Raw genomic sequence first — 72,089 nt, 5'->3', positions numbered from 1 at the left:
AATCTATTATTGGTAACAAAACATGCAAGTATGGTTTAACAAAGATGGCTCTTTTATTTAGGAATATAGCAGAGGTTACAAGCTAATTGCAAAGGGCAAAAGACATGGTAGAATGTTTACATTGGATGAAAATTTCTTGAGCTAAAAGTGCAATGTTTGCCCATGATGATGCAAGTTTCAAAGACATAGATATCTGGCATAAACACATTGGACACATAAATATTCAAAGACTGAAGAATATGCAGCAAAGGATATTGTTTCAGGGTTGCCAAAATTTAAATATGCTAATTTGGGACACATATGTTCAGCTTTTCGATTTGACAAACAAGCTCGCTTTCCATTTGTTAGACATACACGAAATGGAAGTAGACCCTTGTAGCTTATTCATTCGGATGTATGGGGACTCCCACATAATGTATCTCTTGGAGGGTTTAGGTATTATGTGACTTTTATGGATGATTTCAACAAGTATACTTGGATATACATTTTGAAACATAAATATGAGGTTTTTGACAACTTCATGGATTTCAAATCTCATATAGAGATAGAGTTTAATTGTTATATATCATGCATATGATCTGATGGTGGTGGTGAATATGCATCAAAGGAGTTTGATAAGTACTTGACTAATCATAGGATCAGGAGTTAGTTGACATGTGGTTATACTCTACAACAAAATGGAGTGGCTGAACAGAAAAACAAGGTGATTATGGAAGCAACTAGGGCAATGTTGAAAGAGAAAGATATGCCTCTTTCTTATTGGGGCTGAAGCAGTTCTAACTACTATTTATGTCATGAATCATATACCTATAGCTCATATACATGAGAAGACACCATATGAGCAGCTTTATGGATATAAGCTCAGCATTAGACACTTGAAAGTAATTGGCAGTGTTACATATGTCCATGTACCTGATGAGAAACGAAAGAAGCTTGATCTAAAAGCAATGAAGGTTGTCTTTATTGGTTACTCGCACAAGAAGGAAAGGCTTATAAGTGTTATGTTCCATCTACTCATGAGACTTTGATTGGTCATGATGTAGTATTTAATGAGCTAGCATCCTAGTATGGTGCTAAGAAGGTATCAGTTCATGATGAGTCTTCACAAAGTACATAGGTTAAAAATGGAATGCATGAGACTACTATTGCTAGTGGATCTCCGTTGATGTATATGCCAACATGAGTCCTTGATAGGTAGATTGTGCGATCATGGATCTAATTCCATTGACACAGATATGTCAATGAGGGGGAGATTGGACATGGATAAAGACAAAAGGAAGGCACTTGATGATGTAATAGGTCTCTTGACATCAGGGTATGATTCCAATGATAGTCTGGATAGTGAGTTTGGAATACATGTAGTTGTTATACTTGGTGTTAAGTAAATGTATGTACTGCCTCATGAGAGAGTGGAATTACATAGTGCACCACAACTATGGAGATCATAGGGAGAAAGAAGATCAATTGAGAGATTTACTTATAGTGGATACTTAGCTAAACACTATGCATACATGATAGAACTAATGAAGTATAAAGAATCCACATCATTTGCAAAAGTAGTTAAGGATGAGAATTGGTGTAAAGCAATGGATGAAGAGTATGATGATTTATTGAAAAATGGAACTTGGGATTTAGTTAAGCTACCTAGAGGAAAGATGTCTATTAGATAAAGCCAAGTTGGTTATGAAGGGTTATGCTCAATAGCATGGGTTGGACTATGAAGAGACTTTTAGTCATGTTGCAAAGATGGCAATTGTACATATTGCCATTGCATTAGCTATATCCAAAGGCTAGAACCTATATCAGATGGATGTAAAGAATGCCTTCTTGAATGGCGATTTAATGGAAGAAGTCTATGTGGATCAGCTAGAAGGATATGTACATGTTGAATATCCATATTATGTTTGCAGAGATTGAAGAATTAGCATTGTATGGACTAAAATAGGCATCACATGCATTGAATGCAAAAATAACCTCATTCTTTACAAAATCTTGGATTTCAAATGGGTAAAGTTGATCATATCTTGCTTACTAAGAAGATAGAGAATGGTTATGTGATTTTGGTGGTTTATGTAGATGACTTGGTCTTAACAAGTGATGATATATAGGGCATTGATGAGATCAAATCTATGTTGCAGGAAAAGCTTCAGATAAAAGATTTGGGAGAGCTAAAAATTTTCCTTGGTATTGAGGTCATATGAATACCTCAAGGAATTGGATGTTGCAAAAACAGTATGCATATAATATGCTGGAAAAGTATGATATGCTAGAATGCAAGTCCCCCATGGATACTCCACTAGAGTAGAATATTAAGTTGACAGTTGATATGGGAAGTGATATTGAGATACGGATGGTTGGTAGCTTGATTTATCTTACCATCACTAGATCGAATTTCAGTTATTTAGTTGGGTTGATCAATTAGTTCATGCAATAGCCAAGAAAACCTCATTTAGATGCAATGATAAGGATTATGAGGTATGTGAAGGCTACATTACACTGTGGGATATTCTATGAGAATGGTAAAACTCTTGAACTAATAGGTTACAATGATGCAGATCGGGCTATATGTGCCTATGACAAAACATCAATAAATGGGTATGCATTTGGTATTGGTAGCAACATGATTAGTTGGAGTAATAAAAAGCAACCCACTATGGCTCTCTTGAGTACTAAAGTGAAATACAGAGGTGTAGCCTTAGCTGCATGCAAAGTTGTATGGCTGGTTATATGTTGAATGGCTTGGGTGTATGTGTGGATAAATGAGTCAAGCTATACTATGACAACATGAGTAGTGTGCTTCTTGCTAGTAATCCTATTTATTATGCAAGATTGAAGCATATAGAAATACATTACCATTTAATTAGGAAAATGGTACTTGGAGATAAGATAGATCTTATCCATGTGAAGATAGAAGACCATGTAGCAGACATCTTTACCAAATCACTTGGTAGAGATAAGTTTACTCATTTTAGGATACTACTTGGAATACATGAGGTGACTTGAGCTTAAGGGGGAGTGTGAAGAATCAAGCTAACTAACTCTCACAACTATAGGTTAGTTGTACCTCATTTGTACTAATAAGTGTGTGTCAGCACAACCTAATTAGAGCTAGGTTAGGTGTTTACACTATGGTTAGTGTACTTTGGCTTTTGGTGTATTATGTTTTGAATATAATGAATAATGATAAAGAGTGAGAGATGTCTGCTTTGAGAGATTGTCTCTCTTTCTTTCCCTCTACATCTTGAATAGATCATACATGGCTACCTATGTGATTAGACTGTCAAATGTCCATGTGATGATTAGGCTTTTTGTGGTTCTTATTCTTTTAGGTATATTCTTCCTACTCAGTGGTCTTTTATCATATCATCCATATAATGCACAATGTGGCTATGCCAATGTGGTTGCTATCCTTGTAACAACTACTCTATAATACCCACATTTCATACAATGTATTGAGTCAAATCAGACTCCTATTCATTATAATAAAATTTATTTTGGCAAAGTTCTCTAAGTATTCTTGTGCTATTCTTTTCATTATATTTCATGTAAATGGTATGATTAAAGTGATTCCTTGAAATTGAATCTATACTTTGTGTCGATGTACATATCCACATGCATTTTGATATCGATGTTTGTGTCGGTTTACAAAAGTGTAAACATCTCTTAATGCCATGTTGATTTTTATGGCATATTGGTGATTACTGGACAAAATTAAAATGCTTATTATTTAGGGGTTAATATATACTTCTTTACATCTAATGCCTAGGTTATAATGCCTCAAACAAGAACAAGCATTCTCTCGATAGAAGTACATAATAGAAAAGATGAAGGGAATTGGATCATTGATATGTATCATTGCTTATCTTGGATACATATGCATCCAAGTATTAAGGGAGTTTTTAGGTGAAAGCATCTACAATTGCAAATGTATCAAAGCACTGGAAGTGTAAAATTCTAGCTCTCAGATAAAGGAATGTTGATTTTCACCTTGTAAGAGAGGCATTTGTACAACATGTATTCATGCAAAAACAAATACATATTGCACCTACCGTGCCCTTTCAACGAAACATTGCAAACAGTAAATATTTGCAACTCATTGAGAATGAGAAATTTCATGATATCTATGTAACTATGTGTCTCGTATTTACAGAAGTATACCCTTTGGATTGCTGTGAGTGGCAAAATGTCAAGAGTTTCACAAGTTCTTTTAAGTGTTACCACCTTGAAATTGGTAGATTTCTCTTTGAGGGGCGTACAACTAAGCAGCTTGTGGAGGACCTTGATTTTTTCTATGACTCCAAGTACATATTGCCCAAGGGGGGTCAAGAATATGGAACCCTTGAGTCTATGCACATATCGAATCTCAATAGCATAGAATGGCCATTGTGTAGTAGCGACATTTTGCACATGTGTAGCATAAAAATTTCAGCAGACATATTGAACTCTATGAAGCCAAGCACTGGCTCAAAGAATGTGCATCTAAGTTGGTTCATACCAATTGCAATTTTTGCACATATGTGCAAGGAATGTAAGGGTTTGAGACATACCAAAAGCACATATGTCATTAAAAATGCATCGGATTAGTCTTTTCCTTCTAATGAGCAACATCGAATGCCAGCAGACATAGTCCTCTACTTTTGGCTTCTTTCCTAGCATTCCAAATCACCTCCCTCTCGGCAAACGCACCAAATGAACAAGCCTTCCAAGCACAGCAAAAACCTGAGTAAGGGAGGATGGAAGTACTCTTGCAAACCCAGAAGACCAGAAATGAAGCACTCCTAAACCTTCTCTTACACACAAAATCTAAACCATGAACCAAATACACACATAAATTTGAGATAGACATTACAGCCTCACTCTCCCTCTCATAAGATCAAACATGAAGCACAGGAGAGGAAAGCAAGAGTTTTGCAAGACAGACACACAGAGAGAGAGAGAGAGAGAGAGAGAGAGAGAGAGAGAGAGAGAGAGAGAGAATTGTGTAATTAGCAAGATAAAGAAGAGAGAAAATGCAACCACCTCTTCCAACCTCCTCTCACACGACTCTTGAAACCTCCCTTTTTGTTTTAATTATATTATATTGAATTACAAAATATAAAATTCTTCTCAGGTTCATAGCCTTCAATGTCTTAGGCCAAGTGCATAAGCTTTCTACATGTCCAAAAGACCTTGCAATTTGCACTACATTTCAAAATACATAACATTGATTTTTTTACAAATTTCACTTTGAATTGAGGGTTCATCAAATAGGTCTATGATGAGGTGGATAACTGGTGTGACAGATAGGTAGCAACTAGCAAGTAGATTGTCAAGACCATCATGGGGAGATGAGACCAACAAGGCAAAGGTGGCGTAAACATGACCTTGTTGGACATGGGCAAATATAGGCATGATAAGTAGCATGTCTTTAGGTGGCAGACATGATGGCAAGCAACATGTTTGGTTGAGGCAAGTGTGACATGATGACTCACGTCGAAGGTGAGTGACCCACAGGTGCAGTGCTTCAAGTATAGTCCATGGCAACAAGGTTGGTGTTGCATTGACTAGAAGAATGCTAACAAATATTGGCACTAATATAATGGTTTGGAACAAGGGTGAAGGTAGTTTAGATTATGTGCCCACTGTTGAGATATCGAGCTCCACTCGTGATATGCCAGGGTGACCGTTGTGCATTTATGTCACCGACTTGTCAATTGCAAATGCGGTTGGTACACCGCCCATGAATAATAGCTACATGATAGCTATCCTTATCTACTCTAGTTCGTGGCTCAGTTAGTATGCCACCTTAGCTAGTTGAGTTTGGTTTGAGACCCATATATAGGGTTCTTCTATTTCTTTGTATTTTTTAGTTCTTTTGGCTTACACAACTAAGAAGAGGAAAACTGTTTTCAACCTCCACCCTTGTGTGTATTCCCCCATTGTGCAAGCAAGAAAGCTACAAGTGAGACTCCTTCCTTCTCTCCCACAATCTTGACATAGTATCAGAGCCTTGTTCGTGGTAAGGAGCTCAAGAAAGCAAGCCAAGCTCGCAGTGTTCTGGTAAGAGGAGCAGTGTTTCTTTCATTTTCTATTTTTGGGAGCAGATCTCTGCAAGTAGCACAGCCGAAAATTGCAAGAGTGCATTGTCTCAGGTTGAGACGCCCTTCGTGGTGAAGCAAGAGGGCAGTATATGCTGCGGGCGAGGGCTTTAGCCCTCGGCGACCCTGTTTTGGAGGTGGAAGTTTTCTGCACGCACTCAGGAAAATGCCCAGTTTTATGCTGTGCGACCACTGTTCTACAGGTCGGTGAAAAGTTACTGTAGAAATTGCATCATATGCTTGTGTGCAGAGACATTGGGAGTTACAGAATCATCCTTGTTGCCTGTTGATGCAAAATCATCACTAGGAAGTGACTGTGTAGTCAAATACCACTTTCGCCAGTTTTGCAGATTTGCCCCTGTGAGGGTGAAGCTGTGTTTTTTGCAGTGACAAAATTTTTTGCAGTATTCTGTAATGGCATCTGATTCTCTCTCACAGATTGTCACTGAAAATCTTGACAAGAACAACTGCTATAGCAGTCTATATAATGAACAGGACTCCCACTGCAGCAATACATGGAATGACTCCAGAGGAGAGGTATACTAGTAGGAAACCAGATATTTCTCATTTGAAAATTTTTTGTTGCATTGCCTATGTACATATACCAGATGAGTTGAGATCCAAGTTGGATCCAAAAGCTGAGAAGTGCATCTTTATTGGTTACTCTCTGCAGCAAAAAGGGTATAGATGCTATAACCCTTCTATTCGTAAGTTTACAGTGAGCAGAGATGTTTTTTATGAGATGAGTAGCTGGTATAAACCAGTAAATGTGATTGATGATGTAGATGCACAAAATGGTAATGCTGCACAGAATTCACAGCAGCAGTCACAAAATATTAGTGGACCTAGAGCGTCCTCTAGCAGTGGTTCACATTCTTCGCCATGGACAGGCAGATTGAGATCAGGAGAATCTTCTCAAAGCAATGTAGATAGTGGTATGCAGGTATCACGAAAAGGAAAAGAGAAGGTAGATTAGCCCATGTTTGATGTGAATGCAAGTCACTCTTATGTGGATGGTGAATCCAGTGGCTCAGAACAGAGCATTGATGATGAGTTGGGTATTCCTTCTATTGTTACACCTAGAGTAAGGAAGACCAGGGATGTTTTGAGAGCACCTGGGAGTGAACCCACTTTACGCAGGTCTACGAGAGCTAGGTATCCTGTGGATAGGCTGAAATATGATGGATTTACAGCCATTCACTATGCATATATGGTCAAAGTGATACGGGAACCAGAACCCACTTCTTTTGAGCAAGCCATGGGAAAAGAAAAATGGGAGAAAGCCATGGATGAAGAAATGGATGCCTTGGAAGCAAATGCTACATGGGAGTTGGTATCTTTGCCTAAAGGTAAAAATGCAATTGGCTATAAGTGGGTTTATAAGGTGAAGCACAATGCAGATGGTTCTGTGAACAGATACAAGGCAAGATTAGTAGTCAAGGGGTATGCGCAAACATATGGCATTGACTATGAAGAAACATTCAGTCCAGTTGCAAGGATGGCAACCGTAAGAGCAGTCATTGCTATGGCTGCATCAAAGGAATGGTCTTTACATCAGATGGATGTAAAGAATGCCTTCTTGCATGGTGATTTGCAAGAAGATGTCTATATGGAGCAGCCACCAGGTTATGTGCATGATGTTCATCCTGAGTTTGTTTGCAGGTTGAAGAAAGCATTGTATGGCTTAAAGCAAGCACCTAGAGCATGGTCTGACAAGATAGGACAGTATCTTGTCACTATTGGCTTTCAGATTTCCAAGGCAGATTTCTCACTTTATGTGAGAAAAACAGAGAAATGTATTATGCTACTTGTCATTTATGTTGATGATTTGATTATGACAGGTGACAATGATGAAGATATCCTTCATGTGAAAATGCTATTGAAGCAGAAGTTTGAGATGAAGGATTTGGGAGAGCTGCGTTATTTCTTGGGCATTGAGGTGATTAGATCACCAAGTGGGATACAGCTCTTGCAGAGGCAATATAGATTGGACATGCTATCCAAATATGGGATGACAGGCTGTAAGCCTATTTCAGTTCCTTTGGAGCAGAATGTGAAGCTGAGCACGGATGCAGGTGAGCTTTTGGAAGACCCTACTATGTACAGACGCATAGTAGGAAGCTTGATTTATATGACTATTACCAAGCCAGATTTGAGCTATGTTGTTGGATTGGTAAGTCAGTTTATGCAGGCTCCAAGGAAACCGCATTTGGATGCGGCTAGACGCATACTCAGGTATGTGAAGTCCACATTACAGTATGGACTATTTTATAAGACCGGGGTTCAGATACAGCTGCATGAATACACTGATGCTGATTGGGCTTGTAGTATTTCTGATAGACGATCTACCAATGGATATGTGTTCTCTTTTGGGAGTGCTGCAGTCACTTGGAGCAGCAAGAAACAGCCTACAGTTGCCTTTCAAGCACAGAGGCCGAGTACAAGGGTGCAGCAATGGCTGCATGTGAGGTAGCTTGGTTGCATCAGCCTACAGATGGGCCAGTTATCATTTATTGTGACAACATGAGTAGTATACACTTGGCAAATAACCCAGTCTATCATACTAGAACAAAGCACATTGAGGTGCATTATCACTATGTGCGGGAGAGGGTTTTACTAGGTCTTATTGATCTAGTTTATGTCAGCACAGAGGATCAGGTAGCTGACATATTTACGAAGGCATTGGGCGCAGAGAAGCTGCGCAAGTTCAGAGACCTGCTTGGTGTGCATGAATTGGGATTAAGCTCGAGGGGGGGTGTTGAGATATCAAGCTCCACTCGTGATATGCCAGGGTGACCGTTGTGCATTTATGTCACCGACTTGTCAGTTGCAAATGCGGTTGGTACACTGTCCATGAATAATAGCTACATGATAGCTATCCTTATCTACTCTAGTTCGTGGCTCAGTTAGTATGCCACCTTAGCTAGTTGAGTTTGGTTTGAGACCCATATATAGGGTTCTTCTATTTCTTTGTATTTTTGAGTTCTTTTGGCTTACACAACTTAGAAGAGGAAAATTGTTTTCAGCCTTCACCCTTGTGTGTATTCCCCCATTGTGCAAGCAAGAAAGCTACAAGTGAGACTCCTTCCTTCTCTCCCACAATCTTGACACCCACTATAGCAATAGTGTTTGCTAACTCGTTCACATGATAAAGTGTGTGAATGATCACGACAATGGCATCATGATGATGTGCAATCGTCAATGACCATTGAGTGCCATTGTTGTGGCAACAAAAGTGGACATGATGGCAATGGATTTAGATGGCAATCAACATAGGTGTGGCACTCAATGGCAATGGCTACGAGGATAATATTATGAGTGATAGATATGGCAATGAAGAAAAGTTGATTTGATACCATTGTTGGCCTAGGCATGGAGCAATTGTGCAATTAATTTAATGGAAAATGAATGAGAATAAAATAATAAATTGATGAACAACAATACTTGATCACGAATGAGAAGTAGTGTATTGATGAGAGAGAGTACAAAGCTCTAGGAAATCACACTGAATAATGCCATGTTTGTGCAAATGAGGTACAAAGTGTCTTTAAATAATAGAATATGAAACCCTAACAGCTTAACCATCTTAGAAAACCCTAGTGTCACTTAGTGCTTAGAACGTTAGGGGCAAAAACTGCATTTAATAATAGTTTAAATGCCTAACGAGCACGGATCATGGATCAAAGGGCATCAATGCATAGTGCACGAAATGGCCTACAATTATTTGAGTTGGGTATAGGAAAGAAGACATTGGACATATATTTACAAGAATTTAAGGGCCTTCTAATCAAAACAAAGGCCTTGAAAGACTTGCAAGTATTATTGACAGTTATACATGTACTCTGTCTTTGGATTGCTACTAGAAGGTGCTCTCTCAAACCCTCTACATCCTTTGGAGGATCGCTACAAGATACAAACCTCATACCGACATTCAAAGAGATGAAAATGTTCATTAAAAAAATTTCCCCCGTTGTCGCTAAATATATCAGTATTAGCGATGCCATAGAACCGTCGCTATTTGCGTCACTATTGGCATCACTATTTGTGTCACATTTATATGCAAATAGTAACATTTTGTGATGCAAACTACGATGATAATAGCAACACGTACAGGTAAATTTGCAATGCTAATAGCGACGGTTACAGAGAAAAAAAATGTAACAGGACAGACATGTAGCACTATGTGTTGTATTTGGGCCATACAAAAATGTTATGGTAAAGTATACAATTGTCATCAAAATGAATGCAAAGTGTACTTGAATCCACAAGACTGATACATAAAATAAATACAAGATCGCTTAATGAAAGTGCTCATGGAACCATGGCAAGATATAAAGGATGATAATAACATAGTGCATAGAAAATGCCTGCATAAATCACATAACCAAAAAATAAGAGGATGTGTGCTCCACTAGTCCAAGCACAACCTATAGATCCTCGCCATTCAAAAGCTCATCCCACTGCAAAGGAGCATCGAACAGAATTTGCAAAAAAAGAAACTACACATTAGTCCACCATACAATAATGCATTTTAATTAAAATTAGTAACTACTGCCAAGAAAGATGAGCGACTTACTAGGCCGCTGCGTGCATAAAATCTATTGATCAATGCAGTGAGACCATATCTCTTTGCATATCAAGTCTCTAGGCCAATGGGATCACGGTTTGTAATGGAGTGCTGCAAAGAAAACAAAATACAACTATTAGAAACACGATTTTCAATACAAGAGAATTTGCAAAAAATAAGCGAGAAGAACAAAAAAAAAACTTTACAAAGTCCTCCAGATAAGTCCTATGGCTGCCACTCCCAAGATGATGGATCAGTTCTGCCTCAAGTCGTGCCCTCCCTAACTCGCACTACTGTCTCCAATGTCCTCGAGAATCTGTAGCCTCCTCCATAAGTCCGCGCCAGTCATCTATGTCTAGCCACTCGGGATTTGAGGCCCCACTCTTAAGTGCATTGCGTGTGTTTGATCATCTGTGTGACATGTACATATGCATGCAGTCCATCATCCAACCCATGGAAAACCTATCTGCTACAATGGATACCGGAAACTCCTCATGCAATGATACTACTATGTAGTCCTTGCTCCCCTCTGATATGTTCTTCCGATGATCCAAAACGTTGTGCCGAAAAACTTGTTAGCATAACTATCTCATATGAGCCATCACCCTCCTCCCCTCATCATTCATGATGATAACTCCTGTCCTATCATCTACAATGTATCCATACCCCTCTGGGGTATGTCTAAGATGTATCCTCTCCCACCTGCGACTGCGCTCTTGGGCATATCCAAGATACCCCTATACATCTGGTGTACTCACGCGGGTGGTATCTCTCAGAGTAACCCATAAGTGTGCCAATTGCAGATGGCTGAGAAAAAGTTGGAGTGACTAGAGTAAGCATCCTCACAAGTGTGACAAATCCCATAGGTGACACAACCCCAGCAGAATGATAAGATGGAGACACTGTGTCGGTACCTCCACAACAACCACCTGATCCACCCTCTCTCAAACCTACACACGAGAGTGAGGAGTAGCACCTATATCTCAAGCTGACCGCAGGCTCACTATTAAGATGACAAGCTCAACACATGCGGACATTAATGATGAACTGCCTAGTTAGATGGATCCACACGTCTACACTTAGCACTCGGTGGTCATTATCACTCTCACATGGCCGCTAACTCATTACTTATTATATTCAGGTTGTTACACCTATTTACAGCTGACATAGTTATAGCGCCAATCAACTAGTGTAGTAGGTTATGCATTATTTGACTTAGTAGGCCACTTTCCTTTATGTTGTATCTTATCTATATTGTGTGTACATTGTAAAGTGTGTGGAAGAAGAAGAAGAAACCAGCAAGAAAACGTTTTGGCCTCCATCTCTCTTCTTGTCTCTTACGTGAGCTTCTCCTTGTGCATTCTGTGTGTGTTCGGCACAGCATCTTGAGCAAGTCTCCCCACCATGTGATTCTTGACATGGTATCAGAGCCGTACCACTGAGAGAGGCGGATTTCGAAGGCTGAAGTAAAGGAGAAGAAGCAAGGTTCGAGCAAGCAAGCCACGAGTAAGAAGCTCTCCCATCCTTCCACTCTCTCTCTTGGATAATGCTTGTGGAGGCACCGGTAGCAAGGTCGAGCAAAAAATCTCAGATCGTTGTGAGATTTTATGTGCAAGCAGAGCACTGTGTATTCTGCAAATGTGCCCTTCAGGCCTTTCCCACAATTATTTTGGGCATATGAGGCCGCTTCAAGCCCCATTTTTGAGCCACAAGCTTGCGGACAATAGTTTCAGGGTATGCTGTGATTTCAGCTATATTGACCAAAAGTGGGTGCACAGATTACAGATTGCAAATCTGTAATTTTTGAGGTGTTTGCAAGAAGCAAACACAAGATTTATCTGTAAACAGGTTGCAGATTACATATACTGTTGAGCAATCAGTGAAAAAGGTTGCTTGGTGTATTACTGTACACGTGTTGTGGAAGATTGCAGAAGACTAGCTTGCTGTGCTATATCCTTGTTTGTGATAATGACAGAGAACAGTGAAAATCCCATTATTGAAAAGCTCGACAAGAACAACTACCCTTCATGGAAGTTCCGTGTGACGGACTTCCTCATTGTAAAGGGCCTTTATGAGTTTGTCTCAGGTGAAGAAAAGGAGCCGGAGCTGGGTATCCCTCCGACTGCAGATGAGTTAAAAGCATGAAAAGAGTGGAATGCGAAAGACAAAAAGGTGATGTGCTGGCTATCTGCAGTAAATGATAATACTATTCTGAAATATATCAAGAATGCAGAAACTTCACATGCAGCTTGGACGATTTTTGAGAGTATGTTTTCAGTAAACACAGTATGTATTGAAGGTGAGAAGCATTGCAGATGCTTTAGCAGCGATTAATGCAATGCCGGATGATGATGATTTGGTTTCATCCATTCTGAGTAGCCTTAACAATGAGAAAGCATGAAAATTATTTGTTACTTCAGTATATGTACAGAAGCCATTTCCAGATTTTGATGAGCTGATCTCTCTCATGATTACTGAAGAGATCAATATGCATGGTGATTCGTTTGAAAGAAATTGTGAATAGGTCTAAGCATTTTACTTGAGTTCAGGAAGGGGACGTGGTAGATCCTCTTCGAGAGGCCATGGTACAGGACGTGGTAGTGACAACCAGCAAAACAGATTAAATCAGCAATTTGGCAATATGCAGGTTTCAGGAGGTCGTAACTTTACAGGCAGGGGGAGCTTTAGAGAAAGAGGTGAATGGCAAAACACAGATTTTAACAACTCTAATATTGTGTGTCACTACTGTGGCAAAACATGTCATATTGTAGCCCAATGTTATACTAAGAAAGATGATATTTGCAGTGGTAAGTTACAACAAGGAAACTATGCATCGTCTTCACGACAGAATGAAGACAAAAATGAACGTCTGTTTGTTATGCAGCATATGCTGAATACTATTACAGGAAAGGGAACACATGATGTTTGGTATATTGATTCAGGTACATCCAATCATATGACCAGCCATGCAGAATGGTTTGGAGAGATGCAGGATTTGTAAAATACAAGTTATGTGCAGACGGGTGATGATTCATACCACCCAATTTCACACATTGAAAAAGTTCCCTTGTCCTTACATGATGGTAAGACAAAGAGTCTTTCAGATGTATTACATGTGCCATCTATTACAAAGAACTTGGTGTCAGTCGGTCAAATGATAGAGCAAAGGCTGCAAGTCAGATTTAATGCAAAGGACTACTTTGTAGAAGATTTCAATGACAAGTGCAAGTTGGTTGCAAAGGGAAGTAGATTTGGACGTATGTTTATTCTGGATGCTAGAATTCCTACTATGAATGCTGCTATGTATGCTAAAGGAAAAGATGCTGCAGATATTGAAATTTGGCACAAACACATTGAACATGCAAATGTACAAAGGTTAAAATTAATGCAGTCCAAAGGGTTGGTTACAAGTTTGCCTACATTTAGAATTACAGAATTTCATAAGGTTTGCGAAGCATGTCAGTTTGGTAAGCAGGCAAGACAACCCTTTTCACATGACAGAGATGTAAGCAGAAATATCCTTGATGTTGTGCATACATATATTTGGGGACCTACACAAAATGTATCTCCTAGAGGCAGTTCATACTTTGTCACATTCATTGATGATTGTTCTAGAAAGCTGTGGGTATATTTTATGAAGGAAAAAAATGAAGCGTTTAAGCACTTTAGAACTTTCAAGGCTTCAGTTGAAAGAGAAACAGGCTTGAAAGTAAAGTGCTTGAGATCAGATGGAGGGGAAGAGTACCTCTCAAATGAGTTCAGTGATTTTCCAAGGTCTCATGGGATAAAGAGACAGTTCATATGTAGTATACCCCATAGCAAAATGGGATTGCAGAAAGGAAAAACAGACATATTGCAAAAGTTGCACACGCCTTGATGTGGCTGAAAAGAATATGCCTAAGCATTTTTTGTCTGAGGCTATTCATACTGTTTATATTATGAACAGAACTCCCACAGCTGCAATTCATGGTATGACTTTTGAAGAATGCTTTACTGGCAAGAAGCTTGATGTATCGCACTTAAAGGTATTTGGTTGTGTTGCATACGTTCATGTGCCAGATGAGCTATGGAAAAAGCTTGATCCAAAGGCAGAAAAATGTGTTTTTATTGGATACTCTTTAGAGCAGAAAGGTTATCGTTGTTATAACCCTATCACATGTAAGTCCAGAGTGAGCAGGAATATCATCTTTGATGAAATGAGCAGTTGATATGCATCTAGTGGTGATGCATTAGATGATGATGATGATCATGACACTCATGTGCAGGCTGAAAAGCAAGAATCACGGACTTTTAGTGGACCAAAGACATCATCTGGTAGTCCTTGGTCTAGGAGACTAAGGAGTAGCTCTACATCTTCAGGTGCATCTAGTAGCACTACAAGTAAAGACAAAGGAAAGAATAAAGTGTCATATGGCATTGATGCAGTTCTTGATGGAGACTCCAGTGGCTCAGAGAGCTTGGATGATGAGCTTGACATTTCTTCAGTAAGGACTCCAGGTGTGCAGAGAGCACACGTCAATGCAAAGACTCCATTGAGTGATCCAATGGTACGTAAGTCTAGCAGGGTGAGATACCCTGTTAACAGATTTGGTTTTAAAGGTTATGCAGCTCACCATTATGCTTATATGGTGAAAGTGATTGAGGATGTTGAGCCCACATGTTTTGAGGAGGCTATTGGTCATGCTCATTGGGATGCAGCAATGGATGAGGAGATGGCTACATTAGAATGCGCTCTATGGGCGTCAATATTGGATTTTATGTTTCTCATATTGATCACTCACTTTATGTGAGAAAGGGAGATGCAGGGTTGGTCATCATAGTCATCTATGTGCATGACTTGATTATTACAGCTGATCATGATAGATGTACCTGAATCAACATACCAAACATTTTCATGTGTTCCCTTTCATGTAACAACATTCAACATATACTGCATAACAAACAAACCTTCATTTTTACCTTTATTCTGTCGTGAAGTCGATGCATAGTTTCCTTCCTGCAACTTACCACTGTAAATATCATCTTTCTTAGCATAACATTGGGCTGCAATATGACCTGTTTTGCCACAGTAGTGACACACAATACCAGAGTTGTTAGAACCTCTGTTCTGCCATCCACCTCTTTCTCTAAAGCTCCCTCTGCCTCTAAAGTTACCATGACCTCCTGAAACCTGCATATCGCCAAATTGCTAATTCAATCTGTTTTACTGATTGTCACTACCACATTCTGTACCACGGCCTCTTGGAGAAAACCTGCCATGTTCTTACTTCTTGCTTATGCATGAGAGAGGGAGAGAGGAAGTGTGAGAGAGGGAGAGTGTGAGTAACAAACTCGTAGAGACCTTTTCCAATAAGGAAGTTCGTGACACGAAACTTCCATAATGGATAGTTGTTCTTGTCGAGCTTCTCAATGATGGGGCTTCCACTGTTCTCTACCATTATCATAAAATTAATACCAACAGCAAGCAAATCTTCTGCAACCCTCGACCTGTAGTGCACAGCAATATACCAGACAGCCTTTTTCACAGTCTGCTCAACAATACATGCAATCTACAACATGTTTGCAGATAAACCTTGTGTTTACTCACTGGTAAATACCTTTGAACTTACAGATTTGAATTCTGTAACATGTGCACCCACGTTTGGTTAATACAGTCGAAGTCACAGTGTACCCTGAAACTGCTGTCCGCAACCTTGCGGCTCTAAAACGGGCCCTGAAACGACCTCAGATGCCCAAAATAACTGCAAGATAGCCCTGAAGGGTTGATTCGCAGAATACACAATGCTCTTTGCGCACACCAAATCTCACTTCAATCTGAGATTTTTGCTCTGCCCTGCTTCCAGTGCCTCTACAGGCACTATCCAAGAGGAGTAGAAGAATGGGAGAGATTCTTACCCGTGGCTTGCTTGCTCGAACCTTGCTTCTTCTCCTTCACTTCAACCTTCGAAATCAGCCTCTCTCAGTGGTACAGCTCTGATACCATGTCAAGAATCGCGTGGTGGGGGAAGTTGCTCAAGATGCTGTGCCGAACACACATAGAATACACAAGGAGAAGCTCACTCAAGAGACAAAAAGAGAGATGGAGACCAAAACGTTTTCTTGCTGATTTTCTTCTTCTTCTTCCACACTCTTTAAAAATATACACAAAATATAGATAAGATGCAACATAAAGGAAAGTGGCCTACTAAGTCAAACAATGCATAACCGACTACACTAGTCGACTGGCGCTATAACTATGCCAGCTGTAAATAGGTGTAACAGCCTGAATATAATAAGTAATGAGTCAGTGGCCATGTGTGAGTCATAATGACCACCGACGTGCTAAGTATAGACGTGTGGATCCATCTAACCAGACGGTCCATCATCAATGTCCGCATGTGTTGAGCTTGTCATCTCAACAATAAGTAGTGATGGGATGCAATGATATTCACATATGATTTTAGTTGAGTTGGTTATTGAATACACTACAATTTCCTATGAATCTCACTGATGAGGATACTGATGATTGTGCTAGATGATCAATACAACTTGTTGAAGCACATAGGTAGTGTCTTTTGTGACCACCATGATTCGACCCATAATCTACCTAGTCTCCAAGTACAATGCCTTGGATGTGCAAAAGGCTTTGTCAAATTGTTGGGTCAAAAATTTATCCTAAAGACACTTTGCTCATGGGTTGCAAAGTCGGGAGTAAACTACTTGTAGGTGCCCTTGTCACCATTGCTAAAGATGTTGCCAAGCTAATTTTCACGTGATTTGCCCTATAATCATTAATCTCATGTGCTATGCCATATACAACTCAATTTTCTCTTGTTCAAAAAAGTTCACTCAAAGAAAGGAAGACTCTCGAACTTCATTACATTTATTACATAGTTTACTATACTTTTCTATTATCGCAGGTCAATACATCCAATTGGATGAATTTGTGCAACCGTTCCAAGCTTTTTGACAATCTTTGAACTTGATTACATTTGTTACGCAATTTCCTATTCTTTTATATTGTCATAGGTCTATAGATCCATTTGGATGAATTTGTGTAGCCATGACTTATATCTTATGCTGCTATTCTAGGTTTTTGTTATTGTTTACATATTTACTCCACCCATTCCATGGAGGGGGGTGTATATACACTCTTGTATGCTTGACATTGATATCTTTTAATCCATGTTGAAAGTATGTTAGGCATTTAAATTGTTATTAAGACAAGATTGGCCCTAGTACTCTAAGACCCTAGTGACATTGTAGTTGGATTCCTTATGCCATTTAGCAATTTAGGGTTATGGTTTTTATCAAGACACTTTGAATAATCCTAGCACATAATGGTAACATTTCATTGTGGTTCCTTCAAGTGGTATACTCTCATTCATTAGTACATATGCTTTCCTTTATGATTCAATAATATTGTGCATCAATTCTCTCTCTCTCTCTCTCTCTCTCTCTCTCTCTCTCGCCAGGGTCCACCCCTACCTCTCTCTTTCATTTTAATGCAACAATTACTTTACACCTAGGTCAACAGTATCATCTACATTTGTATTACAGATATACTTTTACATAGAGTATTGCTTAATTTCTAGTTTCTTAGGCTTATCTTTAACCTTTTCAAATGAGAAATACACTTCACTGTATATCTCGGTTCTGTAATGTGGTAGTTTTGGTATGAATTTTTGTTCTTCACCCACCACATGTAGATCTTTGTACATTGGCAAATAGGTATTGAACCATGAACCTGCACGCACAAGCACACACACACACCCCACGTACCCAACCAACTGGCAAATAGGTATTAAACCATGAACCAGCATACACACACACACACCACGTACCCAACCAACTGGGCTGCTGCTTCAGGTGTCATTGTATGTATTGTATGTGAAGCTGCTCTGAAACCTTTTCTAGGCATCAATTGGTTATTGAGTCCATGTTCTAATGTCATAAAAAACAAAAAATGTAAGAGCTTGGTGCCTGAGGTTCCAATATAAATAACCTAATTTGTATCACATGTTTGTATATACATAGGACTCACTATCTAATGAAAAGGTTGGAACTAACAGAATCAACGCATGATAAGCATGAGACTTGAGGCTCAACAAGGTCATAAAAGGAGCTTTCAACTGCAAAATCTAGGTCTAAAACCTAAAATCTGCTTTCAGGAAATTAATTCCCAGACTGTTCCATTGAATCTGAATCATCTATTAGAAGGCCCTGCAAAATACAGATTAGATCAGTAAAGTTCTGGTTTCAAGCACTCCAGCAAGAAGCCTACTCTAGAACCTTGGGAAGAAGAACTGCATTACTTTTATGTCACCAAAAGGCCTGCAGAGAACTTTTAGATTGGATCAAGAGTACACCATCAAACAATTCCTTCCAAGTTGATAGTTTAGACCCTGGCATCTGACCAAGCTCTTGACCACATGATGAACTGTTATGCTTCTGCTCATACTGCAAATTAGCAGGAGACATGACCAAATTTAAAACTACCTATTGAAAAAACTGAACAATTAAAATCAAGAAAAATGTTGCCCCTTTCAAGATTTGACACTGGGATTCTTCATGTTTTCTCACAGACCCCGTTTACATGCAGAACTTTGGTGCTCTGTACCCAGGCTACTATTACTCAGAGATGTTGTAGCATGCTAGCATTTCATCTTCCATAGGATGAGTCTTGCCAGCTATAATGAGACAGTGTAGAGGTGGTCCGAATTCCACATTCAGGAGTTCTTTCATAGAACCCACTACAATCTTCTGTGTAGGGTTGCCTACACGAGCCAAACCCACGCAAAGAGTTTCATCATTGTAGGCTGTCATGCAGCATTTAAAACTGTTAGGTCAAACAAGTTATGAAATCCATGCTTAAACCTAATCTGCACACTTGTAAAAAGAGTACCTTCACCATTACGGACTGCCTCAACCTCAAGGAGTTGCTCCAAAGCTGTATTGATAGTCATGTACCGTTGTGGCTCATACTCCTTTTTCCCTCTGTTTTGAATCAGCCCAGGTATCAGTCTCTCAATACATCCCAGACTAGAGTGAACAGAGAACATAACAGCTTAGCACACAAGACCACTCATAATGCCAACAGAAACCAGTTCTAGTGTTAACGACTAGAAAAAATTGCCATCCTAGAATTTTGACCATTTTTGAGATTCTGCCATCCTTGCAGATGGTCTTATCAGATATATTGTCTGTTTGCAAAACTGCAATCACACATCTTTTTAAGCATGTTTCTCAACTCTAGCCATAGCCTTTCTGGTGCAGATGCAGAGCTTGACAAAGACAACCACTTTACAAATAGACTGAAATTGTTAAGTAAATATATCCAAATTTCTAATATTATGAGCATACTCAAGATCTGTCAAACTAAAAGATTCTCTCATAGCAGTTGACAGAAACAAATGGTTTTTAGTAAATCCACGAATTCCCCATCATCATGCCTAGAATTAACATTACCATTAGCCAAGTCTGTCAGCACCGAACTAAGTCACATCCATAAAAAGCCAAACAAGAAATGTGGCCATTACAGTAGAGATCTTGACCCATGCAAGAAGACCCACAGCTTAAGTATCTATTTATACACAAGAATCTACATGTTTGTGCTTCCACACGCACTGATTTCACTCCAATACTGTAGAGAAACTGAAAAATGCTTCGATTGCCAAAGGTTTGAAGTCCAAGTCACCTCGTTTTACAATTTTTTGTGGAACAGATGCATGACATAGGAAAGAAACATGCAAAAGATACATAGACCCAAATGTGGCTTGGTTATAGAGGATTGATGATATCATCAAAGACACATGGGTGAAGCTCTCTCATAGTTGTACTCCTACGTCGTACAAACCTGCCTGTACCATGTGGTTTGTATGGAATCGTACTTAAAAAACATCTATCCTTTTCCACTTCACTACAGTGACTGTTGGGGTGCTTTTTGCCATTTTATGACTGTTTCTTCTTATTAGTTTTCATGTTGGCCTAGGTATTGTTATTTTAGCTTTAAACATGTGTTCTATTATCTTGTCCAAAAAAAATAAGATTTAATGTACTTTTATCATACCGTGCCTTGTAAAATCTTAAGGTACCATTTAGTACTACATAGTATGCTATCATACCTTTCGTACCTAACAACTATGCTCTCTCCTTAATGTAGCCGTTACTTTTAGTGGCGACGTTTTCATGCTTCTTGAGATTCCATCCTCCTCTTCTCTTCTTGCCTTGTCCTAATGTGAAAGTAGTTTCTTTGTGAGAGCACTTACAAACTTAGCCCATCCCCATTTGTTGTTATCTTTTTCTCCCCATACGTTCTAGAACCTTCATGCTTTATTGACACTTGTCTATGTATCAAATATTGTGCTTGCTAGGAGAGGGTTCCAATTGCATATGTTCAGCAAGGGGTTGTCTCTCATACACACATACTTTAGTTTGAAGTTGGAGTGTTGTCACAACACAGCAGAAAAATCCTTGTATCCTATTACCTTGAATTGTTTAGTTAATTACTTATCCAGTCCATTTCCTCTCTAACAAATAGATATCTACAAAAGTGCATTATAGTTTGGCCATTAATGAGTGGTCACAAGTTACGGTGGACCTATACAATGGGTTAGAACAGAGATAGTGCACACTTCCACCTGCATAACCCAAATTGGGCACTTATGATCAAAACTTAAGCATATTAGGATCAAACTCATACGGAAAAGGCATTAATGCCTTGAAGTATGGACTAGATCCACCAAAATCAATAGTTATAATTAGCAAGATTGCATGTCAATGAAATGTTTGTGCCATGTGCCTATGTAGGCTGAAAGTTTAAAATGCACATATCTTTGCATAGAAAACTCAAGTGAGGATTTTAGAATTTTTGTAATATACTTGTAAAGAGCTTTCACATGATATCCATATTGACAAGTCCCTACATTTTAGGCAGTCCCTAACTTTAAGGAGCCTCAAATCTATCTAAAACATTAATTATTAAACATAGAGATTACGTTCTCGTGTCCTCATAGTTTCTATTAAATTCAGTTGTTTCTATTCTTGATAATTACTAGCCAAAGAAGGAAAGCCATAAAGAGGAGAGAAGTATCAAGACATGTCATTCAAGCTTCCAAGTGTCCCTTCGCTTGTCTCACTTCATGACATGTGGCTGAACACTTCTCTTGTGCTACTCTAATTTCCCTTGTTGCACAAGTATACTTTTCTCCTATGAAAAGAGCTCATGTACAACAGCTATAGACAGCGGGAAAATTGGTCATAGACTTCCCCCCTCTTCGTTTCCCACTATTTCATCATCAAATCTCTAAATATCTCCCTTCTCCCGGTGTTGATTCTTAGACAGCATACCTCCAAATGAGTTGTACTTCTCTTATTCTCAAGTTGATCATAACTAAGCTCAACCTTAAGGGACTCGTATTGAACAGTAATATAAATCCTTAGGAACCACCACCATGTCCTGTATCATAGCAATGAGATTGCAAATAACCTTTAGCGCCATAGTACATACAACAATGCCAACAACCAGAACCATGGATACCCAAGCCTTGGTAATCAATGCTAAGCTGCCTTTGAAAAGACACTAATGTCGATGGTCGATTATAGTCGACCCCTAATCCTAAAAGTAGAAATAGCAAGTTTTTGCTCCTCACAAGCAATCCTACAAAAGCACATCATGGCCATGTATTCATCACCTTCAACCACCTTGCCAAAGGGATCCCCCATGCGAGAACTAACTAGGAGCAAAGCCGACTCGTTATCGTATCTCCCACCATGGACTTAGAGGCATATCAACTTGAAGATTCAAAACCGCCAAATATACTTATGCATGTAGAAAACCACAAGTCAAGGAACCACTATACCAAAATATGAGCCAAGTTTTTATGCTCCACTACCACCACCCTCTCATGATCCCTTGCCCAAGAACCCGCAAGAAGTCACAACATCTTTAAGTCTCAAAATAGCCTTGGCTACATGATTAGGATCTAAGTCAAACACAAACAAGGAAGAGTAAGAGGAAGAGAAAGAGAAACCATCCTTGCCCTTGGCTTCCTTTTACTTCTTTCCAATTTGCTAGTTTCTTGCAGTCTTTGCAAGCTTCCCCCTTCTTGCCACAAAAGTAGCACTTCCTCTTCTTCCTCTTGTCCATTTTTTTTTTGTGAGTCGGGTGTGCACCTTCATGCCATCTCTCCACTCAAGAGGGTTGTTGGATAGCCACTCTTGGATAAAGACTACAACCTCCCTTGCAACCTCAAAGAAAACTCATGCTCAATCAACATAGAGGCCATGTGTTGAAAGCTTCCTAGTGTGTTAGAAGTTTGAGTCCCCAATGCATTGGCCACACCATCGTACTCAAGTGAAAGCTCTGTGTTTACAGCCATACCCAAAAATAAATTGAACCTCATCTTTGAGACTTTGGTTGGACATCTAGTTGATGTGAGGGCTGCTGTCAACACAGCTTCTGCCCATAACACACTGCATACATTCTCTTTACCATACTATGTGCCATCACTATGAGTGTCTTGCTTTTCCATTCAGCAATGCTATTCTGCTGAGGGACATCACTGCAGTGAATCGACTTTTTCCTGCATAATTTCATGGCTTTCAACATTAATTCCTCTCCCTGATCAGTTTTCAGTGCCTTCAATATTTTCCAAGACTCATTTTCAGCCAATGGCAAAACATGCTTCATCACAACAAATACAGTATCTTGCTTGTTAATCATGTAAATGCCAGCTCAACTGTGAGAAATCGAGCTCCATTCACATTTGTTTTGCTCACCCAAACAATACAGATAAAACATTCTCTTCTGAACCACTTTGTGAATAGATTGTTGATCAAAAAGCATGGTCACTTGGTAACTAGCTAGGGTCACTCATAACCCCAACAGCATTAGCCATTTTCAATATTTCACCTCTTCAGACTGCGCCAGTAAATCCTCAACTACTGGAACTACTCATTTTTTCTGAAGCAAAAAGAAAGTACAAACCGAGGCCTTCATCCATGGACTAAACTTGAAGCTACAAAACCTTTTTTGAGGTGTAAAGTCCTCCATGTACTCAGAGCAAACCAGAAAATGTAAAGACATGTTTAGCACAGCTTGAGGGCAAAGCATTTACAAATGTTCTGTTCAACCTCAGCTAGACTACTCAAAAACAGGATGACATTGTGAGCTCTTGTGGCTTTCAATGACAGTTTATTGGAAAATTAATCTGACCTGCACAAAGCCTCCTGTGTAAGCTCCTTCACTCTAATATCTGAAAGTAAGTGATTGTTAGGATTACAATTTGTTGAAACCAGATTCAAAAACAATGCATGATTTTCAGCTCACCGAGCAAGCATAGTGTGTGAAGACCAAGTGATTGGTTTGACTTAATTTTGTCATAGAAGCTATCAGGTCTCCATGTCTCTGTGAAAAAAGGAATAGAAATAGCTTCTCCAAAGCGATAAAGCTGTAACCCACAAGCACCCACAGCATTCATAATCGATGCATTGTGAATAACTTGGACCTTTACTCCACTCTTCCAAGCCCGAACAACTAAATCAGAGTGGGTGGTTGCCCTGGCAGAAAAAATCCACCATAATGAGCCTTGAACACAAAATTCAAAAACTCATAAACGTCTTAATTGCCAAAATTATCTGTTGTTTTCCAGAAAAAGAACTTTCTATTTAGTACAAATAAATTTCCTCAAAACAAAGCCATGTAAGGGACTTGCAGAACAAAAAATATACAGCAAAGGGGGAAGTCTACTACAAGGCCTGATTAGATACCCAATTGAGAGGTTTGTATTGCTAGACCATATATGGTTGATAGAGAAAGAAGGTGCCAGAATCCCATGTCCTAATACAAGTATCTCTCCTCCTTAATAGTCTCCAACCTGCCCTAAATCCTCTCCCATCTCTTGCGGAGAGTATGGACAATCTCTGTCTAGATCCAGGAGGGAGTCTCTGCAGTGGATATATCCAATAGATCTATAGCTTGGATTCATGTGGCAGCCCACATATACAAGGCAAGGATGGTAGCTGTAACTCCCATCTATGAAAATGTCCTTGAGTCTCAACTATCTGCAAAAAATCTGCCATACTAATCCTGTTCTCAAGTTGCCCTGTGACAAGGTATACATCCTCATATCCACAAGCTGGGCCTCTATCTATGACCCAACCAACTATCCCCCATGTCACAATCATAGACTCAAAAATACCATGAAAGACCATCCTAAGGGCTCTCCTCCATACATCCTAATCCCTAGGGCAATCCCAGACACAGTATCTATGTCTCCTCTAGCTCCCTGCATATAGCACAAGAAAGAAGGTCTTTGCCATAACCAAGCCATGCACCAACTACTAAGCTCCTATGCACTAGTAATAACCACACAGAGTGTGTATCTTCAAACTATCCTCCAATGAGAGGAAGGGAGGACACAAGGAAGAGAGAAAAGGACAGTTTTGCCTCCCCCCCAGGTGATGCCAGTACTCAATCACTCACTCAACATGGCACAAAAAGGTAACACAATATGTGAAAGCAAGGTATACTCTTGTATTATTCAATGAAAGAAACAATACAACATAGGCACATCCCAAGACTACACCCTCGTGACGCCGCACATGTGAGGGTTCACCACTGGGTATAGGGAATCACACGTAGAGTGGAAACCAAGCAGGGCTTAGAGTCACTCCTACTCCCTATATAGGTGTTTCTGGCAACAACGCCATGGTATAGCTACAAAGCCCTTACACTCATCACCATATAATAGATTGTTGTCCTCAGCAATCTAAGGGTAGAGCTTATTTGACTCATTCCGAGGTCTTAATACAGCTTCTTCTAATAAGTCGGTTAGTGTCTGCCGGTCTAGGACTTGACGCATTAGGGGGGTCTTTAACGCAACCTTTACTATCAGGCTGATCAGTGTCTACCGCACTACAACTTGGGGGTCTTAACATAGCTTTTTCTATCAAGATGGTTAGTGTCTACCCATCTAGACTCCTTTGTTTGCTATTTTATTCTTGCTAGCATGCCGATCCACCCTCAACTCAATTAGATTTGAGGAATGGAGGCATTGCCAGGCCTATGGTAAGGTAAGTGATGACTCAAGGTACATTGGAAGAGTTGTTGGGATTCTCCTTGAGCCAGGTGTGGCAAAGGCCTCATTGCCACATTCGCGAGCCTCTGCTTCCAAAATCCAAGTCGCTTCTTTGAGAGAACACCCATTCCACTTGGTGAGGTACTCAAGGTACCCTTTGCGTTCCCGGTGCCGAAGGATTGCTTCTACTTCGAAGGGGCCATTAGGATGAAGCAATGGAATGTGCCGCCCCCATTGGGTGTCGGGGTAGAACCTAAGCAGAAGGCATGCATGGAATGCATTGTGGACGCAAATGCTTTCTAGCAGATCGAGCTTGTATGTCACCTCATTCAGGACTTGAGTGATACGGTAGGGTCCATAGTAATTGTGATTGAACTTGGGTTCATATTCTTTGGGAGGGACATATATTTGAAGCTAACCAGGACCATATCTCCTTTGGTGAAGAGGATTGTCTTCTATTTCTTGTTGGCCTGTTCAGTCACGGTGATTTTGCTCTTTTCCAAACTCCGCTTAGCAACTTCATTGCGGTTTCTCCATTTCTTCAAGAATTCTTCTCCATCCTGATCTTCAGCTTTGGTAGCTCCTGAGGCTAAGACGACGGGTGTGATGACTTCTTTCCATGTGGCTAACTCAAAGGGTGTGTAACCTATTACCAAGTGAATTAAGTTGTTATAGTGGAACTCGAGCACATCAAGGTACAAGGCCATAGTTACCTAGAACGGGGAACGAGAACGGGAACGGGAACGGGACCCCCTAGAACGGGGGGAACGTCCAAGGTCGGGAAACGGGAACGGGGGGAACGGCACATGTCTTAAGTGCCCCAAATATGCCCTGCATGACCCAAATTGCCCCAAAGAATGTCCCTCTAATTGCCCCAATACGCCTCAATGCTTGAAGTTGACCCAAATGTCCCAAAATTGACTCGATTACCCCCATAGCTCCAAATTGCCTTGAATTGCCCCATTTATCCCAATTTTCCTTGAAATTAGACAATATGAATGGATGAATACCTTGGAATTGAGGATAGGATGAAATTTGATTGTGATTTGCAAGAGTTGATAATGCATCAAATTTGAACTTTGCATAGACTCCTAATTAGCTTGTGGGTTGTCTTAACACTTTGAATCTTCAACCAGAGAGAGAGAGAGAGAGAGAGAGAGAGAGAGAGAGAGATTAGTGTGTGCACATTAGGCAATGGAGATGGGTGAATATGTGGTAGAAGGAGTGTGACCCAAGTAAAAAAAAAAAACCGGAAAAAACATCAATTTTTGGTCAACAAACCTGGAACAACCGTTCCAAATAGGGAACAGCAGGGAATGGCCTTGGAAACGGCAGGAAACGTTCCCTGGCCGTTTCACCTCCTTGGAGGGTTTGAAACACGTTAGGCCATTCCTACAGGCCGAAACAACCGTTCCCTATTTCTATGTACAAGGCCCAATCTTTTTGGTCCACCCGCGCATAGCTCCTGAGATAGTCTTCGATGCCTTGGTTCACTCTCTTTGTCTGCCCACTGGTCTCGAGGTGGAAGGATAATAAGAATCTCAATTGTGTTTCCAAAGTCCATCTTTTTGGTCCGCCCGAGCATAGCTCTTGAGATAGCCTTTGATGCCTTGGTTCACTCTCTTTGCCTACCTATCCATCTCGAGGTGAAAGAATGATAAGAATCTCAACTCTGTTTCCAGAGTCTTAAACAGTTCCTTTCACATGTCACTCATGAATCTACCATCTCTATTTGAGACAATGGCTAAGAGTAAGCCATGCAACTTGAACACATGCGTGAAGGAAAGGTGGACTACCTCCTTGGCATTCAATGGTGGCTTGGCAGGTATACAGTGGACTTGCTTGGAAAAATAGTCCACCACTACAAAGATGATGGTATAACCATGGGATTCTGGGAGTTTCACAATAAAATCCATGCTAATGACGTCCCATGGCCAGCTAGGTACCGGCATTGGTTGAAGTAATCCTGCTGGCTTGGAGCATGGTGCCTTCACCAGTTGGCAAGTAGGACAAGTCTTGGACATAGTCTATGACTTCTTCCTTCATATTCGGCCAAAAGAACTCTTTCCGGAGGGCTTCAAGTGTCTTGCTTCATCCCTTATGCCCCCCTAATTTTCCATCGTGCACTTCATGTAGGATGACTTTCTTAAACTCCACACTACTGGAAATGTACAATCTCTTGCCTACAAACAAAATTCCTTCCTTCAGGGCATACATGCCATGAGGCGTCCTTTCAGCTCTCACTTCTTCTATAATCCAATGCATTGCTTAGTCATGTTCTAAGGCCTCTTTCACTAACTCAAGAAAGTTGCTATTGATCACATTGACGGCCTTCCAATCTGCCTTGCGACTTAGGGCATTTGCTATTTTGTTTGTAGAGCTTGGCTTGTGTTTGATCTCCAAGTCGAACTCAGATAGGAAATCCAGCCATCTAGCTAGCTTGGTGGACAACTTGAGCTGAGACTAGAAGTATTTGAGTGATATATTGTTTGTGAATACAACTGTGTGTTTGTCTTATAGATAATGCTTCCATCTTCTAAGATAGTGAATCACTACTAGCATTTCCTTCTCATGTGTGCTCCATCTTGTTTCTGTATTTATGAACTTCTTGGATTCATAAGCTATGGGATGCTCATCTTACATCAACACTCCCCCAATGCCATAATCTGATGCATTTGTGGAGATTTTGAAGGATTTGGTAAAGTTGGGCACTTTGAGCACGGGGGTTTTGACTCGTACATTTTTCATCAGCTCAAAAGCAGCTTGTTCTCAATTTCCCATGTGAAATTTCCATCTCCTTTGGTAAGGTCTGTTGAGCTAAAAATGCATTAGCTTCACTTAAACAGCCCCAAAACATACTTAATTAAGGAAGAAACCTTGTTTATTTAAAAGGAAATGTGTTCTTAGAGAGTATTTGTATCCCATAAGCACAAACCCACTTGGGAGGGCCCAAAATTTTTATAAATAGGTATGCTACCCTCCATTCAGCCTTAATCTCGTTTTTGCAGATTTTAGGTATTTCAATTTGTTGCCCATACCCCGGACGCGAAAGACATCACCGTCCAAGCTGGACATTGCTATCTAACACAAACTGGTGTCTGTTTCCAGCCTACCACACACTATTCGGAGCTGATTCCGGCATGCTAAGGGCTGTTGCTGGTTTTCCCTACGTTTTTTGTCTTTCTCTCTCCTGCAACCAGCGTTTTTAGTCTTTCTCTCTCCTCACCTGCGTTTTTAGACTTTCTCTCTCCTACACTACCATTTGCATCAAATCCAACCTTCCTTGGCTGCATTTACTAGTGTTCGACATCCGGAGGCTACCTTACTGCAATTCCGGATCCGTTTGGAGTACAACACACTCTCCAGCTCATTACCCTTGCCCTGATCCTTGAAATACAAGAGTTCAAGATACAGTATTCATCCACTACATAGTGTGTTTGTTGCATGAGCATTGTATATTCAATAGTCATATCATTTCATTCATTCTCTATGTTCATTGTCTCGAAGTTACCCTAACCCTAACTATGTTCTTCTATTTGTATGTGCTTTGTCATACGGTGTTATTTGTGTTTCTCTATTAGGGTATTTCTTCACATGGTATCAAAGCCGAGTACTCTGAGAGAAACTTAGGCCTTGATCTGAAAGCTCTACACAAGAAGCAGAAACAGCAAAAGGATAGATGACTTCGAACACTACTTTCGCACCACTTCTCACATCCAAGCTAAATCCATTGAGGAACGAGTCGCAATGGGTCTCATAGCTTGCTTCACAAGCTCCCGACATGGCTGAACAAACATTGGACTACCATGGAGTTCTACAACCTTACGAGATCAATGTAGCTGAGTACAATCTCATTTTGATACATAGAGTCCAGCAACAGATAGAAGATAAGTGTAAATTTCACCCTTTAGATTCAGTGCACCGATCTACTGACCATGCACGAAGGACAAAATCTCCACTTAGGACTGGCCATTCGCAAGTGGAAACTGACATAGAGTACACTCCATTGCCTTCATACTTTTTCTCTCTGGTGCCATATATGTCTACCATTTCAAATTCTGTTAATGATGATTTCCCTTCTCCCATTGGTATGGATGATTTTCATGATAAAGGACGTATGCAAAACAATTTCTCGTTTATGAGTAATGAGGAAGACTGATATTTCTTTATGAACTAACTCAAGACTAGGTAAGCAGTTGAAACAAGAAACTCTAAGTACTCCTTCCTCTTCTTTTTCTTTAAAAATTTTTGTTTTCAAATATCAAAATGAAGTAAGTGCATCTTGATTATTTCAATTTAATGCATTTAATGGATAAAAGGAACCCACAATATTTCCCACATCTACATCTATCACAAATCCATTTAATCTCCCTCCCATCCTACCCTCTTATTCCGATGCCACATCCTTTCAATCTCCATTTAGTGCACCGCATGTTGCCTCTCATATAGAATCACATGTGTTTTTATTCACCACACCAACGGTTCTTCAAACTTAGGCACAGCCGTTAGGACCTTATTGTTAGAGATCATAGCCTGTTTTGGAGGGCAGCTGCACAGTCAGTCGGACTGTGCAGCCGGACTGCCATGTGGCAGTCCGACTGTCTGCAGCCCAGTCGGCTGCATTTAATGCAGCCGACTTATTCCAGGCTGTGCCCTATTTCTGGCGCCCCAGTTCGTGGCAGTTTTCGACTATTTATAGTCGACATTTCCAGCAGTCTGGACACTCTTCTCTGTCACAGATTACAGACCGGTGCCGCGCAGTTTTCTGTCTCTGTTCACTGATTTCAGACAGCAGACAGTGCAGACTGCAGCAGACTTCGAGGTGGACAGCAGGTCGCATCGTCGAGGTGGAGACATGCAGTCCAACGCACTGCGCCCGTGTATATCTTTGTATTCAGCATTCTTTATACAGCAGATCTTCATCGTCCACTGTCTCTTTCTCTCCCTTCTCTCTCTGCGTTCTCTCTCTCTCAGTCCTACGCTTCCGCACCGCTGCACTCTGACATGGTATCAGAGCAGTGTTTAAGGGCTGACTGAGCGCAGAATCAACCTGAAGGGGAGTTTCCATCACGACACAAATTTGCGTTTTTTGCGTTTAAGGGCAGACAAGAGGGCTGCGCCTTGGAACAAGGCTGAAACGAGTGTGGGCGCACAGGAAAGGAGTACAGGTGGTGGATTTGCTGCTGTTTACTGCTGTTTGACGCGGAGGAAGTTTGAGTTTTCAGCCTACAAGTGCAGGTTTTGCTTTTTCATCGCCTCCGGCGGGTGAAGAAGGTTCAGGACGCGGAAGAGCCTTAGCAGGCTGAGTTTTCCCAGTTAGAGGGGGCTGCTTTTGCGTTTGTGAAGGCATTGCAGGTGAAGATGTCTACAGAGATTGACTTGGAGTTCCAGGCGATTATGGACCGGAAGGTGCCTGTCTTACCGGCTCTTCCTACAGATCAGAAGCTCGACGGCGACAACTACCGCATCTGGCGCGTCATGATGTTGGCCATTCTAGAGTCCTATGATTTGGCGGAGTTGGTACAGGAGGAGATTGACCGGCCCTCGGTAAGAGATGAGTCCAAACTCTCTTCCGAAGCTCGTGCGGAGTTGGCCAAGGCCCAGTCTCATTGGGACAAACTGAATGCCAGGATTCGATCCTTTCTCTTTCTATCATGCACTACAGCCGTGATCGCTCACATCGAGCACTTGACGGTGGCTCGTGAGATATGGCTGGAGCTTGATCAAATGTACAATCGGATGACCTTAATGAAAAGGGTTTCTTTGGAGGTACAGATGCGGACTTTGTCCGTAAATAAGTCTTCTTCGCTACGGGAGCACATTAACAAGCTAAGGCAGCTACAGATGCAGGTTCAGAATGCGGGGAAGCCGATCTCCTCCGAAGACATGGCGATCACACTACTGTCCCAGTTGCCGCCACGATTCGGTACATTTTACTCTGCCCTCATTGCTTCTGGGCGAGAGTCTACTCTTCGGTGGGAAGAGTTGGTTCCTATGGTCTTGAACCAAGAGGAACAGTTAAAGGGACAGAATGCTTCCAAGTCGGAGGCGCTGACAGGTCAAGCCTCTCAGAAGAAGGGGAAGGACCAAAAGAAGAAGAAGGGGGATAACAAGTCCAAGAAGGACAAGGACAAAGACTCCACATGCCATATTTGTGGAAAGACTGGCCATTGGAAGAAGGATTGCCCTGACAAAGACACGAAGGACACCAAGAAGAAGGAAACCAAGGATTCTGGAGCAGTGGCTGCACCCTCATCAGCTGCATTTCTTCATCTAGCTGTCATTGAGGATGCTTTACCGAATGCTTCTGATGCTGCAATGACGGCCCCCCAGGCTCGAGAGTGGATTGTTGATAGTGGTGCCTCACGGCACATGACTCCTTCATCAGATGGTGTTGCCCAGTTGCGACCCTCGCGTGGGCAGGTTCTCATTGGCGACAGTTCTTCAGTTTCTGTTGCAGGTCGGGGTAAGATGCAGCTTATTCCGGATGGACGAGGTGGTACCCATACCTCAGAGGTTTTGCATGTACCAGGTCTAGGGTACCATTTCCTTTCAGTTCATAAGATTTGCTCCCTTGGTCTTCTGGTGGAGTTTGACAGTACTACAGTGCGAGTCCTTGATCGTGAATCGAGGAAGGTTCTATCATCTAGATATGAGGAGAACGGCATTTACAAATTGAAGTCTTCCACCGCCCTCTCTACTCTTCTTCTTACCTCACAGTCACAATCAGAGTTATGGCATGCTAGGTTCACCTGAACTATGACTATCTTCGGAAGGCGTCGCGTGGACAGCTTGTTTGAGGGTTGCCGGATATAGTGGTGAGCCAGCAGCCATGTGTCTCCTGCATACGGGGGAAGCAGCATAGGGATGCCATTCCCCACACAGCTTCGCGGCGGTCTACTTCCCCGATGGAGCTAGTATCTACGGATCTATGTGGCCCTATGAGGAATGAGTCCCTGCGTGGAAGCTCGTACTTCATGCTGATCGTGGATGACTACAGCAGGATGATATGGGCCTATTTTTTGGCACTCAAGTCAGAAGCTTTCTCGCACTTCAAGGATTGGCTTCTCTTTGAGGAGAACCGATCAGGCCGGACGTTGAAGACCTTGCAATCCGACAAGGGAGGTGAATTTGTGTCTAATGAGTTTGCTCGGTTTTGTGCAGATAGAGGCATTCACCAGGAGTTTGCCAATACCAATACTCCTCAAGAAAATGGTATTCTTGAACGGAAGAACCGCAGTGTGATCGAGATGGCGCGCACCATGATAGAGCACCGACAGACCCCTCAGGTTCTGTGGGCCGAGGCTGTGGCTACTGCAGTCCACATCCTTAATCGATCCCCTACTTCGGCCGTGGAAGGGATGACTCCATTTGAGGCTTATTTTGGGACGAAGCCAGATGTTTCTTACTTTCGAGTCTTTGGGTGTGATGCCTATGTTCACATTCCCAAGGCTCACCGTGATAAATTTGAAGCAGCTTCTCGAAAACAGGTATTTGTTGGCTACAGCTCCCAGTCCCAAGGATACCGACTGTATGATCCCGTCAAGCGGGATGTATATACTAGCCGTGATGTGCGGTTTGTGGAGGTTCCGGCTACTTCAATGGGTGAGGAGCATCCCGTTCTTGGAGATCCAGGGGAGAGTTGGGCTCTTTCTACAGTTCCACTGGAGCCCGTGCCTTTTGATTATGATTCTGTTTCTGACACAGAGTCTACTGTTCCACCGGACCCCTCTGAGGAGTTACCACCGGTGGATATTCCAGAGTCTTCTGCTGATGGAGAACGACGAGGGGAGGTTCGGCCTCCTCCGTCGCTGGGCACGTGACACACTCCGTGATTCAAGGATCGAGGGGGTTCCTGAGGAGTGGGGACCGCAGGATGGTCCGCGGCGGTCACGGAGGCACCAGGCGCATTCTTCGGAGCTTGTTTGCTCCAACTATTGTTTGATGTCCCGTCTTATGCAGGATCGAGAGCCCACCTCCGTGAAGGAGGCTTTACAGTCCGCCCCATGGAAGAAAGCTATGGAAGCTGAGTTGGAGGCTATTGAGAGGAATGGCACTTGGTCACTTGTGCCACGCCCCCCGAAGAAGAAGGTGATTGGAGTCAAGTGGATCTTCAAGACCAAATATCTCAGTGATGGTACTTTGGATAAGCACAAGGCTCGCCTTGTTGCTAAGGGTTTTGCACAGTGCCCAGGGATTGACTGTCATGACACCTTTGCCCCCACAGCTCGTATGGCAACCATTAGAGCTGTTCTTGCTTTGGTTGGCCATAGGAGATGGCCTGTTTATCAGTTGGATGTGAAGTCGGCCTTCCTGAATGGTGATTTGAAGGAGGAGATCTACGTTGAGCAGCCTCCAGGCTTTGGTTCTTCCGATGGGAAAGTCTACAGGTTGAAGAAGGCCCTGTATGGCCTCAAGCAGGCCCCGCGAGCTTGGAACGAGAAGATTGATTCGTTCCTCCAGTCTCAGTTGGGATATCGGCAGTCCAAGGCCGATCCGCAGCTGTATGTTCACACTTCCGAGAATGGTTGTGTGTTGTTTGTATTATATGTTGATGATTTGATTGTCACAGGTGATGCTGCACAGCAGGTCCAGGAGACAAAGTCAGCTTTACATCGGACGTTCGAGATGACGGATTTGGGGCTACTCCATTTCTTTTTAGGACATGAGATTTATCAGTCTCAGAGGGGGATCTTTCTCTCCCAACAGAGATATGTACAGGAACTCTTGGTGTCCTTTGAGATGGAAGATTGTCGGGCCCTCTCTACTCCTATGGATCCGAACTGGAAGGCCACTTCCCATTCAGCTTCTCCTTTGGCGGATGCGTCCCGCTATCGACAGTTGATTGGGTCTTTGATTTGGCTTCTCAACACGAGGGTTGATCTATGTTTTGCTGTTGGGCTCTTGGCAGGGTTCATGAGTGAACCTAAGACGGTGCATTGGCAGGCTGCTCAGAGGATACTTCGGTATCTGAGGGGGACGTCTGATTTAGGGATTCATTACCCCGCAGGGACAGATGGGTCAGATCTTGTACTTGCAGGTTGGAGCGACTCGGATTGGGCCGGTGACGTGGACCACAGGCGGTCTACTACAGGTTACTGCTTTACTTTGGGTGCAGGTGTTATTTCATGGAGTAGCAAGAAGCAGCCCACCGTAGCCCTTTCGCCTACTGAGGCGGAGTATCGGGCCGCGTCTTCCACCACATGCGAGGTTGTGTGGCTTCGGAGATTGTTGGAGGAGCTTGGGTGCCCCCAGCCTCGTCCTACATTGCTGCGATGTGACAATGAAAGTTGCATTGCCTTGGCAAGGAACCCTGTTTTTCATGCCCGGACGAAGCACATTGAGATTCAGTACCACTTCATCCGAGAAAAGCTTCTGGATGAGACCATCACTGTGGAGTATTGCAAGACGGAGGACAATCTTGCGGATTTGTTTACGAAGGCGCTTCCTCAAGCTCTACTTCGGCAACATTCCAGATCCCTCAGGCTTCTGCCCTGTCCAGGCTCTGAGAGGGGGTGTTAGAGATCATAGCCTGTTTTGGAGGGCAGCTGCACAGTCAGTCAGACTGTGCAGTCGGACTGCCACGTGGCAGTCCGACTGTCTGCAGCCCAGTCGGCTGCATTTAATGCAGCCGACTTATTCCAGGCTGCGCCCTATTTCTGGCACCCCAGTTCGTGGCAGTTTTCGACTATTTATAGTCGACATTTCCAGCAGTCTGGACACTCTTCTCTGTCGCAGATTACAGACCGGTGCCGCGCAGTTTTCTGTCTCTGTTTTGGAGGGCAGCTGCACAGTCAGTCAGACTGTGCAGTCGGACTGCCACGTGGCAGTCCGACTGTCTGCAGCCCAGTCGGCTGCATTTAATGCAGCCGACTTATTCCAGGCTGCGCCCTATTTCTGGCACCCCAGTTCGTGGCAGTTTTCGACTATTTATAGTCGACATTTCCAGCAGTCTGGACACTCTTCTCTGTCGCAGATTACAGACCGGTGCCGCGCAGTTTTCTGTCTCTGTTCACTGATTTCAGACAGCAGACAGTGCAGACTGCAGCAGACTTCGAGGTGGACAGCAGGTCGCATCGTCGAGGTGGAGACACGCAGTCCAGCGCACTGCGCCCGTGTATATCTTTGTATTCAGCATTCTTTATACAGCAGATCTTCATCGTCCACTGTCTCTTTCTCTCCCTTCTCTCTCTGCGTTCTCTCTCTCTCAGTCCTACGCTTCCGCACCGCTGCACTCTGACACTTATCTCTTCCTCAACCGGATGGTGTTCACCCTTTTCCTCACACACTTTTGAGATCATTGCAACCTGGGTATTCTTCCCAATCTCTACCAAGTGTGAATCAATTGGTGCCATTGTTTGCCTCCATGGCATTACCTAGTGAATCCTCTGGTCATTATGCTCTGTCCCAGCCGATATTTGGACAGGGCTTATATCATGAGAACATGTATTTTTCAAACTTCACTTAACATGTAGATTAATTTTTAATCACATGATTAAGTAAATGTTGCACATGTGAGGTGCAACTGGGGTTAGAGTAAATTTACGAGCCGAATACCTGAGAAAATCACGGGATATTAAAGGCAAAAGTTGCTATAAGTTATGTTGCATAGGTACTTCATGGTATCTAGTGCCAATTGTTGACCTAGGTCATTCATTTGGTGGATAAGTGTCAATTGGTGACACTAGAGATATGGCGTTTAATGGTACCTAACGACGATCTAATGGTCAAAGATGGCACAGAGGGCCTCGGGAGTGAAAGATGTCTGGCCAATTTAATTATTGGTCAATCAGATTATTTTTTCAAGCACCGAAATAATTATTAGATTAATTTTCAGTGTTAAAGGCTGAAAATTAATATTAATGATGGATAATGTTGGAAAAACCATTTGGAAAGGCTACCACTTGGCAAACTTGCCCATACAAGCTGATAAAAGACTGAAGAAGAGGAAAAACGAGATCATTCTTATTGTAGCAAATGTGGGAGAGTTGTGAACAACCATGGCCAGCCTATTTTCAGCCATTGCAACCAACCATGAGTAAGTTTTGAGGAGGCGATTGTAGATTCGGACCCTCCACAGCTGGGCCATTGCATCCAGGTACAAGGTAACAGCTGATTTGGATGTCTCAGTTGTAGGCGACAGCATTTAATGCTATTGTGGCAGGGCAACAGTAGCTGCATTTGACTGATTTTCAATCATTCTTCGTGACAAAACTCTGAATTTTCTCTCTCTACAGCTTTGTCTCTCATCTCCCAACCATTTCACAGCCTTGCTTCGAAGATCTCAGCATTTGAACCCTTGGAGGCTAAGAAATTGTAAATTTCTTTGCTGTAAACCCTAATTTACAACAAAAGTTAGGGTTTAGCAGTAGCATTGGGAAGCATGCCAAAAATTGGAAGCTCCAAGACGTGGATTTTTCAGGGCTGAAGGTGAATTTCAGCTAAATTCAAGTGGAGGACTAGCCAGCCATTGAATTTGGGGCATTTCCATCGTCTATGAAGTGGATCAAGGCCAATTAAGTGTCCGAATCAAGGGGCAAATCAAATTGAAGACTTGCTGGTCACTTTGGACAACAAGGGGAGTTTGGATTGCGAAGGGGATCAAGAGAATCCCATTGTCAATCAACTTCTTCTTCAATAAAGCTAAAGAAATACCGAAAGGGGCGCCACTTTTTGGGGCCAATCGGATATACATTGTCTAAGATCAGTAGATAAATTTGTATTTTCGGATTTGCATTTATTGTTTGTTGCTCTAATTAAGTTGTAATCAGGGATTTACCACCCATCCACGGAAGAAAGGCTAGTTTCAGCTTACATGTCCCAGTGTCTCCACCTCCACCGGTACCTTATGGAAACATTCACGTTCCAGTGCCTCCGCATCAATCGGCACTCATTGGACACTCATAGTCTATTTCTACCTACCCATCTCTTCCCCCTCCTCCTTCTTATCAGACACCTCCACCACCACCACCACCATCTTATCCTCTACATTCATCTTACCCCACATTCCTGACACCTCATGGTTCTACCTGATCTTCCACCAAGCATACATTCAATGACAAGACTCGTTTTAACAGGTCAAACTTTACAACTTAGTCGAACTTGATGAGACATGTCCTTGACTCACAGAACCTATGGGATCTTGTGCAAGGGTTGGAACCCCAACCCGATCTGGCACTTGTTCCTGAGGTCGTCCACTCATGGAAGGCTAGGAATGCCTCTGCTATTATCGAGCTGATGCAAGGCTTATTGCCTAAGTTTCATTCTCATCTACAGTATTTTGACTTAGCATTAGAGCAATGGGCACACTTAACTAACCACTATGCGGCTCAAGATAGGACCCGTCAAATAAATCTTGACCATGAGCTTCAAAAATTCAAAATCTCTGACCGAGATGACTTGAAAGTCAAGTTGACTGAGTATCGGTATCTCCTTGCCAAATTCTCCACTACAAGGACTCCTAAGTCCTCTGACGATCAAGTCACATTGTTTCTTAACAAGCTGCCACGTAAATACTTCAATTTTGTGCAGCAAGTAGTTTCTTTGCCCAATTTATCCACATTCTATGAATTTGAATGTCAGCTATTGCATTATGCACGGCTATTTTATCAGTTTCATATAAATAGTCCCTCAAAGGAGGCTCTTGTTGCTCATTCTCAAAATGGGCAACAAGGGAAGAGTAAACCAAATCAAACTTCAAATCAAAATCAAAATCAAGCAAGGGAATCACAAGGAAACTCCCAGTCTCAACTCAAATCCGGACAGCAAAATACACCTAAGAAGAATAGGTATTGTTAACATTGTCAAAAGGTTGGTCATTTTGACAAGGAGTGTCAATAAAAGGCAAGAGGCACAGCACCGAAATCCAAGTCACAAACCCCTGTCCCTCAATCAGACAACCCCTATCAGGGGAGGCGAGGTGATGGCAAGGGGCAATGGAAAGGTCTGACTCACACAGTCACCGGTTAGCCATCTCACTCGACAATGTTCTCAACTCCAAAGGGATTGTCTGACTAGTCTACTGAGGCCCACATCGTCTCCATAGAGACATCCAATGTGAGTCTCGTTCACATCTGGGAGTTGCCTCCCAACGAGATTACCACAGAGGCCCACTCTATTAGAGTGCAGCGATGCAGAAGCGTAGGACAAAGACTGAGAGAGAGTGAATACAGAGAGGAGAGAGAGAGAGAGAGAGAGAGAAGGGAGACAGTGTAAACGCAAAAAATCTATAGTGCAATATGTTGTATAAGAGTGCAGAAATATACACAGGGACAAAGGAAATATCTGCGTGTGTCTCCGACTTGATGGCCTCGATCACCATCAGCCCTGTCTCAGCCAACAGATCTCAAGATCAGAATCTGAATGTGAATACTCGAGTGTGCCACAAACTGGCTCTAAATAGCCAAAAAATTAGGAAATCCCCAGCACCAGGTCGGCTGCATTAAATGTAGCCAATTGCAAAAAATTGGCTGACTGCAAACAGAAAATCTGTCCAACTGCACTACTAACATGGCGCATGCTGACGTGTCCTCTGCCGTACTATGCTGACGTGGCACTGTCGTACTCTACTGACGTGTCCGACTGCCTGTCCAAGGGATGACTCTACCTCTAACACCCCCTCTCAGATCCTGGACAAGGCATCATACTAAGGGATCTGGAATGCTAATGAAGTAAAGCCTGGGGAAGCGAGTTCGTGAACAAATCTACAAGATTATCCTCCATCTTGCAGTACTCCATAGCAATGGTCCCATCCAAAAGCTTCTCCCGAATGAAGTGATACTGGATCTCAATGTGCTTCATCTGAGCATGGAATATAGGTTCTGCACCAAGGCAATGCAACTCTCATTGTCGCACCGCAGAAGAGTAGGACGAGTTTGGGGGCAGCCAAGCTTCTCCAACAATCTTCGAAGCCACACAACCTCACATGTGGTGGAAGACGCAGCCCGATACTCCGCCTCAGTAGAAAAAAGGGCGACCGTGGACTGCTTCTTGCTACTCCAAGAGATAACACCAATACCCAAGGTAAAACAATAGCTTGTAGTAGATCGCCAGTGGTCCACATCGCCAGCCCAATCCGAGTCACTCCAACCTACAAGAACAAGATCTGAAGCATATATGCCTGCTAGATAATAAATCCCTAAGTCAAAGGTCCCCCTCAAATACCGAAGAACCCTCAGGGCAGCCTACCAATGCACCTGTTGGGGCTCACTCATGAAACCCGCCAAAAGAGCCACAGCAAAACAAAGATCAACACGAGTGTTGAGAAGCCAAATCAAGGACCCAATCAACTGACAGTAGCAGGAAGCATCCGTCATGGGAGAATCTGAGTGTGAAGTGGCCTTCCAGTTCGGATCCATAGGAGTAGAAAGGGTCCGACAAGTCTCCATCTCAAAAGTCACCAAGAGCTCTTAAATGTATCTCTGCAGGGAGATGAAAATCCCCCTCTGAGATTGATAAATCTCGTGACCCAAGAAGAAATGAAGAAGCCCCAAATCCATCATCTCAAAGATCTAATGTAAAGCTGTCCTGGTCTCTCTGACCTTCTATACATGATCCCCTGCCAGAATCAAATCAACATACAACACAAACGACACACGACCAACCTCGGAAGTGTGCACATAAAGCTACGGATCGGCCTCAGAGCGCCAATATCCCAACTTCGACTAAAGAAACGAGTTAATCTTCTCGTTCCATGCACGCAGAGCCTGCTTGAGACCATACAAGGCCTTCTTCAACCTGTAAACTTTTCCATCCGAGGATCCAAAACCAGGAGGCTGCTCATCATATATCTCCTCCTGCAAGTCACTGTTGAGAAAGGCCGACTTCACATCCAACTGATAGACACCCCATCTCCTATGGCCAGCCAAGGCAAGAACAGCTCAAACAGTCGCCATACGAGCAAGGCATAGATCCACAAACATCCGAATGAACAAGAGCTAAAGACTCACCCATGCGCAAAGTGTCAGACTTCTTATGTGTACTACGTATATGCCTGCCATACAAACAATAGCATTTTCATTCCCTTTTAAGAGCATGTGCCCAAGGCGACGATGCCAAAGAGATACATGTGGAACCAAGGGATATAAAGTGCCAGCAGACTTGGCACCATGTGCCAGAACAAGGTTCCCACATGTGATCTTCCAAGAAGAATCCCCAAAGGAAACAAAGTAACCCTCATCATCTAGTGTGCCAGCAAAGATTAGACTCTTTGTGAGAACCAGTACATGTCGAACATTATGCAAAGTAAACATACTACCTAAACCAAATTGCACGTGAATATCACCAATACCAACTATCTAAAATGCCAAGTCATTCCCCAAACGGACAAATCCAATCATGCTGTGATAGGAGTGGAACCACTCTCTATGAGGGATCACATGAAAGGAAGTCCCTGAATCCATCAACCAACACTGAGTAAAACCAGACAAGGCATCACACAGTTGTGACTTGTCCAAAGAAGAAGCTGCAAGTATGTAATCATCATCAGAGTTAGGCTACTGCACTACATTGATCTCTTCGATCTTAACACTGGACTTAGTAGGGACAATGCTGCAATCATAACACTTGTCCTGCACTTTCCCTTTTTCCTTTTCCTTGTGCTTGTCATTGCACATTTCATGGCACTACGGGCTGGTATGTCCTGCATTCCCACAATAATGGCATGTCAAATAGAACTTACGTCCATGGGACTTACTACAAGACTGTCCATGGGACGTAGAATGAGACTTGCAAGTCTCTACCATGGCAATCATTCTTGCTCTTACCATCATGGCGACCCCAAACAATCAAAGCATGAGAAATACAAGAAGCATCCACATTCTTCCTATTGATCTCCTCCGTCAGGAGTGCACCTTCCACATCAGACAATTTCAACCCATTCTCAAGCATATTTGCACACATAGCAGTACGGAATGTGTCCCAAGACTCAGGCAATGTGACCAACAAGAGTAAAGGTGGAAGATTGTCCCTAAAGTCAATACCTTGCGATGATAGCTGGCCAATGATAGCATGAAACTCGGTCAAATGCTGAGAAACATTGGTACCTTCCTTCATACGAAGGTCCATAAGCTGCTTTATCCAATACATCTGAGAAGCAAGGCTCTGCTATCATAAAGATTACGGATTCTCCCCAAAAGATCCCATGCAAACTACCCATCTGTGACAACATTATAATAAACCTACTTGTTGAGTGATAGGATAATCGTGGACGTGCAAAGCTTATCTAAGTCATCCCATACATCCTAATTATGACCTTCAAGCTTAATGCTTTTACATTTGAACATCCTAATCTGAGATTTTTGCACCAAAACCTGTCAAATTTGGATCTTCCAATCGCCATAATTGTTGCCACCCAACTTTTCAATGTTGAAGATGGCAATGTCATTTGAATGACCAGCCATACTGTAGGAAAAAGAGGCACAGTACAGACCAAACAGGCTACTGTAATACCTGCAAATATCCCCAAAACCACTGCCAAAACAAGCTGAAAACAAGAGGTACGGACCAAATAATGAGCTGTCCACAAACTATAACCAAAATAACATCAAATGGAGGAGATTGCTCTCATAAATAGTACAACAGTCTGGAATTACAGCATGCTGAAAATGAGGTACAGCATACTCGAGCTCACTACAAATAAAATCCAAAGCTCAATGTAACATCCAAGTGTCAAGTAAGTGGCTCCCACTAGAACAAAAGTCATATGCTAAATAAGCAAACAATCCTCAAATCCTCATGTGAGTGGCATCCAAGCATTCAAGATACATCAACTACATAGCCGAGAGCATAAGACCCAATAAAAGCTTCAAGCCTGTAAGGTCATAGACCTCTGAAGCATCCAATGAAGTAACTGACAACAAATGTCAAATGTCGTAAGCTTAAATCAAAGTTCAAATGCATTCAATAGCATAACCAAGCATAGAGCTTCAATATCATGCACCAATACATCCAATAGAATGCCCAAATAGCATGAAAGAGCATTAGGTGAAGACTATCCCTACTAAAAGCTTGTTGTCCACCACAACAATAAAATGACAATCAAGACTAAGCAAAAGTGAGCTCAATCGAAGCCTAAAAGCATTCCAAGAGGATGGCCAAGCATGTAACATCAACCATAGACATCAATGTATCATCCCAAGTAGCCGGGAAGCATCAACAAGCAATAGGCATATGCTTTCACTGATAAAAGAACCTTCAGCCTTGTTTATTATAGCAGTAAAATCAGTCCAAAAGCATTCCAATACATTGGCCAAACATTCCCCACTGATAAAATAACCTTCAGCCTTGTTTATTATAGCAGTAAAATCAGTCCAAAAGAATTCCAATACATTGGCCAAACATTCCCCAAGTGTCTAGTATCAAATAAACATCTTGAGAGTATCACATGAGCCAAGAGCATGACATTTCCAAGATAAATAGCATTCAATCCTGTTATGACAATAGTGATATCTATGAGAAAACTGAGCTAAAAGAGTGCTCAAACAGTCCAATAGTATCTCAAACCAATGACATATGATCCCCCAAGTATCTAGCAATAAAACGTAGGTAAACAAGCATCCCGAGAAGCATATATGAGCTCCAAACATTGAAGATATGGCTGTCCTTGTTTTATGACAGGCTGACAGCATACTACCCTGTTTGCACAGTTAATAGCCAAAGCTCAATGACTCAAAACCAATGCTCAATGTTAATGGTCAATGCCAGGAGGAGTAGTAAATAATGCCAAAGCCTTTGTCCAATGTTGGGGAGTGGTTGAGCAAGCACAAGTGCTTGAAAGTGGCAACAGCTGAAAAAACGTGTTTATATTTTCAGCCCTGAATATTGAGCTGAATACTTCCTAAAAAAAGCTCAATGTACGCTCAAGATTGCCCTGAGTTAGCCCCAGTAGGTACTGAGAAATCCTAGAGCAATGAGAGCTCAATAGGAACCTCAAGAGGTGGAGCTATGGCTGCCAATGGTAAAACCCTGCTGTAGGTAACTCGAATGAGAGCTGAAGCAAAGCCGGATTAAGCTCAAGCTCACCAAGAATGTGGCTCTAATACCAGTTGAAGGGAGAAGCCCAAGTGGAAGCACGAGCAAGCGGGAGCAAGAGAGATGTGAGCTATGGCAATGGAGCAAGAGAGAGAGAGACTCAAGATGTGAGAACTCCAACAATCACAATGTGTGTCTGGCCTTCCCTTTATTCAAATGTCACTAAAAGAATAAAGAATGAGGTGACAGTGATGGGCGCCCATAGCCTACATTGTACAGGTGCGGATACTATCAATGTAGTAATACACGGGTGGCTAGGCACATGCGCCTTTACCCCCAACATACCACAATTTCCACATGAGTATCCACTAAAAGGAAATTTCACCGCACTACTACATGCTTGCATGCACATCCTGTGTCCACTCCTCCCGCTAATAGAATTCCATACAACCTTATTTAAATAAGGAGTAGACTTAATTCTACTAAGCATAGACCATCACGATCCCATGAGCTTACAATGGTTCTGTACATGCTACCAAGGCATGTGACAAAGAGCCGGTTATTGCTTTGATACCAATGGAAATGCCCACATAGATCTTCAACCTACACACTTGACATGACTCAAGGCATACAAGCATAAAGGGAAACATTGTGGATGGACATCAAGCTCATCACCCAACCATAAAGCCAAATGAACCTCAAGAAGACCCAACGACATGTCAATCCAAGCTCCCATCACAAGAGCTCACATCCCACACCATCCCAACATGTGGATGGAGTTGCCCAAGGTCTAGAGTCCAAGAGTGGATATTGCATGAGATGTCACAAAGTGAAACCTATGTTCTTTTTATAGGACTCCTTAACAATCCTAGCCCTAGGGCACATTCACACTACAAGACACCTTTGACCATCCTAACTTTTATTAGGATGCATTTACGCAGAGTGACCAAATGGTCAATGGTCTATGGCCAATGTTGCAAGCCCCCATCTACAACATGAGTGCTAGATTACTCATTACTCATTAGGATTGTATTCTTATAGCATCTATTGTTCTAGATAGATACTAGGCATGGGAAGTGTTTGACTATATTTAGTTGCTTTCCGCTCGATACTAAATAAATAGAATATGTGTGCGTGCATGTGTGTAGGTCTCATAGGCCAAATCTAGCCTCTACTAAATGTTTATGTATCTTTCTTACTTTACCTAAAATCTCTTACAAGCCTTCGACCTTTGAAGAGGGCATTATAGCTCCTCCTTCCCCCTCCCTTCTCTCCCTCTCTCTCACATGTACAAGTCACTAGAATTTTCCATCTGAAAAAAATATAAGCATCAACAAATTTAAGCAGCTTCAAAGGTCTCGTGATTTCTAAATTCAAGAGGACCTTACCCAAATGGATCACCAACAACAAGAAATGCAACATCTGAAGATTTGGACTGCTCCAAAATCTGATCTATGGCTTGTTCAACTGTTTCCCGGTCAGCCAATTTTACAGGGCGACCATACAACTTTTCCTGCGCATGAAACATCTAATAATATATCCATATATGTAAACAAATCAAAGTTGACAATGTTAAAAATTTTACTCCTTCAAACTCAGCTCAATTTAAGCAAAGCTGATCTTGTACTAACTTCAGTATATGATTTCTATGCGTGACATAAACTCCTAGAATATAAAAACTTCAAAAGGAACTCCTGAAAATCCATAGAGACAAAAGAGAGAAGATCTCAAAGATCTAACCAACTGAAATATAGACTCCTAAACAGCTCTTAACCAACAAATTCTTTCCGTTCTCATTTGCAAGAGTAAAATATTTCACTCAAACTAACTTCCCTAACCATAATGCTTGTAAAGGTCAAGCTCACCAATCGGAAGTGTTGCTGGTTCAGCTACTAGCACCATGACACTATCAACTATAAACTCATTCAAATATATTGACGTACTATTGCTGGCATTATCGATGACTTCAACATGTGTTACGAATACATTAGTGTGTGACTAGTTACATATGTACAAAGACATGGCTGTGTTGCTCTCAAATCAGACACTGAAATACATATATGCCGAGATCTTAGCTGCTGTTCTCAAATCACACACTCGTAGATACATGGAAAAGGAAGAGAGGAAAGAAACATTGAACCCTTTATGACACAATAATGTGACAATCAAATGTCTGAATCCTACTGTTTCCTCAAATTTGGTAATAAATTTGGGCTTGGATCTCATACCAAAAAGGTCCAGACCAGATGTGACAGCCCTCAATCATACATAGTCATTCTTCTAATTGTGCTTCCAACCCAGATTCAACAGAAAACAAAGATTTCCTATTTTCAATAGGTTAATGAATGTTGCAATTTGCATACAACAACCTCTATACAGCTTATTGCTTCCCACATCGATGTGATAGCAATCTAGTCAACTCGTGTGACTCTAGGATGTGCTAGGCATTCTAGTATTATGAATGTATTCTTTAGTGCTCATTTAGGTGATTATTATGGCATTTTATTCTGGCTGACCAGCATCAAATGCTGGCCGACCTGATGCCATTTATGGCATTCTTTAGTCCTATTTATTCAGGCTCCTCCTCCACATTCAGCCATTCATCACTTGCAAATCCAACACATGCCCTGTTGGAGAGAGGGAGCCAATGTCTCTGCCCACACACCCAGTGACTCACTGTTGTATGCAATTGTCTCGTGTTTGGCATATGGATTCCATTTTCCAAACGCATCTCTGAGTTCTCCTTTGCAATGTTCTTGTGTTTTCTCTTAGCATTCTCTTCCGTCTTGCATTTAGCAATTTATTTCAACATTCTTTCATACTTCCATTGTTGTATCCTATCAAGCTAAAACATGCTTGATAGTTGATTAGCATTTTTTAAAAGCCCCAAAACACACTTAATTAATGAAAACGCAAATTTGGTGCACGGTCCAAGAGAGTTTCAATAGTCCCCCAAAACCCTAATTTTTTAGAATAGTTCCTAGCAAACTAGGGAAAGTTCATAGTATGGTCGGAGAGGTCAACCAAACTATCTTCCTAGGCTATAAAAGGAAGACCCCTCCAAATCCATAATCAATTTATCTTTCACCCAATCATAGTCCTTCTAGCTAGCCTTAAGCTCTTCGCCTATCATTTATCTCAATCACCATCTAAGCTTCACAGTGGAAGCACATGGGTGGATAGAGACATCTTGGTATCGATTTGTTTGGAATTAAAATTAATGCAGTCGATTGCTGGCCGAGTGTATTAGAAGATTAGTCAACTCAAGTGTGAGTCTGTGCTGCAAAGGCTGTGGCATTTCATGTAGTATTTTTCTGGCATTTTCTGGTGCCCTTTTTAGGGCTAGGGAGCATTTAATGCTGGCCGACTACATTTATTGCTCCCCCCATTTTATGCCTATATATTGTTGGGCTCCTCCTCCTCTTTGTGTACTTCAGTCATCACTAGTGGATTCTTCAAGGGAGAGAGGAGCCAGTGCCAAGGTGCCCACACAGCCAGTGATTCATTGTTGTATGCTATTGTCTCGTGTTCGATATGGATTCCGTTTCCCGAGCATACATCCGAGTTCTCATCTGTATTTGTGTTCATTCATTATTTCTTTCTCTTGTCTTGTGTTTCAGCATGTTGTTTATGCTTCCATTGCTGCACCACTTCTGATATGGTATCAAATTCCCTCTCCCAATCCCTTCTTTTCTCTACTACTTTTCTAAATCCTCTCCAAATGGCTCCTCCATGCACATTCACTGATGACAAGCTCCATGGACCTGATTATTACACGTGGAGTGCGGTGATGAAGGCTTGGTTTATTCAAAAGCGGTTATGGTATGTGGTTGGCGGAGCAATGGCACGTCCTCGACAACCTTCTCCTATTCCATCTGATTTTGATGACAACGACCATGAGGAGGCAGTGCTTACATAGGATTCGGATGATGCCCGTGCTTATTCGGCATTACTTCGGTGTATTTCCAAAGGAGTCCTACCCACGGTCACCTCCTATACGACGGCTTCAAACGTATGGTCGAAGTTACAATTGATGTACCAAGCTCCTTCCACCATGAGGGCTGTTACTCTCTATGGCCAGCTCCAACAACTGAAGTTTGAATCCAAATATACAATTCAATCCTTCCTACTTCGTGTTACCCAACTCTAGGACCAGCTTCGCACTATGCAGTTTGCCCTATCACAGGCACATCTTGTTGGTACGGTACTCTACAAGCTTCCTCAGGAGTTTGATGGAGTGGCGAATGCTTTACGAGCGCAGACATCTACGACTCCTGTCAGTTTTCTTCACATGTTCTCCATGCTACTTGAGCATGAGGCTACTTTGCGACTACAGGGGAGGCTTCCGTCACATTATGGAGGTTCAGGTGAGGCTCTTGCAGCTTCAGAGAGGGGTTCGACGATGAAGAAGCCAAAGGCCTAGTGTTACCACTGTGGCAAGAAGGGTCATTTAAGGAAGGACTACAAAGAGTTAGCAGCTTCTAGGAAGAAAAAGGAGCAGAAGACGAAGCGACATGTGGACTTCTCCGACGAGTCATCCTTTGCCTCAGATTCCGATTGTGATCCTCTAGCCAAGGCGAAGTCCAAGGCACGGAAGGGCTCCTCTTCTTTTCAGATCATGGGAAGGACTTGGTGGCCCCTTCCTCAACTACTTTCTAGTGGTGGTGATGAGGACATCCCTCATATTTTTCTGGCATTTTCTGGTGCCCTTTTTAGGGTTGGGGAGCATTTAATGCTGGCCGACTGCATTTATTGCTCCTCCCATTTTATGCCTATATATTGTTGGGCTCCTCTTCCTCTTTGTGTACTTCAGCCATCACTAGTGGATTCTTCAGGGGAGAAAGGAGTCAATGCCAAGGTGCCCACACAGCCAGCGATTCACTGTTGTATGTTGTTGTCTCGTGTTCGATATGGATTCCGTTTCCCGAGCATACATCTGAGTTCTCATCTGTATTTGTGTTCTTTCTTTCTTTCTTTCTCGTCTTGTGTTTCAGCAGTTTATTTAAGCATGTTGTTTATGCTTCCATTGCTGCACCACTTCTGACAAACTGATACAATCCGATTGCATGCCACATGGCGCCTGCCAACTCCCTGCCACGTAGTGCCTACCTGTCCAAGAGATGACTCTCTAACACCCCCTCTTAGATCCTGGACACGGCAAAAGGCTAAGGGATCTGGAGTGATGTCAAAGGAAAGCCTATGGAAGCACCTTGGTAAACAAGTCTACAAGATTGTCCTCTATCTTGCAATAGATCAAGGAAATGGTCTCATCCAAAATCTTCTCCCGCCTATGAAGCCACACTGTCTCACATGTAGTAGAAGACGCCGCTTTATACTCTCCCTCAGTCGAAGAGAGGGCAACTGTAGGTTGCTTCTTGCTACTCCAGGAAACAGTACTAGCACCCAAGGTAAAACAATAACATGTGATGAATCTCCGATGATCCGCATCACCAGCCCAATCTAAATCACTCCAACTTGTAAGGACCAAGTCTGTAGCACCTGTACCAGCACGATAATAGATCCCAAAATCAGGGGTCCCCCATAGAAACCGCAAAATCCTCTGAGCGGCCTTCCAATGCACCATCTAGGATTCACTCATGAACTCGGCCAACACACCTACAGCATAACATAAGTCAACATGGGTATTAAGAAGCCAGATCAATGAACCAACCAACTGCCTATAACGGGTAGCATCTGCCAAGGGAGAATCAAAATGAGCTGTAGCCTTCCAATTCGGGTCCATAGGAGTCATAAGAGACTTGCATCCCTCCATCTCACATGTAGCCAAGAGTTCCTAAACATACCGTTGCTAGGAAATAAAAATCCCCCTCGGAGTCTAATAGATCTCATGACCTAGAAAGAAGTGAAGTCCCATATCCGTCATCTCAAACTTCTCATGAAGTGATGCCTTCATCTGCTCGACCATCTGAGTATGGTCACCTGTCACAATCAAGTCAATCTTCTCATTCCAAGCACGGGGAGTCTGCTTAAGGCCATAGAGAGCCTTCTGCAACCTGTACACCTTACCATCAAAAGAACCGAAGCCAGGAGGTTGCTCAACATAGATCTCCTCCTTCAACTCTCCATTCAAGAAGGCAAACTTCACATTCAGCTGATAGATCGGCCATCTCCTGTGGCTTACCAAGGCAAGAACTACGCGAATAGTGGCCATCCGAGCTGTAGGGGAAAAAGTATCATGGAAATCAATGCATAGGCGCTGTGCAAAACCTTTAGCAACAAGGCGGGCCTTGTGCTTGTCCAATGTGCCATCAATGCGGTACTTGGTCTTGAAGACCCACTTGACTCCAATGATCTTCTTATGAGGAGGCTCCAGCACAAGATACCAAGTGCCATTCCTCTCAATCGGCTCCAGCTCTTCCTCCATCGCTTTCCGCCAACGATCATGCCGTAAAGCCTCCTTCACGGAAGTGGGCTCCCGATCTTGCATGGCACAAGTCATCAAACAGTAATTAGTGTAAACAAGCTCAATGTGGTGTGCATGATTCCTCTGAGAATGCCATGGACCGTCCTGCGGTTGCCACTCCTCAAGGACCCCCTCAATCCTTGCATCACGAAGATGTCACGAGCCCAACGAGGAGGAGGCCAAATCTCGCCTTGTTGCTCTCCGTCTGCTAAAGATTTTGGAAGGTCCACCGACGGCGCAGGAACAATCGATGAATCCGACGGCTGGGAACTAAGTTACTCATCGGAAGAAGAGTCCTCAAGAGACACATGCTCCAAAGGAACAATCGTTGGGGCCTAGCTATCACCGGGATCTACAAGAACAAGGTGTTCCTCACCCCTCTCTAAGGTTGGAACTTCCACGAACCGAATATCATGACTCATGTAGACATCTCCCTTAATACAATCATACAATCACTAGCCTTGAGACTGTGAGCTTTAGCCCACAAACATCTTTTAGAAGCTGTTTCAAATTTGTCACACTATGTCTGCAGGATGTGAACATCGGCATCACACCCAAAAACCCTAAAATAAGAAACATCTAGCTTGGTCCCAAAGTATACCGCATATGGAGTCATGCCAACAATATCAGAAGTAGGGGAACGATTAAGGATGTAAACTGCGGTAGCCACAGCCTCAACCCATAGATATTGAGGTGTCTTATGATGCTCCATCATGGTACGGGCCATCTTGATCACACTGCGATTCTTCCGCTCCAAGATGCCATTCTCCTGAGGGGTGTTTATATTGGCAAACTCCTGGTGAATACCACGATCTGAACATAACGAGCAAACTCATTAGAAACAAGTTCTAGCAGCCAATCCTTAAAGTTTGAGAAAGCCTCCGACTTCAACTTCAAGAAATAAGCCCATGTCATCCTGCTGTAATCATCCACAATTAGCATGAAATACAAGCTCCCTCTAAGGGACTCCATTCTCATCAATCCACAAAGATCAGTAGAAACAAGCTCCAAGGGTGCTGAAGACCACCTCGAAGCTGTGCTAGGAACAACATCACAAGTCTACTTCCCGGGGATGCAAGATACACAAGGCTACTTGCTCACCACAAGATCCGGTAAACCTTAAACAAGTTGTCCCTTTGACGCCTTCCGAAGGTAATCATAATTGAGGTGGCCAAACCGAGTGTGCCAAAGCTCAGACTAAGTTTGTGAGGTAAGAAGAAGAGAAGTCAAGGCAGAAGAAGATCGCAACTTGTAGACTCCATTCTCCTCATAGCCTTAAGATAAAACCTGTCTCGATCCTCAATCAAGAATCCAAAAAGAATCCACATCAAATTCATCAAAAGGCCGAGGGCACAAATCTTGGGCACTGAAAGAAGATGATACCCCAAAGCCAGCACATAAAGTACCTCGGATGTATGGGCACCACCACGTCCATCTGGAATAAGTTACATGTTGCCCCATCATTGTATGGGATTAGACGAACTACCACCAATGAGAATCTGACCATGCGAAGGCTGCGAATGAGCAACACTTGCTGAAGGAGTCATGTGACAAGAGGCACCATTGTCAACAATCCACTCCGGAGTATATGGGGCCGTCAACATAACATCAAAAGCCGTTAGAGTCAAATCCTCAACCACCTCCAAGTGGAGGAAAGTAGTTGATAAGGGAGCAACCACCACTCCTGAATCCTTGTAGATTTCTCCTTCTTCTCCTTGTCCGAACAATCCTTCTTCGTGACCTGTTTTGCCACAAATGTGACAAGTAGACTCCTTGTCTTTGTCCTTCTTAGATTTGTCCTTCTTCTTCTTCTTTTGATCCTTCCCCTTCTTCTGAGAGGACTGACCAACCAAGGCCTCAGATTTCGAAGCATTGGTTCCTTTTAGTTGCTCCTCTTGGTTCAACACCATAGGAACCAACTCTTCCCACTGAAGAGCCTCACACCTCTCTAAAGCAATCAAGACGAAATAAAAACCACTAAAGTAAGGCGGTAACTATGAAAGAAGAGTTATCCCTATGTCTTCAAAAGTGATCACCTTTCCTGCATTTTGAACCTGCATCTGAAGCTACCTCAACTTGTTGATATGCTCCCGCATAGAAGATGACTTGTTGGCACTCATGGTCTGCATCTGCACTTCCAAAGAAACTCACTTCATGACGGTCATCCAATTGTACATCTAATCCAACTCCAATCATATCTCCCGAGCCACTATCAAATGCTCAATATGAGAGATAATAGCTATAGTACATGAGAGAGATAAAAACCGGCAAATGCAAGCATTGAGTTTGTCCCAATGTGCCTGAGCCTTTGCCAACTCCACTTTATCACTAGAAGAGAGTCTCAACTCGTCTCACGAGAACGATGAATAGTCTCTATAACAAGCTCTGCCAAATCATAGGACTCCAGAATGGCAACCATCATAGCCCTCAAGATACGGTAATTCTCGCCATTGAGCTTTTGATCTAATGAAAGAGCCAGTAAACGGGCACCTTCCAATCCATGATCGCCTGAAACTCTGTCTTGGCCTCAGAAGACATCTTTACCTACAATGTCTATACAAAACACAGAGCAACCCCCTCTAACTATGAAAATACAGCCTGCTAGGGCTATGGTTCACTCATCCCGCTCCTTCACCCGCCAAAGGCGATGAAAAGGTAAAGCCTGCACTTGAAGGCCCAAAACATAGCTTTCTTCCTTCTCTAACAGCAAAAACCAGCAACAGCTTCAGCAAATCTTCTCCTTTCTAGCACACCCACACTCACCTCAACCTTGTTCTAATGGCAGCCCACTTGCTCACACTTGAACTCTGAAAATGCAGCCTTGTGTTGCGCTGAAATCTCCTCTTCAAATGGGTCCACCCAAGTCCTTCAATGCTTTGATACCATGTCAGAGTGAAGCAATGCAGAAGTGAATGACCAAGATAGAGTGAACAAAGAGAGAGAGAGAGAGAGAGAGAGAGAGAGAGAGAGAGAAACAATGAAATGCATAAAATCTGCAATGAAGAATGTTGTATAAGGATGAAGAATTATACACGGGTACAGAGAGAATATCTGCATATATCTCCACCTCGATGATCTCAGTCTCTGTCAGCCCCGAGGGCAATCTCCAAGGTCTGCAGCCTGAAATCTGTGGGACACAACTAACTAAGGTTGTTGGAGACATAGCCTATAAATAGGCTGAAAATAATGTCCAAAATGATGCAAGTCAGCTACAATTAATGCAGCTGACTGCTGGCTGACTGATGCAGCCCGATTGCGTGGCACCTGGCCCCAACTACCTGCCACGTGGTGCTTGCCTGTCCAGGAGATGACTCTCTAACAGTTCTCTGCCTCAACTAATCAGTTTTCAGCCTTCCTTTGGTGGTACATTGCTGTGTTTACCAGATTTCAGCCTCCAACTGCTGTGTTTTGGTGATCAGCCTGCTGCCCTTCATTATTCGGCACTCTCTCATCTCCGACTGGTGATTACTGCACTTGGGATCCATCTCCAGTGGATGTCACTCTCTGATACTGCATTGTTCTACCCTTGGGCATTTTGTACATTCTTACATTCATTTACAACATTCATTCACTTCAGAGTTTCTTCTCTCTGTGTTTGTCTCTATGTTGAGTTTTGAGTTTTTGTGTTTTTTGCATTTTTGCACCTAGGATTTGAGTTTTCCTTGGTCTCTCTTTGAGTCTTTGTGTTTCAGTCTTGGTCATACATGTCGTCTTTCCTCAGTGCAAACTCTAGCATATCTTCACAAATCCACTTCTAAAGGTTGAGAAATCATTTCTTCATTTTCCACACTTCAATTAGGGTTCACAGTAACACCCCCAAAAAGGGCTTGTTTTTCCACTTTCCAGTCATCTCATTAGTGAGTGCCCACTCAGTGGTGTGCCACCTAGACAACTTAGGCCTATAAATAGGACATCACTTCATTCATTCTTCACCTCTTCAGTCATTCTTCACCCCTTTTCTTTCATCACTCCAACACTCTTCCCTCTCCACACCACTGCTGCCCATACCCCTAATGGAAAACACTACAGTTTGTGGCCATCTTCCACCTTCTCCCAGCCTAAAGCGTCATCTCTCCCACATTTGGCGACAAGTTCTTTTTTGTGTTTTGCATCCCAAGAGCATCTCCAACAGCAAGTGTCACCTCTTCCACATTTGGCATTACCCTAGCCTCTCGTTTGGCACTTTGGAGAGCTTCTCACACCTTGGCCACATCTTCTCCAGCTTAGCGTCACGTCTCTGCATCCAAGTGCCAATCTCCACCCGCTAGCATCAACATCCACTTTGCGTCTACCATCATCAAGCATTGCCTTCTCATCTGGCATCATCATCCATCCCCTGGCATCAGCATCTGGGCAGCTCTCCCTGCATTTGACAACTCCAACACACTCTAGGATTTGTGTTTGCTGCCCATGGCATTTTCATGGAGTCCAAGGACTATAGTTCACTCCCTTGACATCTGGCAATCATCTTCCTCATCCCGATGGCATCTAAGGTCTATGGTTTGCTCCCTCAACAATTGTCCTTCACTTTCCAGTGATTACTTCGATAGCCCACTACCCAAAGGACTGCATTTTACCCCCTTCGTAGTGCAGATTTCCAACAAGTGCTACCGCATAATTCAAACAGGACAATGCAATCATCTTGTGAGCTTTGGCTCCATTGTATCAACTTTTCTTCTCATAGCATGATTCAATGCATCAACCATGTTTTTCTTGTGCTTGTAAGTTTCTCTTCTCTCTTAGTATTTCTCCCCGCAAACCCTATTGTCTCTCTGCATCATCGCATATCTTGACATCATATCAGAGCATACCTATTATCTTGACATGGTATCAAAGCATAGAAGCTTAGAGAGCTAAAGACCTTGCTCATCGGAGAAGGCAAAGACAGGTTATGGGTTCAACATTATCCCTCAATTTCCCCCTTCCACTTCATTACCAAGGAGACAAAGATACCCTTCTCTTTCTCTCCCTCCCAACTCCCTTATACAAGTTGGTACTCCAGTGCTATAACTTCTCCACACGCAAATGGACAAACCACTGGGTGCTCCTCTTCCAACATCACCAACCCCCCCACCAACGCTTGTCGACATGGACCTTTGCTCCCTACACTGCCAGAGTATATGCATCTACCCCCAAGCACTCGTTGTGCCACCTCTCCCTTCTAGGCCACACAATTTCTTCTGCACCGACTTTCAGTTTTTTATGCTCAAGGCAATAAGCCATATCTGATGCGCGCTAAGTCCTCTCGAGCAAAAGGAGCATTGCCAAGTGCCACAGCCTCCTCTCAATTGCCACAATGCGCTACGGAGGTTGCTTCTACTTCTTCTAGGGTTCTAGGAATGCCACCTCAACAACCCGCGGTCCTGCCATCCGCTTTCTCGAGAGACAATGATTGTTGGATACATCTCCTTGGTAGCCCGCTCCTTCGAGAGAGAACGGTTGTTCAACACCTTCCATTACTTAGGCTCCACAATCCACTTGATTGAGAGACACGAACTGTTGCCCACCCTTGGCTCAATACGAGCCTCACCTTTCCCCACCCTCAACTACTCACATTTGAGAGGCCAGCTCTCGGATTTCTTCAACACCTTTAACACCCTGGATACCTTATTCGACACACAACCAGCAACACTTCCTTTGTCGTCAAATGATTTGGAGTCCGTGATCCATGCGCTTTTAGACTCCCTCCCTCTAAGGGGGATTTAGAGGGGGATGTACTCTCTTTGCCCTCAAAGGGGGCTCCTACTTTTTCGGCTTCAAAAGGGACCTTTGCATCTCCACCCTCAAAAGGGGCACCTACTCATCATAAAGTTCTTCACCCACCATTTACTCTTGGGATGGCTATCTTCGAGCAATCATTTCTCCTCTTGATACCAAGGATCTTCACGTACCGCCTAGATCAAGGCTTTAGAGGTTCAGTGGCAACTTGGTGACGAGGCCTTTGAATCCCTACAAAAGCATGGAATTACGAAGCTAGTGGCTTCTCTCCTAGGGTGAAGTCGAGTTCTATGGTTCATCCCATCTACTATTCCTTACTACACATTACCTTTCAAGTGGAAATCTTGGATCTCCAGGATCCTCTACATCTTCATATATTTCTTTGCTCCTCTTTCTTTATCCCTTTTTCGGCCTAAGGGGGGTGTTGAGAAACCACTTCTTTAGTTTCCACACTTCAATTAGGGTTTTGTAGTGACAACCCCCAAAAAGGGCTGGTGTCCACTTTTTGGTCATTTCATCAATGGATACCTACTCAACGGTGCACCACCCTAGATAGCTTAGGCCTATAGATAGGCTATCATTTCATTCATTCTTTACCTCTTCAATCATTTGTCGCCCCTCTTCTTTCGTCACTCCAACAATCTTTCCTCTCCACACCACTGCTGCTCATACCCCTAATGAAGGACATCATAGTTCGTGGCCATCTTCCACCTTCTCTGAGCCTGATGTCATCTCTCCCACATCTAGTGACAAGTTTTTGTTAGCATTTTACATCCCAAGAATATCTCCACCAATAAGCATCACCTCTTCCACATCTGGCATCACCCTAGCCTCTACGTTTGGTAGTTTGGAGAGCTGCTTACACCTCCACAACATCTTCTCTGGCTTGGCGTCAAGTTTCTACATGCAAGCATCAATCTCCACCCACTAGCATCAACATCCGCTTTGCATTTGCCATCATCATACATCACCTTCCCATTTGGCGTCATCATCCATTCCCTAGCGTCAGCATCTCGGCTGCTCTCCCTGCATTTGACAGCTCCAATACACACTAGGATTTGTGTTTGCTTCCCAAGGCATCTTCATGGCGTCTAAGGACTACGCTCCGCTCCCTCAATAACTGGTGATCATCTTCCTTATCTGTGACGGCATCTAAGGACTGCGGTTCACTCCCTCAATGGGTGTTCTTCACCTTCTAGTGATTACTTCGATAGCCCATTGCCCAAAGAATTGTGTTTCACTCCCTTCGCTGTGCTAATTTTCCACAAGTGCTACTACCTAATTCAGATAGGACAGTGCAGTCATCTTCTGTGCTTCAGCTCCGCTATATCAGCTTTTCTTCTCATAGCATGATTCAATGCATCATCACCATGTTCTTCTTGTGCTTCTAAGTTTCTCTTCTCTCTTAGTGTTTGCCGTGCACACTGTGTTTCCTATACTCTCTCTACATCGTCGCATATCTTGACATGATATTAGAGCATATCTGTTATCTTGACACTGACATGGTATCAAATTTCAAGATCTACGCTCCTATTGCTGTTTTCTACTATTACAGGTCTTTCATCACTTCTTTGGTGATCATTGGTGTCCTTCTATCTATTGCTGATTGAATGACTTACCATTGCTCCAAATCAGCCTGTTTTCAGCTATCTATTGCCTGGGTTTTGTCTCCAGCGGTCAGCATTTTCATTTTCTACATTATTTTATTGTGGTGCCACTACATTTAATGCTTGTTTTTTCTATGTTTTGACTCCTACCGGCCAGGCAGCTATATTTTCAAGTTCTGTTGCCTATAATCTTCACTCGCCATGTGTGATCACACTTTTCATGTAGCAAATAACACTCGGGAATGGGAAGAAAAAGAAGAAGTGATTTGGGAGAATTCTGAGCAAGTGTCTAAGGGTTTTACCCCTCTTTTGGAGCCAATGGAACCATTAGATTTGCCATCTAAGTAGCAAAGAAGAAGCTAGTGTTTGGTATGTATTTTTGGTCTACCAAGGAACTCAAGGAGATCTAATGCTTGGAGATTGCTTTCGAGTAGTCCCAAATAAGGATTTTGTTTATCTTCTCGTGTTCTATTAATACATAGTACTTTGAATCATTGAGCTTTGTCTTTATACTATGTAAAGGCTTTGGTAGATTTGAATCCCTTGCCTATTCTTTTTCTTCTCTTCTATCTCCTATTCTCTACCTCCTCTCTCTAATTCCTAGTGGATAGGACCTTTTGACTAAAAGCCCTCTGACAATGGATACACACAGACACGTGGATGCACTATGGTATATAGGTGTATCCTAAGGTCATAGATGCATGGTGGGTGTCCAAGGGCATTCTGATGCACCATGCATGAGTGTGTCTCTTTTCTCTCTCCTCTTGAATGCCTCTAAAAAATCAAGTGATTATTAGACCTCCCTATGTGATACTTTTAAAAGAAGCACAAATATCCTTGGCTAATGAAACCATCTCTTTCTTGACTATATAATGACAATTGTCAATAATTATCACTAAAAACATGCACGAGAGAAGATTGGGAAGTTTGGGCTAGCTTTGTTTGATCAGATTTTGTCCTTTTGCAGCAGTTATTTTATAATCAGCTACCTCTAGACTACGTGTGAACTCTAGTCCGTGCAGTCTATGATGTGCTTTGGCTATCCTCTCTCTCTCTCCTCTTATTCTTTCCTTTATTTTCTCTTCTTATCCTCTCCAAATGGCTCCCCCCTACTGTTCTACTAATGACAAACTTCACAACCATAATTAGCTAACATGAAGTGCTATTATGAAAGCATGGTTTGTGCAAAAGCGGTTATGGTGCATTGTTTTTGGAGCTTTTGAGCATCCCAATTCCAGTTGATTTCGACGAGAACAACTATCAAAAAGTTGCGCTCACATGGGATAATGATGATGACCACACATATTTTACGCTTCTTCATTTTCTCTCTAAAGCAGCTCTTCCGATAGTTCTCTCTTGGAGGACAACTTTAGTGATATGGGCGAAGCTTCAGATGTTGTATAAGGCTCCTTCAACGATGCATGCAGTTACCCTTAATGGACAACTCCAGCAAATGATATTTAAGCCAAGGCCCAAATGATACTATTCAATCATTCTTGCTTCGTATTATGCAAGTGCAAGATCAGCTTTGACACATGTAGTCCCCCCTTCCAAAGGCTCATCCTGTGGGGATTGATCATTGTGCTCTACAAGCTCCCTCCAAAGTTTGAGAAGTAGCCAATGCTTTGCAGGCCCAAACTTCCTCAATGCCAGTGAGTTTGACACATATGTCCTTGATGTTGCTTGAGCATGAGGCGACTTTGCGGTTATAGGGGAGGCTTCCATCTCAGTATGGTGGTTCCAATGAGGTCTTTGCAACTTCAGAGAGGGGTGACAGGAGGAATAAGTCCAAGGCCCAATGTTATTACTATGGTAAGAAAGGCCATTTTGTGCAAGGATTGCAAAGAGTTAGCAGCTTCGAGAAAGAAGCAAAAGAAGAAACAGGATATGGATTCCTCCACTAAGTCATCCGCCTCCTCTGACTCCAACTTGGATCCTCCGACCAAGGCCAAGTAGCGGAAGGGGTCATCTTCTTCAAACCAAGCAAAGGGCTTAGTAGCCCCGCCTGCTTTCTAGTGCATGCGATGCGGTCATTCTTCACGACTCTCTAGTGCCAAAGAGGCAGTGTGAGAGGGTGGTGAGGTAGGGTAGGTGAGCCTCAAAATCCTAGAGCTAGGATCGACTTCCACATTCATGATGAGCTGCTACTTAACAACGAGCGGGATTGACTCCTAGTCCAAGCTCACATAAGGGGACACTTTGGCGATCTTGGCCAAAGGCAGAAAATCCATGTTCCGTATGCTCAAAGGCATTTTTTGATAGGATGATCATGTATACCACTGGGAGATATTATTGATAGACACAAAGGTGCTACGATTTTCTCTATTTTCAGGACCTAGTACGATTAATATCAATAATCATGTTCTCTCCAAGGCCCCTTGGTGGTGGCTTGTCATCCACTGCTTGGGTATCCATGGTTCTACTCTGGTGGTCTTTGTTGTATGGACTGTGATGAGTCATTATCATTGCATCATTATATTATATCAAATCACCCATGATTTGAGAGAGAGTGTTAACAATCTAGTCAGCTCATGTGTAAGTCTGAGCAAGCATTCTAGTATTATTAAGATACTTTTTAGTGCTCATTTAGGTGATTATTTTGGCATTTTATGTTAGACAACCAGCATTAAAGGTTGGCTGACCTAATGCCATTTACAGCATTCTTTTGTCCTAATTATTCGAGCTCCTTTCAAACATTCAATCATTCATCACTTGCAAATCCAATGTATGCCCTGTTGGAGAGAGGGAGCCAATCCCAGTGGCCACGTAGTCAGCGACTCGCTATTATACACGACTATCTCATGTTTGATATATGGATTCCATTTTCCGAGCACATCTCTGAGTTCTCCTTTGCAATGTTCTCGCGTTTTTTTCTATCCTTTCTCTTTTGTCTTGTATTCAACAATTTATTTCACCATTCTTTAATGCTTCCATTACTGCATCCACTTCTAACACGATCCTCATGCTAAATACCATGCTCTAGCTAGTCATCAAAATCACTAAATCCCCTTTCATAAACAAGCTAAGTACTTTTGTGCATGACAAGTTCAATCATGAAAACCAAGGTTGCATGAAAAAGTACTTCATGGGGAAATTGAATTTTCTTTGCAGACCAGGCCTGGTAATAGACAAGAAAAGAACAGTTACAACTCTCTATTTTTCTCACCAGGAGAAGTTTGTGATGCATTCAGCATAAACATTGATTGAAGACTGCAATATGGGTGTATGCTGCAGTAATATCGCTCTCATCCATATGAGTTCCAAGTACATTCAGTGTACAATTTTTTAAAAATGTAACCATGAGTATATGCTGCATTTGTATCACTCTCGAGTCTCATCTATATGAGAATCAATTACATTCAGCATACACAGAGCTTTTAAAAATGTGAGACGAATATGTACTGCGCTTGTATCAATCTCATTCAAATGAGGTTTAATTACATGCAGTATGCTGAGATTGTGTTACTCTCAATCATATGAGCCCCCCATAAGACCGATGGGTACAAACAGTTTTAGACAACTTCTCACTGTAATCTCCACATTGTGTATTACAACAACATCATGAGATTCTGCACGCACCTGGCTAGGTATGTGGGGCCGCCTGAGCAAAAGGTCATGATGATTAACGGTATGGGCAAAAACAAGGGAAAAAGAGCCCCTATTCCTACAAGATTAACAACTTCTTGTGCATGATCGAAATAAAAGAAAGCATGAGCACCTCGAAAGGGAAAGGGTCGTACCAGGTTGGATGTATCAAGGCCGAGGCAGAGCAGGGAAGTGTATGCCTCCAGGTAGACTGTCTGACAGGAACGAACTACGTCCAAGCCTCGAAGCGTGATGTCCTTCTCGTCGCCCAGGCCCAAGCCCACCAAGTAGAGCATCCTCTTCTGGAGAGGTACTCGCCGATTTCACAAAATGCGTAGGATCAATATCACATAATGAACCTGTGGTTACAAAATGTCAGTTCAGTCGCGCTGTTCACTAGAACGAAGAGAGTGAATAGATGTAACCAGTCTCTCTCCGCTCCGAAGTGTTTTGCACGGTGTTAGTAACAATTAAGGGCCTTAGCATTTTAAGACGCGTTTCATACAGCAAGATGATTCATATAAAGCTACTGTATTTTCATTCTATAACTAGCATTTTAAGACGCGTTTCATACAGCAAGATGATTCATATAAACGCATTTTAAGACGCATTTCATACAGCAAGATGATTCATATAAAGCTATTGTATTTTCATTCTATAACTAGCATACGAAATTACATCGGATGTTGTCTTGGTTGTTATTACAAATGATTTAATACTGTTTAACAACCATCAGCAAGAGTAATGGATCGTGGAGACACAAAGAAACCAACCTTGAGAGACTCGAAAGCTTTGCTCCAATTATTTTTAATTAGAAAACTTTGATGCCTTACGTACAGAGTATCAAGTTGTAGCTTTGAAGCCCTACACAAGAAATAACAAATTCTAATACCAATTAGCAAGTCTTCATAATGTGGCATCACAAACATGGTGATTCATCCATAAGAGGCACTTTTGACCAAAATCCGATAACAATGTGAAGCCACATGGTGTTTCTATGGCTCCATGCCTAGGCCTCTCAAAGCATGGCACTAAGCCAATGCTAGGCACCAATGTTGCTAAAAGTCACGGTGCATGAAGAGAGATTATCCAAGAAAGCTGGAGATTTTTGTAACCTCATCTAGAGGTAATTACCTCATATGAAGTAGATAGTTGGTCAACATTCTAGAATTACTGATAGTTAGGGGGGGAAACTCCATCTTGCTTGGATTCTCTCTCTCTCTCTCTCTCTCTCTCTCTCTCTCTCTCTCTCTCTCTCTCTCTCTCTCTCTCTCTCTCTCTCTCTCTCTCTCTCTCTCTCACATTTTATTTTCGGGTGGCATTAGGACTTAATGGATGGCTAGGGTTAGGCTCTCGCAAATGGGGAGGAGTTTAGGGTTAAGTTCTTTTGTGTTTATGTGTGCGTGCGTGTGTGTGTGTGTGTGTATGTATAAGAACCTAAGTTTTCATTATTGTAGCTTTAATTAACTACAAAATTTATAAGGCAATCAAAATAAAAACATGGATTTTTACTCAACTTTTGAGACATAATTGCCCATGTATGTCCAAATAACCCGTCCCAAACTTTGCAAGACTTAGGATAGGTTAACTTTGTAAAAGGGTACAAATGCTCATAAACATACAACCAAGCTTTATACTCTATAATGGATGACAACTTTTTTTGGTATTCTATAATGCATAAGCAAGTGCAATGTGTCTTTTTTACAAATCACATGGAGATACACATAGCATATGGATGCATGTATATACATATGAAATTCATGGCTCCACCACTAGCTATGATCCTTAGGGTGCATCACATGTACTCTTTGCCCACTCATCAAATTATTGGGACTCCACAAAATCTATCGTGGAATGCATAATTTTAGCAGTTTTACTAAGAATAACTATTTTGATTCAAAGGACTCTAGTTCTCATAGCCCCATAGCTTTCAAATCCTACTTGTTGTTGTAGAGCGAATGCCCTTTAGATGGAGTATAAGGGCTTCTCTTGCTAGGGCTGGAATTGAAAGATTAAGTGCTTGTCCAAAATTCAAATTATTAAGAGTTTAATTGGCCAAGCTCAATTATGTCCTCAACTTTGCTACATTCTTAATGTTGCTCCCTATAGAGCTCTTATTACTGTGAATTACATACTTGTACACATATGCATTCACCTTAAGCTAACTTTCCCTATGTAAGAAAGTTGCAAGTTCAATGGGTAACTGGGTCAATGTCTCTTCAAAGGTCTTCCTCGCTTCATTTTTTGTTTGTGTGATGCCTCCAATCAAACTTGTTTCGATAGCATAAGACACCTTGAGCTACTATTCTCAAGCATATTGACTCTCCTAGATTTCTCTTTCCTGTGGAGTAGTTTTAGCTTTCTCCTACTCTAACTAGACTAGTACGTTAGCCACATGAGCATGCACCTCTTATTATCTCTCTACATCTCTTCTCATTACTGATCTTTTGCTTCTATTGCTAGGTCTCTTTCCTTCAATTGTGCCTTGGAGCTACTACAATTGATGGTTGGTTTGAACTATAAACGTCCTACATGTCTCCTAGGGATCATCTAATCTAATCTAGAGCTTATGTTTACCTTAAAGTGCTTCTATTTTATCCCTTAAAAGTTCATCACATAGTAGCTCTAGGGCATCTAGATTTCTTACTTTGCTTAGTGCTAAACTGCACTCTTATGAGCCCAAAGTGGACTCCGAATAGCATTGCCTATCTCCTTCTAAAGTAGTCGTGACTTTTGTGGTTTTCACCTTCTTTAGACTAGTGATTTTGTTTTGTAATATTTGTATTTTTGCATCTCTCAACAACTTTGTCTCTACTCAAGCTACCTTCCTTCTTTATTATGTTTGCTTGAATTTGTAGAACGAGTGTGTGGCTCATTTCGTGTCTTTGCTTTGCAAATGATTGCAGGAAGGTCCTTTGGATATTCTCAATATGCTCTTTCATCTTAGCTTCCATCTTTTTTGCTTTCCTCTTACTCCTTTTAGTAGTATGAGCTCCTTCGTTAGAGTTTGAGGTAGATGAACTCTCATCACTCTCTTCTCCACCTCTCTTCTTTCACCCTTGGCTTCTTCGTTTTTTGCTAAAAGTTTGACTTATTCTTTCCTTTTTCTTTTCTTAGCTTGTTTTCTTTGCTCACTTTCTTTATCTTTCTCTTATTCCATATATCCTCTTGTTTGTGAGTACTCTTGTGTCATGTCTCCTAAAGTAATGAGTTTCCCTAGTGGTGTGACAATTTTGAGGGCTAGCAATGCATCGGTGGTGAGTTCATAACCTATGTTGATTACTCTAATGAGTGCACTTGTAACACCAATAAACATCCCCATTGAGTTAGAGGAGCTTGCATCAGGAGCTTGAGGGAGTATTTTCTTTACTTTGAGGATGGTTTCATGTACTCCTTCTATCCAATGATCGTTCAAATCTCTGGTTATGATGTAGAGGCGAGCTCACACTCAACTGCCAAGACCCACGGACCGCTTATTGTTTAAGCATTTCAGGCGAACACCTATGGCTATCTCTCACCTAGCCGACGCACCTTTGATCCTACCGAGGTGTAATGAGCTTAGCTTGATGCCCAAACGAGTTGCCTCCTCCCTCAAGCACACCAGTAGCTTCACAATTCATGATGTGAGCTCAAGCAACCTAAAGCCTCCACCTTCAAGTTCCGTCCTTCATAGCCACGTACAAGACAAGAGAAGAGAAGAGAAAAGAAAAAGAGAGGAGATGATGGAGAGCTTCTTCTCCTTGATCCCTCACCCTCACACACTCACTCCTCACACTCCCTCTCTCAAGCACACACAAGCAAGCAAGAAGGAGAGAAGAAGATGAGTCCACTTTGCCACACACCAAAGAATGAGCTTCTCATTCACTTTTTGAGTCTATATATAAAACCCTTATCCCTTTTGGGCGGTCATCCCCTCTTTTACATGGCCAGCTAGGCCCTCTTTCCTATTGTCCTCCTATCTTCCTAGATTCCTTTCTACCACCCATCTACCCTTACAATTTGCATAGGAGGGAGCTTGACACTCTTTTACAAGGATTTTGGCTGCGCCTTTATATTCAAAGGTATGTATTCTCTTTTTTAGCACTTTTTGGGCTCTAATGGATGTGCCTTGGACTTCTTATGGCCATGCATGCACTTTTGGGCTCTTCTAGGTTTGATTTTCTTCTGGGCCGCCACTTTTAGCTCCCAACTTGGACCTCTTGTGGCCATGCATGCGCTTTGTTGGATGTGCCTTGGACTTCTTGTGGCCATGCATGCGCTTTTGGGCTCTTCCATGTCTGATTTTCTTCTAGGCCGCCTCTTTCAACTCCCGACTTGCACTTTTTCATTTTTTTGCTTTTTCTTGTGATGAGGTTAACATTATCTCCCTCCTAGTTGAGTGCCAATCCCATGGCACTAATGAGTAGTAGCTAGAAGGTGGGGTGGATGTAGCTAGATGGATTTTTGAGTTTGTATACAAGCCCTCGCTAAGGATGGTGTTGGATGGATTTGCCCTTTGAAATTGAAGATGGTGTTTGGGTGGGTCCCTCCTTGGCGCTGACAATGGGTGGATCAGTCCTTTGAAATTGAAGATGGTGTTGGACAGATCTGTAGGGATGAGCTCATGGTCAATTCGCCAAGACCCACGAACTGCTTATTGTTCAAGTGTTTCAAGCAAGCACTAATGGCTATCTCTCACATAGCCGACACGCTATCCCTCTCTACGAGTGTAGTGAGCTTACCTTGATACCCGAATGAGTTGCTCCTTCCTCAAGCACACCGATAGCTCCACAATTCTTAATGTGATCTCAAGTATCCTCAAGCCTCCACCTCCAAGCTCCATACTCCATAGCCACATGCGAGACAAGAGAAGAGAAGAGAAGAGAAGAAGAAGAGAGGAGATGGTGGAGAGCTTCACCTCCTTGATCCCTCACCCTCACACACTCACTCCCTCACACTCGCACTCCCTCTCTCAAGCACACACAAGCAAGCAAGAGGCGAGAAGAAGAAGAGTCTCTTGTTGCCACACACACCAAATAATGAGCTCTCATTAACTTTTTGAACTTTATATACATGCCATAAAATCCCATGGGCACCCATCCCCTTTTTTACATGACTAGACATTGTGGCAAGGTTCTTTTTTCCATTCTCTTCTACTTGGCCTATTTCTTTAGTTTATGCCTGTCTACTCTTTTACAATTTGCACATGAGAGAGCCTGGCGCTCTTTTAAAAATTTTGATGCGCCTTTCACTTAAAAATGTGATTTTGCCTTTAGCTTAATTTTAGAGGCCATCCTTGCACCTTTGCTTGTTCTTCGACTTGCTTCTTCTATTTCGAGTTGGGTTAACCCCTTCCTAGTTTAGTGCCAGTCCCATGGCACTGATGTGGAGTGGTTGGTAAGAGGGATGGGTGTAGCTAGGTGGCTTTTTTGAGTCGATATACAAGCCCTTATGAGGGTTGATGTTGGGTGGATTGGCCCTTAAAATTGAAGTTGAAGTTGGGGCAGGTCCTTTTTTGCTACTACTGGTGTTGAGGGGATTTGCCCTTTAAAATTGAATATTGTGTTGGACGGATCCCTGCATGGAGAGAGGCCTCAGAGAGGCTAATGGACGGATCCATTTTTTGAAATTGAAGATGGTTTTAGACAAATCCATCTTTTGGTCCTTCGTGGTTGCCTTCTCCTGCACTGTTCCAAATGAGCTTCTTCATTTGCTTTTTGATTGGGGCTTCCTCGGTCCTCTGTTCTATTTCACCTGCATGGTGATATCATTGCATAAGATGGCCCCATTCATAAGCGGGTGTTGATTCTAGGACACTTGCCTTTTTAAGTTAGTGAGGGCTCGATGAGAAAGCGTGGACGTGTGAGTCGATGTTGATGGGGTCCCAAGGGAATTGGGCTTGGGAAGAATGGATCACCCGGTTAAGGTGGTGGGGGCTGGGGGCGTATTGCATGGATGATGGGGTCTCTAAAGCCGATGGTTGGGGCCTTTGTTTGTACTTGAAAAGAAAAGAAGGTACACTACCTAGAGGTGTCTTCTCTGCCATGTGGTGCATTGTGCTTGTGCTAATGGAACTGGGAGTTAGGTCAAGAACCACAAGCAAGCCTAGGTGTTGTCCCCTACTTGAGGACCCAGTGTGTGCATAAGGGGGTGCGGTGTGGGCAACTTAGGGTGACAGTTCTAACCATAGGCGAGTGTTACTTCCCTAGGTATGCCCTACCCTTGATGTGCCCTAAGCATCATAGTGGGGGATCAAAAAGGGACTAGGGGGTGGTTAGACATGGGGCCTAGGTGCAGCGATTGTGATCAACATGTAGCTCGCGATGTCTTGTGTGATATCTCTTTCCAAATTCTTTTTCTTTTTTTTAGTTACATAGTTATGATAGAAGCTAGTCTTCGTCATCAGAGTGAGGTGGAGAAGGAGGCTTAATAGATTCCTTAAGGAATTAGTGGCTTTGGAGATGCCCCTTGAGGTCTAGGCGGACTTGAAGGGTGGTGGTGGACAAGAATAAATGATTGCAATGGGTGAAGCAGCTATCATTCATATCCTCTAGAAGAGTTAAGCAAAACGCAGGCAGTAGAGCAGCTCACATCATCAGTTGAGCCATCACGCAACTATCTATAGCATTAGGATCAAAATGGAGGACTGTTAGGCCATGCTCCTGCAAAGTGGGGTCTTGCCTAAGGAGTATCCTAAGCAATCTAAGGTAATTATAGGTGGCAATAAAGGCGGGGTCATGGCATGAATAGAATTCCTTGATGAAGTGGATTAGGGAATCATACAAATTTTCTGATGAGAAAACAATGGCATCTTCATATGTAGTACAATGTGGATTATAAATTATTGGAAAGTCATAGCAGCCATGGACACTGGTGTCAAATTCCATTCCCACCCTTTGAGGGTATGGCATAAAAGTTAGGTCGTTTCGCTTGAAGGCTTTAGTGTTGCAAAAGGCCATCCAAGTGTCCATGTTTGCATCGCAGATCCTCCTTCTGCATGTAGGTTGGAATTCGTAACCATGCATAGACCTTGGCACCTCAAAAACTTTGTTTTGCCAAAATTTCACATCTTCAGTGTCCCATAGTATGGGGTGAAAGGTGAGAAGGATCAAAGCTTGCATGTGAGAGCTATGGCAGGAGAGCAAGAGCAAGAAAGAGAGAGACAAGAAATGGGAACTCCAACAGTCACAATGTGTGACCAGGCCTTCCTTTATTCAAACTGTCACTAAAAGAATAAAGAATAAAGTGACGGTGACAGGCGCCCGCCACCTGCAGTGTGTCACTGGCGGTGACTGTCAATGTAGTAATACACGGGCGGCTAGGCGAAGGCGCCTTTACCCCCAACAACCTCCCACTTAAAGGGAATCTGCCCTAGTGAGGAGTGAAAAGAAAAAGAAAAAAAAGACAATACAACATGTACACATGTACAACAAGATGAGGAAAGACGTCATCTCATCCCACGCCCATCAACCTCCTAAGGAAGGCAAAGCGCTCTGTAGAGAGGCTTTTCATGAGCAAATCTGCAGGATTTTGGTAAGTCGAGATCTTGACAAGATCAACAGACTTGTCCTCAACGACCCCACGTATGAAGTGATACCTCACTCAATGTGTTTCGTCTTTGCATGGAAGACCGGATTCTTGGCTAATTGAATAGCACTCATAGAATCCAAATGCAGTGTAGGGATAGCACCAATACTACCAAGGTCAGCAACCAAACAACCCAACCAAATGACCTCCTTGCAAGCCTTATTGGCTGCAGCATACTCGGAATCTATAGTAGAAAGGGCCATGCATTTTTGCACCTTGGACATCCAAGAAACAACACCTCCAGCATAGGTGAATACATAGCCCGAAGTGGACTTCCTACTATCTGCATGTCCTGCATAATCAGAGTCAATGTACCCCACGAATCCTATATCCTGGCTGCCATAGCATATGCACATATCTGTAGTGCCCTTCAGGTACCTCATGATACCCTTCACAGCATCCCAATGCTTCTTGCCAGGTGTAGCCATATAGCGTGCCACAACACCAACTGCAAAGGCAATATCTGGACGAATGGCTATCATGGCATACATAAGACTGCCCACTGTGGATGCATAGGGAATCTTGGCCATCTGCTCATCTGTCTATGGACAATCAACCTATGATACCTTCACATAAGAAGGCAATGGACAGCCAATAGGCTTTATGTCCTGCATGCGGAAGCGCTCAAGGTGTACTCCCTCTGTGATAAGTAGAGTCGTCCCTGATGCCTGTCGCATCTAATGCGCATACCAAGTATGTGAGAGGCTTGTCCCAGATCTTTCATTTCAAAGCTCTTCTTGAGCTGAGCCTTAAGAGCATCTAGCTCATCATGAGCTTTCCCTACTATCAGCATATCATCCACATAGAGTACCAAAATCAATAAAGAACCATCACGGGCTTTCTTCGTATAAAGACATGGATCCATAGCACTCCTGCTGTAGCCCTGTGACTGCATAAAGGCATCAAACTTATGATACCACTCCCTAGGTACCTGCTTCAAGCCATAAAGAATTTTCTTCAATTTGCACACTAGGTGCTCCCTGCCAGGTTTTGCAAAGCCCTTAGGCTGCTCCATATAAATCTCATCATGCAAGTCCCCATATAAGAAAGCCGTCTTGACATCCATTTGGTATAAATCCAAGTCAAGCTGAGCAACCAAAGCCAAGACTAAGTGCAGGGTGGTCATCTTAACCATAGGAGAAAATACCTCATCAAAGTCCACACAATGCTCTTGCTTAAAACGCTTTGCTACCAATCTAGCCTTGTATGCTGGCTTGGGGTATCCAGGGGCACTTTTCAGCTTGTACACCCACTTGCATGGCAAAGCCTTCTTGCCCTGAGGCAAGGAAACCAAATCCCAAGTCTCATTCTTATGCAAAGAATCTATCTCAGACTGCAAAGCCCTCTCCCAGGAGTGACTGTCACCCCTGCGCATAGCCTCATCATAAGTGAAAGGCCGTCCTGCATATGTAACCAAGACATAATGCATCGAGGGCTGAAATCTATCAGTTGGACGTCTATCTCTAGCAGACCATCTCACAGCAGGCTCTACTGCCTACCCAGCTGCCTGTCCAATACCCTGACCATGAGCATCTGCTGCAGCTATAGACTGTCCAATTGGCTGTGTGGGAGCTCTCAGCTCCTCTTGAAATATGACCCTACGAATCTCAACAACTCTCTCAGGTTGCCTATGCATCTTGTCTTCATGGAAGACTACATCATGACTGCGGATGACTTTCTGCGCTTGCGGATCCCAGAGATGGTAACCCATCTTGCTTGCATCCCCATAACCAAGGAAAATACATTTGACACTCTTAGGATCCAGCTTACTTCTCTTGTCCCTGGGCACATGGCAAAATGCCTCACATCCAAAGACACGGAGATACGCATAAGAGGGAGGTTTTCTAGTCCATACCTCCTTGGCAACTTGGAAATCCAAACCACTAGAAGGTGATATGTTTATGATATGCACAGCTATACTAACTGCCTCAGCCCAAAAGCTCTGTGGTAGGCCTGCATGGCTAAGCATACTGCGTACATGCTCCTGGATGGTTCTATTTATCCGCTCAGCCAAACCATTCTAGGGAGGGGTGTAGGGGGTGGTCAACTGACGCTTAATACCCCTCTCATCACAAAACTACTCAAAAGCACGTGAGACATACTCACCCCCATTATCTATCCTTAGGCATTTTAGCCTATACCCAGACTGGTCTCAACCAATGCAAGCCATCTCTGAAACACAGCCAAGACATCGAATTTCAGCTTAATGGGATAAGCCCAAACTTTCTATGAAAAATCATATATGAAAGTAATAAAATACTTTGCACCACCCATAGACATTCGAATGTACCAATGCCAAGGGCTCACTCATGCGTGGCCTACTAGACTTCTTATGCGTAGACCTAGTCTACCTGCCATAAAGACAATGCTCACATGAATTAAAACATACATAATCAAGGGGCGGTAAGTACTGCAAACTAGAAATCATTTTCATTCCCTTCAAAGACATATGGCCCAAACGGGCATGCCAAAGAGATACATGTGGGATAGAACCCACAGATAAAACATGATCAAGGAAAGAAGCAGATATAATCAAGGGATAGAGGTTGCCAGCCTTGGCACCTCTGGCAATCACAAGTCTGTCCACAAGTGATCTTCCATGTAGAGTCTCCAAAAGATACATGATAACCTACATCAGCAAGCTTTCCAGCTGACATGAGATTGCGTGTCAAAGCAGGTACATGACGTACATCTTGCATAACAAAACTGCTGCCAGAAGAAAATTGCAGCGTAACATCACCAATGCCCACAATATCAAGAGAGCTGTCATCATCCAAGCACACAGAACCCGAAACAGTATGGTATGAATGAAACCACTCTCGGTAAGGTGTCACATGAAAGGATGCACCTGAGTCCAAGAGCCAACACTGTACATACATAGAGTGTATCTCTATCATCTGCGAAACACTAGAAGAAGCTACAAGGACATAATCATCATCAACATCCTCAGGCTTCATAACATTGATCTCTTCAATTTTAACACTGGACTTTGCAGGCACTATGCTGCAATCAGAAGACTTATCCTGCACTTTGTCTTTCCCCTTATCTTTGTGCCTTTCATTGCCCAGTTCATGGCATTGTGGCCTAATATGGCCCTTTTTCCCACAATGGTGACAAGTAACATCTACATTCCCGCCACGGGATTTGCTACGTGATTTCCCACGAGACTTGGACCGAGATTTTTGAGAATCCTGTCCACGGCCATGGCCACTGCCACTGCCACTGCCATGCTTTCCATATCCATCATTCCTGCCTCTAACTGTCGTAGCGTGAGACACACGAGAGGCATCCAAACTCTTACGGTTAACCTCTTCCTGCAGAAGAGCACTTTCAACATCAGATAATTTCAAGGTAGTAGTAGAGGCACATAAGGCAGTGTGGAATACATCCCATGACTCATTAAGAGTACCAAGCAAGAAAAGAGGAGTGACATCCTCTTCAAAAGTGATGTCCTGCGAAGTCAAGTTCTTAAGTATAGCATGGAACTGGCTCAAGTGAGCAGACATAGTCACATTC

The 72,089-nt window shown here is 42.6% G+C and overlaps 1 protein-coding gene across 4 annotated transcripts; it reads right to left on the bottom strand.

The window, feature by feature from the left end:
* Positions 1–18,193: 18,193 nt before the first annotated feature.
* On the bottom strand, positions 18,194–61,511 carry LOC148041021 (Tetrapyrrole (Corrin/Porphyrin) Methylase). Of its 4 annotated transcripts, none has more exons than XM_087675587.1 (8): positions 61,163–61,511; positions 45,062–45,186; positions 23,954–24,183; positions 23,840–23,879; positions 19,529–19,620; positions 19,211–19,442; positions 18,939–19,083; positions 18,194–18,846 (listed from the first exon to the last, which is right to left on the bottom strand). In XM_087675587.1, exons 1-6 carry the CDS (start codon positions 61,301–61,303, stop codon positions 19,255–19,257), a joined length of 816 nt encoding a protein of 271 aa, XP_087531713.1. In that variant the 5' UTR covers positions 61,304–61,511; the 3' UTR covers positions 18,194–18,846; positions 18,939–19,083; positions 19,211–19,254. The 4 variants fall into 4 exon arrangements, with proteins under 4 accessions (XP_087531713.1, XP_087531711.1, XP_087531712.1 ...); XM_087675585.1 differs by having other exon boundaries at positions 18,199–18,567; positions 18,668–18,846; positions 18,939–19,442; positions 61,163–61,510; XM_087675586.1 differs by having other exon boundaries at positions 18,199–18,567; positions 18,694–18,846; positions 18,939–19,442; positions 61,163–61,510.
* Positions 61,512–72,089: the final 10,578 nt, after the last annotated feature.

Source organism: Lygodium microphyllum, chromosome 1 (assembly GCF_053477565.2).
Source record: "Lygodium microphyllum isolate KBCC chromosome 1, Lygodium_microphyllum_v1.1.10, whole genome shotgun sequence".
NCBI classification, from domain to species: domain Eukaryota; kingdom Viridiplantae; phylum Streptophyta; class Polypodiopsida; order Schizaeales; family Lygodiaceae; genus Lygodium; species Lygodium microphyllum.
Note: the sequence above shows the minus strand (reverse complement) of the source record. Positions and strands in the feature narration are given on the sequence as shown.

Coding starts and splice junctions, on each gene's coding strand:
- LOC148041021 (XM_087675587.1), bottom strand. CDS start 61,303: ATGCTCTACTTGGTGGGCTTGGGCCTGGGCGACGAGAAGGACATCACG. Junction 23,880..23,953: donor TCACACACTATGCTTGCTCG/GTGAGCTGAAAA, acceptor ACTTACTTTCAG/ATATTAGAGTGAAGGAGCTT. Junction 19,621..23,839: donor ACACAGGAGGCTTTGTGCAG/GTCAGATTAATT, acceptor GATTCAAAACAG/AGGGAAAAAGGAGTATGAGC.